Genomic DNA, 70510 nt, shown 5'->3' on the forward strand with positions numbered 1-70510 from the left:
ATAAAGTAATTACATTTTCACGTATTGTGGTGTTGAACATATATTTGAGAAAACAAAATCATAACAAGGTATAAGCATTGTTAACGTATGTACCTTCCCAAGTAAGATCCTAGAAGGGTGTAATGAGAATTTGTGGCCCTTTCAAGATCATCTGAGGAAGGGTTCACACCATGGGAATGTGCTCCCATGTACACAATATATGGCTGCATGAATACATTGATTATAGCATAATTAAATTTCATGTGAATCAACTCACAAAATAAAAGACTGTATTATATATATGGATGAAGGAATACATTTTAACATAAACTTCATATAAATGAAGACAAAAAAGACTATATATATGTAAATATAGGCTTGCCTTTTTTTCAGAGGCTTCGAGTGGTGATGATATAAGCAAAGTGAAAATGAGAAATATTGAGAGAAGAGAATAAGAAGAAGAAACAACACTAGAGTGTGGTGCCATACTTATTCCCTTTGAAGAGATTCAATTGTGGATGGAACAGGGCTGCGGTTTTCTCTTTATTATTTATAGAATACGAAAGTGAGTAACATAATAAGTTATTGCATCTCCCATGTGAACTCCTATGAAAAAGTTTGAAAATATAATATAAAAAATCAAATTAATATGATTTTTTATATATAAATTATATTAAAATAAATTTTAGTGGTCGATGGATCACTTTTTGCATATAATATTGTTTTTTTTATCGCCGCTATATTGATCCAATTATACCCTTTTTTTTTTCTTCCTTTCAAATAGGAAGGAGTAAGAAAAGAGGAGTGAGATATTATTAAAAAATTATAGCAATATATGTAAAAAAAATTATAAAACAGAAAATCTGATTGAGTATTCTTTTTCTTTTACCATTGTTCGTTATGTTTTAAATAAATATACATTTACACAATTCATTATGAGTACTCTAAAAGGAATTAATCATCTCAATTTTTAATTATATATTCAAATAAATAATTGAAGTCATGGCGGCATGGTTGAAAAAAAACAATATAGACTTTTATTATTATTATTTGTAGTGGTGTGTGTGTGGAGATTGGAGAATGGTGTGGATAAGGGTGCATGCGATATTTTTCACGAAGAGAACACAATGTGAAACCCTGCTATAATGGCCGAGAAAGGGAGAGATGAGAAAAAGATAATAGAGGAATTGGAGAATGTAATTATAAGAACATGACACTTCAATATCCCCACTATTTCATTCTTAAGGGAATGTTTGGTATGAGGTTTGAGTTTGGGGTAGTAGAGTTAGAGGAGGTTTAGATTAAGAGAATGTGAAACTCAAGTGCTTAAAAGAGTTAAAATTACCCTTAAATCAAGCTAAAGAATAGGACCCACTTAGAAACACAAACCCCCAAGCCATTAAAAATAAATTAACCAAACATGGGTTAGATTTAACATTTTCATTCCCACCAAACCAAACTCTCGTACCAAACACCCCATAAGTGTTATAACATGTGTGGGTAAAAAAAGAAGAAGAATATAACAATCCTATTTACTTTATTCTGCATATTAGGATTTTTCACATGCCTTTAGAGTTTCTTATATATATCTAGTATCAAGAACCACGCTGTATATACCTCTACCTTGATTATATTTCAAAATACATGTCTGATATCTATAGTTTTTGCTTTTGGCTGATTAATTCAGCTCACAAATTTTTAGTCATTTGATGACCTTCAATGCCTTCAACTTTTTATCTGAATAACGTGAAATGTTTGAGACCCAATATATCTTATTAGTAGTAGTAGTAGGAGAAATCATCGTTTTTATATTTGTGTGGTTGTGGATGAATCCTCGTATATTGAGTTGGAGTGTTGCTATTTGACACTTTAAGGTGCCCAACACTATATGAGGTGTCGCTTCATGATTAGTTAGCGATATCCTATAATCTTTATTAAATTCAAATAAACAGGACCCGATATTGGATTGTACCAATAACGATATGCTACCTACTTGTAGTGTTAGACGTTGTAACTGCGTGTGATTTGTTTTCTTCATTTTGACAACATATAACGTGAATATTTGGTTTTTTTTATTCTTTCATTTCTTTCATGTTTATTTGAGCATTTAGTTTGAGTTGGTTTGTCATATCATGTTATGTCATGTGTTGTTGTTGTTGTTTTTTTTTTTTTTTTTGTGATTGAGTTTTGGAGGGTCTCCTGGTAAGCGATAATGACCCTTTAAAAAGTTTTACCTAAAATTGGAATATAGGACTAGTGCGTACATGGTCCATGCATTATAATGGTTCTATATATATAGTTTGTTTACAGTTAAAATGAACAAATAAGCACAATTGAAGAATTAATCTATAGATTTTTTTTGTTTGTGTGTGTGGAGAATAGTGTGTGATGTCTTTCATCATATGAAAACACAATATGAAACCTTAAAGGCCGAAAGAAAGAGGGAAAAATATTGGTTCACTATCTCTATATATCTGTACAAGGAAACAAAAAGTAAATGTCCACTAATGTTATAATGTTTATTTTTTTTTTGGGGAAAAGAAATGTCCACAATGTTTCATATAAGTCATTTTCAGTCCCCCCATACCGCACTCAAAAGTATAATATTATATAACGTGCATATATGGGAACGTCATTTCCTTAAATAAATTGTCATACTTGTCGCGATGTTGTACATCATCTTGGGGATGATCATTATAGTTTCTAACGGGAACGTCATCTTCAGCATAAACATCCTCCATGATATCTGCTATCTCATCTCTGTCCTGATCTCGTACCACATCTGGTAGCGGCGACAACGCCTCTTCATGGTAATGCCACACTTTATAGGACTATATGATGTCATTATTGAATAAATGCATCGAAATTGCATTTATAGCCTGTAACTTAACCTTCCCACATTTCTTGCACAGACAACGAACCAAACCCCGATCGTTCACCTAATTTTTAGTGATCTCGAAGAATTCCTTAATACCATTTCTATACTCCAGAGACCAACGATTCTTCGCACTCATCCAGCTTCTGTCGCTCGCCATCTTTAAGCGAAATAATTAAGAAAATATTAATAATTATCTTAAAATGAGGGAAATGATAGTCAAAATATTTCATGACTAGTTTGTCTCCCTAATTATCACTAAGTGTAGCTATGGCAAGTATAATTATTTATATTTACCAATGTAGCTAATTATTAATTATTACAATTTTTTAAATCATTTACGTATTTATTACTTTTATTTTAAAATTAATTTAATTATACATTAATTTCATTTTGTAATTTTTATTAAATTCTTCAATTTGAATTTGATTATTTACTTAATCAATAACAATTTTATTATATTTATATTTTATTAAATCATTTATATTTTTAACTTTTTTCAAATACAAAACATCGAATATTAATGTTAAAATTAATTGTTAATTATTATGATTGGTAATTTTATTTTATTTAAATTATAGTTAAAAATTAATTTTTTGATGTATTGTTTAATTATACTTAAACTTTTATTTAATTAATTATTAAACTTTTATTAATTTTACTAACCCTAACATAATTTGGGCATCATAACGACTATATTTCAAACTATCCAAAAAATTTAAAAACCTACAAATTAAACACATATATAATCAGAATATTCCCAGATCATACAAAACATATATATACATTAACAAATACATCAATTTACATATATACAAATATTTAACCACAAAAAAATATATACCAAAACTAATTTTTTTATTAATACAAAAAAATATTATTAAATACATATTTACAAACATATCACATTTAATATAAAACAATTTAAAAATATAAACATACATTATTAATATGATTTTTTTAAGTTCATACTTTAACTAAAATACATATATAAAAAAATACAATATAATAAATATTAACAAGCAAAAATAAACAAATACATATAAAGCATTAAAATAAATAAAAAATAGAAAAAACATATATTATAAAAATAACTTAAAAATAGTAAATAAAAAATAAAAATATTACAGTGGGTGAAGTGGCTCCGCTCCGGCAGTGGCTCGGGGACTCCATAGAAACAATAAATAAATAAATTCAATACATAAATAAAATAAAATAAAATACAAAACTATACTATAAAACTTGTTGGAGGAGGAGGGCGACAGTGGTGGGCTCGCGGTGGTGTCAGGGTGGGTGGGGTGGGGGCTCGGGTGGGGTGGGGTGCCGTCGGGGTGGGTGGGCTAGGCACGGGCTGTCGTCGGGGTGGGGTTGGCTCGGGGTTCGACTGGTGGGGGTGGTGGAGGGTGGGGGTGTTGGTGGTGCTGTTGAAGAAGAGAAGAAGGGGAAGAAGAGGAAGAGAAAATTGAAAATTGCAAAAATGGGGAAGAAGGCTTGGGCGGCTGTGGTATATCGTTATGACTTTTGCCAGCGCGTTTCGTTGCCCCGGCAATAAAAATGCGCCGGCAAAAGTCTATCAGAAAACCCTAATGCAAAACGACACCGTTTAAATAAGTATATTTTTGCCGGCGCATTTTGAGACTTTTGCCGTCGCAGCAAAACGCGCTGGCAAAAGTCTGGCCACCTACCTCCTTAAAAATGTGCATCAATTTAATATTCACGTTGACTTTTGCCGGCGCGTTAGGTGAAATGTGCCGGCGAAAGTATCTTCTTTTTAAATTACCATTTTCTGATAAACTTTTGCCGGCGCAAGTCGGAATTGCTGGCACAATTCCGACTTACGTCGGCAAAAGTGACATTTGCTGGTGCAAAAGAATACCGGCAAAGGACCTAGTTTTTGCCGGCGCATTTTACCACTTGCGCCGGTAATGGTTTTTTTGACAGTGTTAAACTTGTAGTGTCTAACTTTATTTGTCAGTGTGTGTGTGTAGAATAGTGTGAAAGGGTGCTGGTGATATTTTTCATTAAGAAAAAGATAACAGAAGAGTTTGGAGTATGTAATTATTACGACAAGACACTTCATCGTTGGTACCTTTGCCCACTTTAAAATATTGGTTCACACCTATCTATCTTTAGAAAGAAGAAAACAAAAGTAAATGTCCACAATGATTCTCAAGTGTTAAACGTGTGTGGGTCAAAAAATAGAATATTATTGTGTTAATGGGAAGAAAAGTCCTTTGCTTTTTTTTTTTTTAAAATAAAAGTCTATTGCTTTCATTATTTATCTACCACTCGATTGAGATAGCAAGTTCTTTTTTCTTCTCTTTCAAGACACAATAATAAAAAAAATGAATACTGCATATTCTACAAGTTGGTACGTATTAGCTCTATCTTGCAAGATACAATTTCTTAATGTGAGATTTTATCTATCTTTTTATTGGAGATAATTTTAGTCTGATGGCTAGCAAAATAATACTAACATTACAAGAATAATAACTTTTGCCAGCACAATAAATAATACATTTTACATTTGAAAAGAAGGCTCTCCATTACTCTTAATAATGGTTGGAGGGGAGTTGAAAGCCTGGTCAAAGAGAAAGAAGCTTGCCGAGGAGAAAGAGGTAGTGGTCGTGGAAAAGAAGCAGGTGTTTGATGGCCTAGAAAAAGCTAAGGGATCATTGGAAAAGGCTAGATGCATCGCCAAAACAAACAAAGACGAAGCCTTGAAGTTTGAGAAGGAGCTCACAGAGAGTCGAGAGGAGTCGAACAAGTCGGGGAAGAGAGTTTTCGAGCTGGATCATAAGATAATGACTCTCGAGCAGGACGTACAACAGAAGCAACCTGGAGCACTTTAAAATGGCTACTTTCAACTGCTTTTATATGTTTTGGAAGCGTAATCAACATGCTAATTTTGATTATCTTCCCGAACATGTAAAGCAAGCTGAGCTGGAGAAATGTGCTGCTATTTTTCTCGAGGAGAATGACCCTCCTGCTTCTCCAAATGAAAAGATTTCTTTGGCCACTAGTTTTAATATGCTGAGGGTGAAGCTGATACTGTCGCCGACTAGCGTTCACCTGATGAGACAACAGACTGCTTAATGCAATTTTCCTTTTAAGTTTTTAATTACATTCCAGTAGTTTTGCTTATGGTGTAAATATAATCTTATTAATTAGTACTTTTAATATTTGCATATTAAAATACATAACTCGTATAATTGAACCTAATATAACACTTAATACTCTTCAATGTTTTTTATGCTTTCATTGATTTTGCTCATCTGATTACATATTTTCATATGCTTTGTTTGTGCCTTATATCTCGTGTGCCCCCAAGTTATCGGGGGCTTAAGATGCTCAATCACACTACTATAAAAAAAGGGTTTTTAGAGCTTGCATTGTGCGCTCTCTACAACCAATGGCTGCTTGGATAAAGAGTGTAGCTTTGCATGTGGATCGAAGTGGAATGATTCACGAACCAACAAGTAATATACTTTACCCTTTTCAATTATGCTATCTTATCTTTTTTGTCTTCACTGTCACTTTGTTACATTATACATGTCAATCTAGTATTATATATTAATTTAGTACTTGATAAATATTTTTTTGGTAATCAAGTCCTTATTAAGTTTCAAAAACAGTAACTATTAAGTCACTTTAGTTAATTTTTAACTAAAATCTAAGTTTTTTTTTATAGATAATTTTGATATTTTTCAAAATATATTACACCTCCAAATATTTTTACACATATGAAATTTTTTTTTTAAAACTAAGAATTTTGTACAAAAATAATAATAATGACTTAATTGCCAATTTTTTTCTTAGGGACTAAATTGCCAAATAAAGTAAATCTTAGGGGGCCTTTATGCCAAAAATCTTTACTTTATAATAACAAAAATGATCAACCAAGACTCAATACTCTCCAACTGACAACAACATACATCATTCACTTTTTTTTTTAATTAAATTTATATTTGTTTTTCTCACAATTTCACTCCATTATTCATACTTTTACTTTTGAATAATACTCACTCACACGTTTCAATCAACTAGAATAAGAGCCTAGGTTTGCCATGACTCACTCACACTTAATTACACACTTAACTCAGTCTTAAATTCATAAATATTTCATTTATGGATACATGAGGGCGTCTTCACTGTAGTTTTTTTTTTTTCCATGATGGTGTTTATTCACAATTTTTTTTTATAATAAGTTTAAATTATGAATAAGAAAATTTATGTTTTGTGTAAGGGTTATTCTTGCCGATTACCCGTTTGGATCCTTTATTTTTACAAAATAACTTTTAGACCTCATGTTTTGTCAAAAAAGTTAAAAATATGAATAGATAAATTAATTATTTGAACACCATATTTTGGTCGATTACCTGTTTTGACTCTTTATTTTTAAAAATTAATCTATCAACCATGTATTTATTCAAAAGCTTAATATATTTTTTATAAAAAGTAATTTTTATATAATTTATGTTTAATAGTAAGAGTTCGCACTATTTTGAACATTGTATTTTAGTTAATTACCCGTTTGAACTTTAAAAAAAAAAATTAACTTGTGAACCTCGTGTTTTGTCAAAATGTTAAAAATAGGAATATATAGATAGATTATTTCAACTGCATGTATTTTGGTTAATTACCCGTTTTGACCATTTATTATTAAAAACAGACTTTTGGACCCCGCATTTTGTCCAAATGTTAAAAAAATAAATAAATTGATTATTTATTTATTATGATTATATATAAATATTTTTAATTGACATTTATTATAATTATTATTAAAATAAAAAAGAGACAATAGATAAAAATTTTCTCTCAATTAATTAATAGTCATAAATTAGAAAAGTATAATTAAAAATAAGAACAAAAATAATAATATTCAAAATGGTAATAAATTTATATAAAAAAAGAATAAAAAATAGAATAGTCCGAAAAGCTTAGAGAAAAATACCGAATATTTAAAATGGTAAATTTTTTTATATAAAAAAAGAATGAACAACAGAAAAGCTAGACAAAGCTTATAGAGGAAAATACAAAAATGGGAGTCGGAAAATAATTTGAATAAATGTTTATTATTATTAATATTATATTTATAATTTAATTAAATAATTACCATAATTAAATTATAATTTAAATTATATATGCTGTTAAGAAAGAAATGTTAAAGATGTCACAATACTATATAAATATACAAATATAACATTGTATTTTAGAATGACAGCTAAAAAGAAATAATGAGTAGTAAGTCTTATATTATGTTTAATAATAAATTTTGTTTTTATTTTTCTTTTTTAAAAAATATGTTAAGTATTTATTTTGATCATAATAGATGCTATCAAATTTATTATTATTTTTTTATACCCAATAACAAATTTATTATTGGAAGGACAGCACATGGTATCTTAGATCAACAATCTGAGATATTATCACTACAAATTTTTTTAGTTCTAGTGACATTAAATTTTGTGACGAAAGAATAATCATCTTACTTATGTCATTACTAAAAAATTTTTGGCTAAAATTATTAGTCACGAAAATTACAATTTGTTGTCACTAAATGTATTTTTAGTTACAACAAATTTTATCACTAAAAATGATAAGATGTGACTAAAATTACATTAGTGACAATTTGTGATTAAGTATGACTTTTTAGTTACAAGTAATTTTTTGTTGTTATTAAAAGTGACATTTAGTCACACAAAATATAGATTCTGACTAAAATATTATCACTAATGGTTACCTTTATTTGTAGTGGATAGAGGCTGGATAAACAAATTATTCATAGTATATGTCATCAAAATGATCACTCCAATTATATTCTTGGAATAATTTTTATTACTACTAGAATATTTCTAGTATCAATAATTATATTAAATTAATATGACATAAAATATAAACATTGTACTTGCCATACTATTTTCTCCGGCTTTTCTTTATTAGTACTTGACTACTATAGGACTTCTAACGTAACGCTTCCCATCTGACCATTTCAATTGTCCAAACACGTAGTCTTTAGGCTTATCATTATTCCCAACAACTTTTGGCTTCAAAATAATCTCAAATTTCTTTTCTTCACCAACATTGCTAAATTGCAAGCTTGTGGGCTTAACATCAATGGAAACTCCAGCTGGGGCTCTCACATATGCCTTGTAAGTTCCTGGTGGGCCGACATTCTTAACTCTTCTAGTAATTGTCACTGAGTACTGTGAACTAAGATCAGTAACAGCAATGGAAGGGTAGTTGAAGTTGGTTAGAGTGAATGATTTGGAACATTTATAAGGTTTATTGTAGAAAAGCTTAACCGATGTTTCGTTGTAGCCATGAGCACATAAAAAGTTCAAATAATCCTCAATAGTTCTGTCGTAGACAAGTCCAGGGTCCATAGCTCGATTTGGTTGGATGTGACCTGAACCGTATTGAAATGGTGTTGCTTTTTTCATGTTCCAGTCCAACATTGGCCCCTTGTTGTTGTCTTGAACTCTTGCTGCAAATAGATATAATTAGTTTAGTGATCAGAATTAATAAGGAATCCTAGCTTATATATATAGGAGAGTTTTTTTATAGGGCTTCACTTTAAGTCCTGGTAGGGCTCTCAGTGTTCTCGACCCGTGAATATTTTTTGGCGCGAATTTTTTTTATGACCGTGTATATTGTAGCTATTTAGAGCATTAGTAAATTTTCAGAAAATTCTGAATAGTTTACAGTACCGAAAACTAGGTTCAAACATATTGTTGCACGCATGATTAATTTTTTTTATGCGCGGGAAAAGTAACATGTTTGAACCTAGTTTTCGGTATTGTAAATTATTTGGAATTTTCTGAAAATTTACAGGATGCTCTAAACAATTACAATATACACGGTCATAATAAAAAATTGCGCCAAAAACTGTTCACGGGTCAAGAAACCCTGAGAACTTCACCGATAGCCCCTACAGAAAAATTGTCCTATTTATATATACCCGTAGTCATTATGGCTGAATGAATTGCAGCTGGACTCCAATCTGGATGAAGGGTTTTGAGAAGGCCAACGATCCCAGAAACATGAGGGCATGACATTGAAGTTCCAGAGATTACGTTGAATTGGACTCGACGCTTATCGAATAGTTCATCAGTTGGTCCAATAGATTCACTATATGCAGCAATAATATGGACTCCTGGTGCTGTGATATCTGGCTGTATATGTAATAGAAAAAGCTACTTAACATTTCATTAGAGAAATAATAAATATATTTGAATAATAAGAAGAGAATTAGTAAATAAAAACCTTGAGCAAAGCTGGTTGAATGAGGTTAGGTCCTCTTGATGAGAATGAAGCTATAAATGGGGCTGGCTTTACTCCTACTTCAGTCCTTGGTCGAGTCATGTAAGCCATAGGTGCCCGATATATATATTCACAAAAATATATCATAAGTCAAGTCATGAGATTTATTCTATTAATTGTATAACAACGAAAAAGAACCAAATTAATTAGATATATTATTGATTAGTACTTAGTGGTGTTGAGGTATTCAAATATAAATTTGCCTTCAGTGACATTGAGATGAGATGTAGGGAGCACATGAGACTCTGGAGTGATTTCATTCCCAATTAAAACATGATTAACTAGAATCATTCCAACAGCACCCGCAAGAGAAGCTTGATGACCCTTTTCAAGTGTTGAAATTTCATCCCCAACAAGACAAACCAAGATCTTTCCCTTTACCTTCTTTGGATCTAGGCTTTTAGGCCTACAGAATTGTCTGGATAAAACATACAACTCTTTAGTATTAGTGTCTCTACTTTCTATATAGTCAAACTATTTATATATATATATATGAGAATTTTCTTATAGGGCTTTACTTTAAGTCTTATCGGTAGGACTCTTCAGTGTTTTCGACTTGTGAATAGTTTTCGATGCAATTTTTTTTATGACCGTGTATATTGTAGTTGTTTAGAGCATTCTGCAAATTTTCAGAAATTTCTGAATGATTTACAATACCGAAAACTAGTTGCTTTCCACGCGCATAAAAAAAAATTAGTCACGAGTGTAACAATTTAAATTTAGTTTTCGGTACTGTAAACTATTCAGAATTTTTTTAAAATTTGCAGGATGCTCTATATAGCTACAATATATACGGTCATAAAAAAAATCGTATTGAAAACTATTCACGAGTCGAGAATACTGAGAGCTCCATTAATAAGAAGGTTTAAATTGAAGCCCTACAGTAAAATTTTCATACATATATTTATATAATGTTTTCTCTCACAAGACTCATTATACTATACTTACGCTAGCAAAGAATTTTTCACATTTGTAGCTTTTGCATCTGACCCATAGATCAACGGATAAAACTTTTGAGATGGCAAGCCACTTGAAGAAAGACTTACTCCCTGTCATTATATATTACAACATACACTTATTGATTATTATTACAATACGATTTTTTTTTCATAAAGCATAATCAAACCTTGAGAGATTTAAGGATGATGTACTTTTACCTTAAGATGTTTTTTGTTGCCAAGCGAAACATAACTATTGAACTCACGGTCAAGTGTGCTAGCAGCTACTGTTACCATCCACGGTGATAAATTACTTACCGTCTTTGGATCAGGTCCTTCATTGCCAGCTGAGGCAACCACAACAATGTTGTTCATAACAGCATGAAAACTCCCTATTGAAGCCGAGCCATCAAAAAATTCATTAGGTGGACCACCAATGGACGCCGAAATTATGTCAACACCATCACTTATTGCAGCTTCAAATCCAGCCATAACATCAGCGTCGAAGCACGAGCTTTCATCGAGGGGCGGCCAACACACCTTATAAGCGGCCACACGAGCTTTGGGAGATCCACCCTTTGCAGTTCCATTCCCATTGCCGAAGATATTTGCTCCAGGAACAAAGCCACCCCCAGCCGTGGAAAGAGTATGAGTCCCATGTCCATTGTTGTCTCGACTAGTGAATAGGTTTTCCTTACGTACCTCAGGTGGAATGGAAGAGGCGTTCATGGTCTTTAGATGAGCAATATAACCTTTGTTAAAGTACCTTGCTCCTATTAGCTTTCTGATCAACGATCGAAGATGGAGAAGATTAGCATTATCAAAGTATAAAAAAAATGCAAAATTGTGCTTAGTAACATTTTGCTTTGTGAGCTTATCATTTAAATGCCATAATTTAGAATAACATAAGTGCTAAAAGTGATACGTACAAATTACTATATATACATAGTACTTCCATGCATTATATATATATATATATTTATAGGAGCTTCTTACGGGCATCATTTTGCGACCCCTACCCTTCAGTCATTTCCTATTTTCAATACTCAGATAAATTCTAACTCAATTTTTTTTTGTTTGATAGCGCAGATGATAGTTATAGTAGGTTTCTCGTCAATTTTTAAAAAATTACGAATAATTTACATAATGCTGAAATTATATTCAAATAGTATGTTTTCCACTTGTATAAAATATTAGACAAGTGTAGTGTATCTGATTGTTTGAACTCTGATTTTGACACAGTAAATTATTCAAAATTTCTCAAAAATTAATAAGATGTATATTATAACTATAATATACCATATCATATAAAAAAAAATTAAATTATAATGTTTCTAGGTATTGAAAATAAATAACGCCCTACGGTAGAGGCAAAAAAAATCATATATTTTTATACATGGTTAAGAATAAATCACCAGCACAATATTTATATATATATAAATCATACTAAAATTCGTATGATATTTTAGTATAGTTCCTTTTGAATCCTTTTCTTTTAACTATATATATTATTTTATGGTAGTTGACTTATTGACCCTAATTTTTGGAAACACTTAGTGTATTTGATATTTAATCCTCATCCTTTTCTTTTAATTATATTATTATTTTATGATAGTTGACTTATTGACCAAGGATTGCGGCATCCTTACCACCACAACAAACAGGTGGCATGTATAATAAATTTCTTATTTGATTAATTGTACTTTAATTTTTTTCGAAGATAATAAATTTTAAAAATAATATATTTTATCAATTAGAGTAAAAAAGTATGATTATTATATGACCCCACCATTATCCAATAATTTATAATTTTCTTTCTTTTTTTCAAAAGTATTTGTCCTAAAGTTTTTATATCTCTATTGCCTTTTTTTTTTATGAATATATATTTATATACATATAAATGTCTTCTATCACAAAGAATCCAAGGCCTGCAAAAAATTAAAAAAAAATAATGAAAGAAAGAAGAAGTGGAAAAATGAGAACGAACCTATTACATTGAACTTTATCTTTAACGACCGGTTGACAGATTCCGTTCCACTTTGATGGAATTGGTCCAATGCCTTCATACTCACTAAAACTCTTTGATTCATGCCAAACACCTACCAACATATATAGTACTACTCTTTTACACACCTGCTATAAATGCTTCGTTTTCTTCTTCTTTATTCAATGTGTCACTATTATTATTATTATTATTATTATTATTATTTTCTAATCTCTAATGATGAGACCATTATCCAAGTCATCACTCGTTGTATTATTTTCTACTCTTTTATATAAATCTTAGCTAGAGTGCATTATTGGTAATTGTTTTGAGATAATGATTAAACGAATTGAACTTCTATGTGTTATTGGGTCTTCAAAATTAAATAATAATAATAGGAAAAATAATTATTTACCACTGTCTAAGTTTCCAATGATTACATCTTCACCAAAGTGTGCTTTTGTCCAAATAGATTGAGAAGGAATGCGACCACCTTTTCTTTCCAATCCAAGAAATTCCCATGAACGAGTAGTGTGCAATTTCATTCCTTTGCTCAAAAAAACCGATACTACATTTGGATGCTCTGTAATAATAATTAATCAATGGTTACCAACCATAGATAAGTATTAATCATAGTGATTTGGTATAGTAAGTCACCAATAAGTAAATATTTTTTTCTACATTAATTTCGATTTTTTTGCCATAATTAATGGTGTTTCCAATCAATGAGAAACACTAGCTATATTTATAATAAATTGACATGCATTTGAAAAATGAAAAGTTTACAATATTATATTTTTATAATAAATACACGTTTTTTCATCAAGCTAACCCTTCCAAAAATTTGAAAAAATCAAAATTTAATTTTAAAAATATTAATTAACAACTATAAATATGTATCATTAATCTTAATCTAATAATTAATATTAAAATAACTATTAAAAGTACACTTATATATATATAGCATATGAGAAGTTTCGCAAAATAGACATGTTTTTAATAATTCTTTTGTAGAGTAACAATCCCAACTACTCGACAATCTAAAAACGCTCTACACTACTGGAAAGAATACTTTGCAAAGAATTATAAAATGAAGTATATTATTTCACAATAAATAGAAAATATATTATATTATGTATGTCAGCTTACTTCGAATTTCTGCGGCTTCTGACTCACTAAGAAGTGCAGCAAATCCATTAATATGTCTATTATACGAGTAAAAGATGGCATCTTTCGCTTTTTCCTCACTGCACAAGAAAACCAAAGAATTATATATCTCTTCATTTTATTATGATGAGTAAAAAACAATGTATGAGATTGGATTATTACCTTCCTAAGTATGATCCAAGAAGGTTGTAATGAGAATTGGTGGCTCTTTCAAGATCATCTGAGGAAGGTTTCAGACCATGCGAATGTGTACCCATGTACACAATATATGGCTGCATACATACATATATATATACATATAATAAAATTAAAGCTTAATTTAGTTGAATGAAAGAGAAAAGTGAAAAGAGAAAAGAGGGTTTATTATGAGATATATGCTTGCCTTTTTATCAGTGGCTTGAGCTGGTGATTGGAGCAAAATGAAAATAAGAACAATAGAAAGACTAGAAGAAGAAACTACAACACTACAATGTAGTGCCATTGTTTATCTTTGAGAGAAAGATTTAATTGGAGAGAAGGCTGCGGTTTCCCCTTTATTTATAGAAAACATTATTAAAGTAATATCTTATCTTATGGTTCAAAATAAAAAACGTTCCTACCGGACAAAAGACATGTCCTACAGTAAAAACGTTTTATATATATTTATATAGAGTAATGATATGTGCACTTAAACATTACATACAGTGACGTGTCACTGCTTTTTAAAACAGTGAGTCCCAATTTTAATAAATTTGATTGACTATGTTAAACTGTCACATTACTGTGTGTAATGTTTGAGTGTATATTTTAGGTACACATATTATTACTCTTAAAACAATGAGTCTCAGTTTTAATAAATGTGATTGACTAAGCTAAACTGTTACATAACCGTGTGTAATGTTTGAGTGCACATATCATTACTCCATAATGTTTACTAGGAAACAAAAGTAAATGGCCATTATAATGTTTTTTATTTTGGAAAAGAAATGTCCACCAATGTTTCATAAGTAATTTTTTCAGTCACCAGTCCCAAGTGTGTTATATAACGTGTGTGGGCCAAAAAAATAGAATATTGTGTTAATGGGAATAAAAGTAAGAGATTCATTATTGCTTTAAAAAAATAATAATAAATAAAAGTCTATTGCTTTAATTATTTATCTACCACTCGATTGAGATTGAAATTTATTTTTTCTTCTCTTTCAAGATACAATAATACGTTTTCAAAAGAAAAAAAAATACAATAATACAAAAAAAAAAAAAAAAAGAACAAGTAGAAGAGGTTTTAAAGGGAGTTTTAATTTCATTTTTTGGAACAATTTGTATTGACATTTTTAATTGGTGATTTGCTTAAGCTAATACCACGTAAAAAATCGTGTGTTCTTTACTTTATGTTCATTTTTATCTTCTGGTCACAAACTGTTTAAACATATCTGGTTTCTGTTCAAACAGTCTTTGTATCTGTTTAAACATTTCTGTAACAGTTCAACAATTAATTATTTAATTTGAATAATTAAGTTGGTAATCATAAAAAACGGAATTTCAATATATATACTTCATGTCTTATATACTGTATGCTAGGGGTGCACACAAGTCGGATTTTCAAGTTTCGGGTTCATCGGGTCCGGGTTTTACAGGTTTTGGGTTGAGAAAAATGGTACCGAAACCGATTCGAAATTTTCGGGTTTTGGGTTTTACTCGGGTTCGGGTTGGGCTGGACCATTTGTGTTTTGGGCAGAAAAGCCAAATTTTGCAAAAATACCACTTTTTTATATATATATTTTTCAAAACTACCATTTTTTTCTTCAGATTTCGGGGTTTGATTTTGGGTTGGGCTGGGGCTAATGGGTTTTGGGCCGAGAAGCCAAATTTTGCAAAAATACCATTTTTTTACACTTTTTTTCAAAAATACCATTTTTTCGGATTTCGGGTTTGAACCCGAACCCAAGTTTAACACAATTCAAACCTAAACCCGACCCGACTTTTTTTTTTTCGGAGTAAGGTCGGATTTAACCTGAATCTTTCGGGTTTTCCCAAAAACTGAGTTTTCGGGTTACAGATCGAGCGGGTTTGCGAGTTTTTCGGGTCAAATGTTCACCCCTACTTTATGCATTCACCTACTGAAAACTTTCTATTCCTGTAAGTAGAAAGTTGTTTCATGGTCAATGAGTCTGAAAGGGGAAACATTGCTAATGGGGCAACTGACATACTCCTTTATATTATGGCTTTATTATATTTCTTTTAATCTTTAAGTAATTGAAGTATATTATGGTATTAGAATTCAACATTGCAAATTAGGGTTTTAGGTACCATAATTGAAACAGTGCATGTCTATATATGATTAAGCTTAATGTTTTGTAAAATTCTTTTTTGGCTAAACTTTAATTTAGACAAAATATTTTAATTTTTTAAAGAAAAATCAGTAGCATATCTCCATATTGATTTTCGGTTTTATTGGCAATATTTTCAACTGGTTTGGTAATGTGAAAAGATATTTAAGTGTGAATATATTTGTTGCCTTATTTATCTCAAATAATCAATTTTTGGTAAAAATATATTGTGCAAATATCTTGAGATTATTTTCAGGGATTATATGGGATTATGTCTATTCTGGAAATAAAGAAGGTGTCGAAAATAAACATGGTCAAAAGAAACAACCATGTTCATTCTGCCAGATAAAACTGATTACGTTGCTGACTCATCAATTTCCTTTTCTGTCGACACAGAATCCATCTACTGGCTGTTTTCCTAAATCAAAGGAATTCGCAAATTGATTTCAAAGATACCAGAATATGATGGCCTTGGACGATTTCCCTGCCTATAAATACATTGCCAAGGCCTTTGGATTTCTCACCTCTTCCATTTGGAATATTTGTAAACATTATGTTATTTTGAAGAGTGTGTTTATTTGTAGAGATTAAGTTTGTTCACCTTAATCTTTGTGAGAGTGCTGAGTGTACTTGTGGATATCTATCTAGTCCATTATAAACAGATAGTGTCTATTGTGAACGTGTTCATAAGGATCTTCGGGAGAGGATTCTATCTAAGTCTCACTTCGGGAGGAAGTGTGCACTCGCTATTCTTTGAAGGGAGTTCAAGAGAATCAGCGTTTCATCAAACCAGATTCGTAGATAAGAGTACAACAAGATTGCGGCAATAGTTTAAGATGGAGTCTTATATTGTTTAAGTCAATGCTTTTGTACACTTTGTTTCTTTACTAATTGGTTTATTCTCTGGGCGTGGCCCCAAGGAGTAGGTTATCCGGAAGGGTTTCTGAACCTTGTAAAAATTCGCTGTGTTCTTTAATTTTTGCACTGTCTGTTTATTGTGTTCAGTTCTGTCGTGACAAGTTCGGATTCTGTTCCAACAGAACTGCTTTCTGTGTAAACAATTAATTACCATTCCGCATTTTAATTAATTCATGGTTTAATTAATTTGGTAATTACTAAAAACGGAATTTCAGTTTTGTATGGTCCATAACAATTCTACAATTTGTTTTAGATAAAGTGATAATCAATGTAAAAAGAGGAATCATCTTGATTTATTATTTAATTCAAACAAAGTATAATTAATTAAGCAATTTAAGAATCTACTTTTTGTTATATTTCTATCATTGGTGCCCAACATTATAATATCTACGTACAGCTAGCTAGTGTGTGTGTGGTCATGAAAAAAGAATATTGTGTTAATGGGAATGAAATTCAATTGCTTTCTATCTGTCGATCTTTTTATTGGTAAATAATAATTTTGTGTAATTTCTCAATTATTATTATTTTTACCCTAATAACCCTAACTATTATCACTAAGAATGTACCCGTGATGATGCTATTATTGGTTACTACTCCGTACTTATATAAAAAATAATTATATGACAGTAAGTGTTTTTCATTACAATATTTCCATAGCTATAGTACGAAATTATTTTAGAGAAAATTGAAAAAAAAAAAAAAAACCTTTACCTTAAGAACTTAATAATAATGATAATAATAATAAGGGTCAACTGAACGATAACTAATTGAATTTTTAGATAGATGCTATTTTATAGAAAATTATCAAAAATAGGTCAGAGTACAAAATCACTTAAAAAAAAGTAATCATTCTAACTAATTTCTCTAATAGTTATAAATAATAATAAAAATTATATTTACACTTTTGTTTAAGAATTAAAATTATATATAAAATTAAAAAATTAAATTAATTATTCATTAAAATACATTATACGTGATTACAGTCTAAGTAGTAAATTATTAATTAACATTTTTATAATTTAATTTATTGTTGACACTTTAATACTAATTTAAAATTTCAACATTTAAATAATTTTATGATTTAAAATAATGGTTAGGATGATACAGTTTTTAAAATTCAAAGGTGGTGATTGTACCACGACAAGGTTACTTATAAATTTTAAATGGTTCTGTCAAAAACATAATTATATTTCAACTATATATATCTTCACTTTCAAAAATTTCTATGAAATAAATGGATTCAACATCGTGGGAAAAGGCAAAACCACACTCACAAATTGACAATAATAATGAAAATGATAACAAAAATCCACCAATATAATCTTCACACAAAATGCTCCAATCAATTATTTGTTTTTAAAAGCCACAGAAAACATTAAAAGATGTACATATGTTTTTTCACTTTCACTTTAACCCACCAATCAATATATGATGTGGAAAATGATGTCTCATTCAACGTGCACTACTATAAAAACGGGCTTTCCTGACAGTTTTTAACTGTCCTTATTGAACAATGATGAAAGTCGAATAACTGTCGTATTTGCTTATGCTGGCGTAGGAGTAGCTACGCCGACAGTTAATAAGTGTCGTCGTTGCTGGCTACGTCGACAGTTAATAGGTGTCACCGTTGCTGGCAACGCCGACAGTTAATATGTGTTTTCGTTGCTGGCAACGCTGACAGTTAATAGGTGTCGGCGTTCCTGGCAACGCCGACAGTTAGTAAATGTCGTCGTAACATTAAATTTATATATATAAATAATAATATTTCAATATATATATTTTTAAAACTATAAAAATTTTAACAATTGAAGTTTGATATAAATTTAAATAAAAAAATTACTCACATAATTAATTGTTATTACCATAATTTGTAAAAAAATCATATTTATCATAATAAAAATTCATATACATACAACATTTATTCATACAATTGAAATGTAAATAATACATCAAATCCCTATGAGACTAAATAATTCCCAATAAAAATTCATTATTCTCAATGTAAATAATACATCAAATCCTCAATGTACATAATTCTTACAAGCAAAAAGATAATAATACCCAACAACTTAAAGAATAATTTCTTGTTGCCTTGGTTCTCTTATATAATTGTCTTAGTTCTCCTAAATATCCAAGTAGAGTTTTTAGCCTACGATACAGAATAAACATTATTAAAGTCAAACCAAAACTAAAATAAATAATTCAGCTTGCAATTTTTTTTCTTTTGCATATGATGATAATTTAGTATACAATTAAATATGCTAAGTCGATTAGGAAGAGCATGCAACGGAGTTGCAATCAGTTCATTCTCATTGATATGATGTATTATACATATAGAGAGCATAAAACAAGAAATTCATTTCAGACATAGATAAATCGGTCATTGTGTTGCCTTCAAGAATATTTTGTTTGTTGCTTGTCTTGGAGCCCATAATGGCGCTGAGATTTGAAGAGTTCACCAAAGTTCCAATGCAAATGCAGCATATATTGTCCAACTAAATATTAAACCTGATAAATATAGATATATATATATATATGATATGATAATTATCTATTTCACTCTATAAAAATGAAAAATAATGAATAGATATGCTATAACTCAGACCTTGGGGTGATGTATATATTTTTTCTATATATAATTAGAATAGCAACAAGACAAATTTGATGGTTTATAAAACTATATCAATGAATAACTTGAGAAAGTTTCACAAATTCTAGCAGAAAATTAGAACAAAGAAAATTTCCCCAAATAATTTCAAAGAAAATAAAAGATAAAGAATAACACTAACATCATAAATAATAATAAGAAGCCACAGAGCATGATTGATAAAAATATAAAATTCTCCTTCAAGAACTCATTGCCAAAATAATTAAACACCAAAGAAGCCATATCACGAAAAACTCAAAATGTTAAAGAAGCTAAGAAGAAAAAAAGTTCACAAGGTTATACCTCGGAACTAGCTAAATTATAAACTTTACTAGGGATCACTCCAGCATAATATTAGCTGGTAAATATTTGAAAAGATAAAAAAACTAAACAATAATACACCCAAATCATCAATGACTCTAAGATGTTGAAGCTTTTAAGTGATGAATTCTTGCTAATTAATTTATAGACAAAGCACTACTATAAAAATGGGTTTTCCCGACAGTTTTTAATTGTCGCTATTGAGCAATGACGACAGTCGACTAACATCGTACTTGCTTATGCCGGCGTAGGGATAGTTACGCCGACAGTTAAACACTATAACTGTCGGCGTAGAGTCCCGCTAAACAATTACGACAGTCAACAGAATTGACTGTCGTGGTTGAGTGTCAGAATAACCCAGTTTTGTAGTAGTGAAACAATTAACTACATTTATAGACAGAATATGACACTGTATTTCCATTATAACTATAGTACATCAATAATTTAATTTTGTGGAATTAATATTTACTGATCCAGTACTTTCTTTTGGATAGTGGGACATGGAATACTAGCCCTAGGGAAAAGTACCAAGAAAAACTACAGAAAATACTATGTGCCAAAAATGTGACTTTGAAGATATGTGATATATATTTGAAATGATGAGAATCCAAACACAAAAAACATATATAGCTTAAATTTTAGTGTATCAAGTGATAAAGAAAAATTAATATGGATCGTTACCCATATTTTTTATTTATTTATTATTCATCTTATTATAAGTATATTTTTTAAACTGACATTAAATTTTATTTTCTAACTATAGGAAAGTTTAATTAATGTCAGTTAAATAATATATATATACATATAAGAAGGATATTTTTTTATTGACAAAAATAAAAGGGGGACAAATTTTAATTTGTGTGCTGTATTTTTGTAGCACATATATTTATAAGTGTAGGGTTTTCGATAAAGTGATGATGTGCGAAGCATTTTGATTTTTTTGACAGGACTCAATTAACGTTAAATAGAATTAAAGTAATTATTTAGATTCCTTGTCACTTTAATTTGAGATATGGCTCCAAGACTCTTTGTTCACCTAAATTGTTTATAATTGAATCAATTAAATTGATTGATATGGAATAATTGTACCATAATGTTTAAAAAGTATCTTCTAAAGTATGTAGTGTCGGTTAAAACTTAAGATACACAAGCCTAAAATGAAAAAAAAATGTTTATATTGTTACTAAAGTGTTTGTGGCTAGAAGTAAATCACACTACAACAAAAATCAGTTTTAGGGGCGACAATATCAAGGGCGACGTAATGTTAAGTTTTCAATTTTGCAAACATTTTATAAATGTCGAAACTGGAATATGTTGGATGCAATTTAATAAGAGTAAAATAAGTCCAATAGTCTAGTTGAGTCCCTACCTCTTTAGAATTTAATTCGAACCCAAAGCAACGCTCCTAAGCTTATCGATGATCTTAGAATGATTTAGTCCGGTTTTAATATCACGTTTTTCCTACGTGCACCAAATGAACAAACGATTATCATCATAGTATTCCTTATTCAAAATCGTGTCCAATGACATATAATATGACCATATTTAAAATTTCAAGTTCCGGAAGCTCACCCAAGCGGTGCACTATAGCGGTTGGTGGCGGTACTGGAAACGTCGACGAATATATGCATGGCATATATCAAAACCATCCTCTCGATGAGTACATCACGAAAGTAAAGCTCCTCCGCCCAAATGACCTCCGGTGTCGCCGAAAAACGCTTCCAAAGGGCGGAGATACCCAAAATCTTGCCGGAGAAAAACAGCGAGTTGACCGGAATGAATTAGTGGGTTTTGTTCCTCTCTTCATGCTGGTTCCAAAGGTACCAACCACTTGCCAAGTGGTGGTCGGATTTGGCCGGAAAACACAGTCAAAATTGACGGACCAAAACTTTGACTGACTATTCCGAACAACTTACGGCGAATTGGGCAGTGCCGCTTGGTGGTTGAGGTCGCCGGAGCAAGGTGAATCCAATGAGCCGCCGTATGCCGAAAATGGTGGTTTCCGGAGGTTGGGTCTTAGTGGTGGTGGTGTGTTGTCGTGGAGAGAAGAGAGAAAGAAGAGAAAAAGAAGAGAGAGAGGGCAATCGGGGAAAGAGAAAGAAAAGAAGGAAAAGGAAAAGGAAAAGAAAAGAAAAAAAAGACTCTTTTCACTTAAGTGGGTCCCACCCATTTATATATATTTTTTTCTCAGTCATTACATTCTTCCCTCCTTAAACAAATTTTGTCCCGAAATTTTCCGACTCTGACTCTCCAATAACCTCGTCTTCTCTTTGGTTCTGCCATAAGACTTTGACTACGAGAATTCCTCTATCCCTTATCACCTTTAACTATCTCGCTAGGATTCTGATAGGTTGTTCTTCACATGTCACGTCCTCTTAAAGAGGGATAGCCTCATACTCAATGATGTGCGATGGGTCTGGAGTATACTTCCTCAGCATCGACAAATGGAACACAATTTGAACATGCCCCAACCGCGCTGGTAAGTTTAATCGATAAGCGACCTCCCCATCCCTCTCGATAACCTCGAAAGGTCCAATATACCTCAGGACTAGCTTACCCTTCACTCCAAATCTCGTCACACCAAGCATGGGAGCAACTTTCAAGAAGACATAGTCACCAACCTCAAACTCAACTTCTCATTAGAGGAGATCAGCATAACTCTTCTGACAACTTTGAACGAAATCCAAAATCCAAAATACAAGAACAAAGCATGTCCTCCATAGTTCGGATAGCCCTCTCAAATTGTCCATCTTTCTGAGGGTGGTGAGCGGTGCTCAAGTTAAATTCAGTTCCTAAAGCTTCATGCAATGCTCTCAAAAACCTTGATATAAATTGAGGATCTCTCTCAGAAACAATGCTGGAAAGCAGCCCATGCAGTCGAAGTATATTACCCACATAAAGTCGAGCTAGTTCAGAAACCTTACAATCCTTCCTAATTTGAATGAAATGAGCAGATTTGGTCAAATGTTCGACAACCAACCGGACAGTGTCATGCTTTAATGGTGTTAATGGTAATCCCATCCAAAGTCCATCGTGATCTCATCCCACTTCCATTCTGGTATAGGTACAGGTTGAAGCAACCTTGAAGGTCTCTGGTGCTCAGATTTAACCTGTTGGCAAACCATACACTTAGCTACAAAGTTAGCCACACCTCTCTTCATACTTTCCCAACAATATTGTCTTTTCAAATCTTGGTACATCTTTGTGTTTCCAGGATGTACAACAACCTTAGACCTATGGGCCTCAATCATAACAGACTCTCTAAGATCAGGGATATTTGCAACGACTATTCTTCCCTTATGGTATACGAATTCTTCAGCATTTACTGTCCATCCATCTAATTGCTCACCGTTTTGGATTCGATTCTAGATAAGTCTCAATTTCTCATCTTGCCACTGACATTGCTTAACTTGTTGAAGTAGCACTGTGTAGAAACCGCATTTGCTTTTCCATGAGGATATTTCAAAGTGAAATCATAATTTGCCCTCTACTCGACCCTTCTTCTTTGCCTCAAATTCAAATCTTTTTAAGTAAGGATATACTTTAAACTCTTATGATCAGATTATAATTCAAACTTTTCCCCATATAAGTAGCATCTCCACATTTTCAAGGCAAAAATCACTGCTGCAAGTTCCAAGTCATGTGTGGGGTAGTTCTTCTCATGTGTCTTATATTGGCGTGAAAGATAGGCAACAACCTTGCCATTTGGCATGAGAACTCCACCTAAACCAATACTACCAGAAGCATCAGTAAATACCATAAACGGTTCATCACTATTAGGCACAGCGAATAGTCATCGTAGTCAATCTTGGCTTAAGTTCTCTAAAAGCTTCTTCACAACTGTCATCCCACACGAACTTTAAATCCTTTCTTGTTAGCTTTTTCAAAGGCATAGAAATTCGAGAAAAATTCTCCACAAAGCGACGATAGTAACCTACTAACCCAAGAAAAATTCGAATCTTAGTAAGGTTCTTCGATTTTTCCCATTGTAAGATAGAATCTATCTTCGCATGAATTCACAGTAATGTCCTCTTGATATTTTACATGCCCTAAGAATTTGACCTCAGTCCTCCAAAAGTCACATTCTTCTTTCTTAGCATATAATTGATGGTCCCTCAAAGTTTGCAACACAACTGTTTAATGTTCTGTATGGTCCTCAGGTGTCTTGGAATACACTAAAAGGTCATCAATAAAAATAACCACAAACTTATCCAAATAGGGTCTAAAGATTCTATTCATAAGGTCCATGTTAAAGGTGCATTCGTTAACCCAAATGGCATCACCAAAAACTCAAAGTGTCCATAACGCGTTTTGAAATTAGTTTTAGGAATCTCCTCTTCCTAAATCCTCAATTGATGATAGCCTGAGCTTAAGTCAATCTTGGCAAAACACTTTGAACATTTGAGCTGATCAAACAACTCATATATCATTGGCAATGGATACTTGTTCTTAATTTTCATCAGAATTAATTTCTTATAATCGATGCACAATCACAAGGATCCATCAGATTTCTTGGCAAACAAAACTGGAGCTCCCCATGGGGAAGTACTGTTCCTGATGCACCTTATTCATTAGCTCATCCAATTGCTTCTTCAATTCATCCAACTCTGCAGGTGCCATGCGATAAGGGGTAGTAGAAACTGGTGGAGTCCTGGGAATCAAATCAATGCAAAACTTGGTCTCTCTATCAGGTGGTAGTCCTGGCAAATCCTCAGGAAACATATCTCGAAAGCCACTAACCACTGATATCCAAGGAAACTTGTTTAGAGGCCTAGACTCATCCTCAATTGCAAACAGACTCCCATAACACTCTAAGTTTCTTTTCCCACCTAAACATGCCTTAAGGATAGGATTATGCCTTACTGCATTTATGTTGGATCGATATACAATGAAATCTCCACTTGGAGTTGAGTCACCCTTTTGCGTGAGCAATCAACAAGGGCTTGGTACTTAGACAACCAATCCATGCCAAGAATCACATCAAATTGTCCTATAGGTAACACCATCAGGTTTCCTAATAAATTATGCCATTCAAACACAATACAACCAATTTGCAGATGGTTGATACTTCACCATGCCCTCCCAGGTACACTCAACTGCAATGTAGGACTAAAAGTTTCCCAACTCAAACCCAACATGCTAGCAAACATTAATGATATACAAGAATGAGATGCACCAGTATCAAATACTACATGAGCCCAAAAGTGTGAGATAAGAACCGCACCATCCACAACTCCCTGGCATGCTCGAATCCTGCCAGTATGTCGGCCTCGTTGCTCCCTGGCCATAAGACTTTGTAAGTAGCCACACGAGCTTTTGGAGAACCACCCTTAGCGGTACCATTTCCAAATCCCAAAATATTTGCTCTGGGGACAAAGCTACCCCCAGATGTGGAAAGAGTATGAGTCCCATGTCCATTTGTGTCTCGACTAGTGAAAAAGTTTTCCTTAGGTATAGAGGCGTTGGACATCTTTAGTTGTGTCAGAATGCCTTTGCTAAAGTACTTTGCTCCTATTATCTTCCTATGGTGGAAATTGGAGAGCAAGTAAAATAATCTATAGAATATGTATATATATATGTGTGTGTTTATATATGTATGTATTAAGCTATCAAAACTTTCATGCCTGCCTGACAAAATAAATAAATTTATGCATAACGTAGTTGTGAAATCATATGTTATTTTGATTAAAAAAATTAAAGATTTAGACTACTTTAACCCAAATGCATCCCTTAAGTATGCTGGACTATATAACTAATAATTATTGGTTTTATGTCAATGTTTTTCTACCCTTAATCCCAAAACAAATCATATACATATATATGTATATGTATATGAAATACAATTCATAGAAATATGTATATGAAAAAGAAAAACAATAAAAAGTAGAAATAAGAGGATCAACCTATTGCAATGAATTTTATCTCCAATGGTTTGTTGACAACTTCCACGCCACCTTGATGGGATAGGTCCAATTCCTTCGTACTCGCTAAAGCTTTTTGATTCAGGCCAAACACCTATACCAACCAACTCTCACCACATTTAAAATTAATTATCTAGAAAATAAAGAAAAGGAAAAAAATTCAAAAATTTAAAAAAAAAAAGAATATATATATATTTATGGAGCTGATTTTGTTAATCATTGAAAGAATAAACACTTCAAACCAAGCCTCTAAAGTACATTAATATAGGCATTCCATTTTTTTTTTACTAAAATGGGATTAAATTTATTGCCTATATATATATTTAGAGAGAGAGAGAAAGTACCAGTGTCCAAGTTTCCAATAATTACATCTTCACCAAAGTGTGCCTTGTTCCAAATAGATTTAGAAGGAACGACTTCGTTATATCTTTCCAATCCAAGAAACTTCCATGAACGAGTTGTGGCTGGTTTCCCTTCTTTGCTTAGGAAAACCGATATCACATTTGGATGCTCTGTAATAATCAACATTGCATATAGTTAAATCAATTCTTAAAAATTAGTTAACATAATAACAACAAAAATAAAATGCTTACTACGAATTTCTGCAGCTTCTACTTCATCAAGAATTGCAGCAAAGCCATTAATATGTCTATTATACGAGTAAAAGATGGCATCCTTTGCCTTTTCCTCACTACACAACAAGAAAATTACAAACAAGAGTATGTATATATTGTTAGAGAAAATATCCCACGTGGAAAGTGTGTGGGTATTTTCAATAATTTATAAGAGTATGAGTTACTCACCAATTGGTTTTGAGATGGAATCACATACTTCTTACCATGCACCATATTATACTTCTAAAGCCAAAAGAAAACTCTAACGAGAATCTATCCGATCCAAATCTAAAAACCTCTCCAAAAGAGCCCTTTGTGATTTAGGGATAGTGAGTCAAAGAGAGCCAACGAGGCACTTGCGATCGAGCCGTCCAAGATTGTTGAGCAAAAATAACCACCATCTTAAGGGAAGATGTTAGAGAAAATCACCAATTGATTTTGAGATGAAATCCATACTTTTTACCATACACTATATTATACTTCTAAACCACTTTCCATATTCTAACATATATTTGAGAAAACAAAATCATAACAAAGTATAGGCATTGTTAACGTATGTACCTTCCCAAGTAAGATCCAAGAAGGGTGTAATGAGAATTTGTGGCCCTTTCAAGATCATCTGAGGAAGGGTTCACACCATGGGAATGTGCTCCCATGTACACAATATATGGCTGCATGAATACATTGATTATAGCATAATTAAATTTCATGTGAATCAACACACAAAATAAAAGACTGTATTATTATATGCATGAATGAATACATTTTAACATAAACTTCATATAAATGAAGACAAAAAAGACTATATATATATGTAAATATAGGCTTGCCTTTTTTTCAGAGGCTTCGAGTGGTGATGATATAAGCAAAGTGAAAATGAGAAATATTGAGAGAAGAGAATAAGAAGAAGAAACAACACTAGAGTGTGGTGCCATAGTTTAATATTTAATTAATGTTTATTTTTATTAAAATTTAGTTGCATAATGTTAATGTTAATTTTTTTTAATCTTAATTTTAAAATATATTATTTATATAAAAAAAACATAAATTACTCAAAAATTGAAAAAAAATTAAAAAAAATACAGAAAAATTAAAAACAACTAACAAATATTATTAAAAACATATTTTTTAATTTTAATTTTAATAATGATTAAAACTAACAAATATTAAATTTAATTTTTTTAATTTTAATAATGGTTTTCTAATAATATATTTGTTAATTTTATTTAATCAGAACTAACAAATATTATTTTTTTACATATTAATTTAGTATTTATTAAATTACATATTTTACTTATGCTTTGTTGAATAGTTTTATTAATTCAAACAAAATTTCTAAGATTTGTTTAAAATTTATTTATTTACTTTAGGATTTAATTATTACTTAAATTATTTAATTAATGTTTATTTTTATTAAAATTTAGTTGCATAATGTTAATGTTAATTTTTTTTAATGTTAATTTTAAAATATATTATTTTACTTATCAATTCACTATTTATTAAATTAGAAATTTTATTGAGTACTTCTACTAATATTCACAATATCTCTAAATTTTACAATTCTATAAAAAATTCGGCAGCATAACGACTATATTTTCATCTATTCCAAAATTTAAAATCCTGCAAATAAGACATAAAAAATATCCAGACCCAGATCATGCAGAGAACATTACAAATACATTTTAAACGACTATATAATTTATAATTATTAGTCTAAATTTTATTAATTATTCAATTTTCTAACCAAAATATTAAAATTCTACTAAAAATTAACAACAACAAATTAATCATCAATATTCATAAAATTTGAATTTTTACTACTAACATAACCAAAAAAAATTAAAATTGACAACAACAACATACTAACATTACCACCAAAATTTTCAAATTAACACTCAAATATTTAATATATTTACTAATATGTTTAATACACATAAAATTCACCAAAACAACATAGAATTTATTTTAAAAAAAATACTAATTACTCATATAACAATTTTCTAATTCCTAATATCATTTTTACTAATACTTATTTTGAAAACCTAAAAATAAATACATTCTATCTAATATAATAATTTCAGATTTTTATTAAAATTAATATTATATTATTTATATAAAAAAACATAAATTATTCAAAAATTGAAAAAAAATTAAAAAAAATTAAAAAAACTTACCAATGCCTTCAATATCTTGCTAGCAATCTCTTTAGTCCAACAAAAACCGAATACCCAACCTTCAAACAAAAACTACAAAATATCATTATACAATTTCATAAATATATATATAAAAAAAAATGAATAAATAAACCATACCTTCAACAAATACACAGAAATCCCTTCACCCTTGGCAATTTTGAGGCTTAAAACCGAGCTTTTTGGGAGGAAAACGGAGGAAAATGGCGGAGGGAGGCGGACGGCTCGGAGAAAACCAAGAGAAACTAGAGAGGAAGGAGAAGGGGCTTCGCGGCTGTGGGGTATATTTATAAACCCTCTACCGAGAACATGTTCTCGGTATAGGTTCTCGGTATAGCAACTAAACCTATTTAAAACCGCGAAAATGTCCCGCGCATATGAAATGTCTATACCGAGGACATGTTGTCGGTATAGTGTTCTCGGTATAGAACCTTTCTTTTGTAGTGTCAAGAGATTCAATTGTGGATGGAACAGGGCTGCGGTTTTCTCTTTATTATTTATAGAATACGAAAGTGAGTAACATAAGTTATTGCATCTCCCATGTGAACTTCTATGAAAAAGTTTGAAAAAATAATATAAAAAATCAAATTAATATGATTTTTTATATATAAATTATATTAAAATAAATTTTAGTGATCGATGGATCACTTTTCGCATATAATGTTGTTTTTTTATCGCCGCTATATTGATCCAATTATACCTTTTTTTTTTCTTCCTTTCAAATAGGAAGGAATAAGAAAAGAGGAGTGAGATATTATTAAAAAAATCTATAGATGTAAGAGAAGACATTTTAGCAATATATGTAAAAAAAAAATTATAAAACAGAAAATCTGATGGAGTATATCCTTTTTCTTTTAACATTGTTCGTTATGTTTTAAATAAATATACATTTATACAATTCATTATGAGTACTCTAAAAGGAATTAATCATCTCAATTTTTAATTACATATTCAAATAAATAATTGAAGTCATGGCATGGCATGGTTGAAAAAAAAAACAATATAGACTTTTTTTTTTGGTAAATCAGCAAGCTTGTATTAATCACAACAACTACTTACAAACATCAATCAATACAGACACCAAACACAAAACAAAACAACTAAACTACATTAATTACAATATAACTCCCTCACCCAGATCAAATCCTCCTTACCAAGATTCCTATCAAATAACAATCTCAATCTACCACAAATATCTGCTTTAATGTTCTGAGAGACACAAGAAATTAAAGGGACCTGATGAGACCAAAAAGCTGAGTTTCTAGCCAACCATATGTGGTACACACAGGCAGCAAGAGAACACAGATACACTCTTCTTTTACAATCAGACTGTCTGCAACGCCTTATCCAATTCATCAAACCAGTCAGCTCGCATTGGTGTGATCCAATTCGTAACCAGTTCAATATAGAGATTAGACAACTCTTACTAAACTGGCAATCAAAAAATAAGTGTCTGTGGCTTTCATCAAACTGACCACAGATGACACAAGTAGAGTCTTGGGCTATTCCAAACCGAAAAAGTCTGTCTTTAGTAGGCATCCTCTGCTTTAACACCAACCAAGAGACAAACTTATGCTTTGGTATGCCTAATCTATCCCAGATAGCAGCAAATTTCCATCTGATCTGGGAGGTATTCTTCATCAACTTATACAAGTTGGCTATACTATAATGATCCCAGTTGAGCATAGTTCCTTGATAAGACTCCTTGAACTCCTCCTTAATCCTTACAATTCTTTGCCAATACCAGCTGCTGGAGCTAGGCGCTGTATAGCTCCACCAATCTTCTTGTTTTAAGTAAATCGCATGAATCCATTTCACCCACAAGTTCTCTTCTTTTTTTGCTATAGCCCAGACATGTTTTCCAATGGCACACCTATTCCATAGCCCCACATCTCTGAACCCCAGCCCTCCTCTCTGCTTAGGAAGAGTTACTTCAGCCCAGGAAACTCTCCCTTTCCCATTCAATCTGTCACCACCATTCCAAAGGAAGCTTCTGCAAATCTGATTGATTCTCTTTATCACAGTTTGAGGCAAAATAACTATTTGGGACCAGTAATTGTTTATGGAGAGTAAAACAGAATTTATGAGGACACACCGGCCAGCATAGGACAGATTCCTAGAACTCCAAATTCTCAACCTTTTCACCATCTTATCCACCAAACATTCACACTCAGATATAGAAATTCACTTATTACTAATAGACATCCCTAAATACAAGAAAGGGAGACTACTTCTCTGAAAACCAGAAGCCTCTGTTAGATGATACCAGTCCTCCTCTTTCATCCCAGCTCCATAAATGGCGGATTTCTTCTGGTTAGCCTTCAACCCAGAGGACTTCGAAAATAATTGGAACCCTCTTTATAGCATATACGCTGCTTTGAAATCCCCCTACTGAACAACAATAAATCATCTGCAAAGCACAAGTGAGTTAATTGCAAACAGCCACATCTAGGATGATAGTGAAAGTCAGAGTGTAAAGCTACTCTAGCTAGTATTCTAGATAAGTACTCCATCCCAATCACAAACAAAAGAGGGGACATTGGATCCCCTTGCCTTAAACCTCTTCTAGCCTGAATCAAATCTGAAGGGGTCCCATTAATCACAATCGAGAATCTAGCTGTTGAGACACAAACCATAACTAATTGAATAAACTGGGTTGGAAATTTAAGAGCAGCCATCATTTCTTGTAAGAAGTTCCAATCTAGGGAGTCATAGGCCTTCTGAAGGTCAATCTTAACAAGGCAAGCTGCTTTAGCATTTTTCCTTCCATACTCTCTAACCAAATCCTGACATAGCATAATATTATGAGCTATGTTTCTTCCTTTGATAAAACCACTCTGGTTTTCAGAAATAATCCATGGAAGAATCTCCCTGAGCCTATTACAAATCAGCTTTGTTGCAATCTTATATACCACATTACAACAAGCTATAGGCCTAAAGTCACTCACATTCTTAGGACAACTCGACTTAGGGATAAGAATGATATTGGTAGTATTAATTTCTTTAAGTATCCTCCCCGAGTGAAGAAATGAGAGAACTGCCTGAATAAGATCATTACCAGTGACTTCCCACGTTTGTTTATAGAACGCACTACTGTACCCGTCTGGCCCAGGAGATTTTTCATCAGGGATTGAAAAAAGAGCAGCTCTGACCTCCTCTGGAGTATAACTTCCACACAAAAACTCAGCTTGCTGTGATGATACAGTAGCTCCTTGCTGCACTACTGAATTCAAAACAGATCTTCTCCCACTCATTTCTGTGCCAAGTAACTCAGTATAGTAATCCTTAAAAGCTTGTTGCACATCTTCCTGCCTATCCAACCAATTACCCTTCATATCCCAAATAGAGTATATGGCATTCTGAATATTTCTGTACCGAATACTATTATGAAATAATTTTGTGTTCTCATCTCCTTGTTTTAACCACTCCTCTTTGACCTTCTGCTTGAGGAAATGGATCTTATTGTTGTTAGCTTCCTGATACTCCTTCCTTCTAGTGATCTCCTCTTCAATCAGTTGGCTAACAATATAGACTTTTATTATTATTATTATTATTATTATTATTATTATTTGTAGTGGTGTGTGTGTGGAGATTGGAGAATGGTGTGGATAAGGGTGCATGTGATATTTTTCACGAAGAGAACACAATGTGAAACCCTGCTATAATGGCCGAGAAAGGGAGAGATGAGAAAAATATAATAGAGGAATTGGAGAATGTAATTATAAGAACATGACACTTCAATATCCCCACTATATTTCATTCCTAAGGGGGTGTTTGGTATGAGGTTTGGGTTTGGGAGAGAAGAGTTAGAGGAGGTTTAGATTAAATGAATGTTAAACTCAAGTATTTAAAAGAGTTAAGATTACCCTCAAATCAAGTTAAAAAATAGGACTCACTTGGACACACAAACCCCCAAGCCATTAAAAATAAATTTATCAAACATGGGTTAGATTTGACATTTCCATTCCCACCAAACCAAACCCTCATACCAAACACCTCTTAAGTGTTATAACATGTGTGGGTAAAAAAAGAAGAAGAATATAACAATCCTATTTAATTTATTCTGCATATTAGGATTTTTCACACGCCTTTAGAATTTCTTATATATATCTAGTATCAAGAACCACGCTATATATACCTCTACCTTGATTATATTTCAAAATACATGTCTGATATCTATAGTTTTTGATTTTGGCTGATTAATTCAGCTCACAAATTTTTAGTCATTTGATGACCTTCAATGCCTTCAACTTTTTATCTGAATAAGGTGAAATGTTTGAGACCCAATATATCTTATTAGTAGTAGTAGGAGAAATCATGGTTTTTATATTTGTGTGGTTGTGGATGAATCCTCAATATGTAGTATATTGAGTTGGAGTGTTGCTATTCGGTACTTTAAGGTGTCCAACGCCACATGAGGTGTCCCTTCATGATTAGTTAGTGATACTGCATAATCTTTATTAAATTCAAATAAATAGGACTCGATACTGGAATGTACCAATGACGGTATGCCACCTACTTGTGGTGTTGGGCGTTGTAGTTGTGTGTGATTTGTTTTCTTCATTTTGACAACATATAACGTGAATATTTGGTTTTTTTATTCTTTCATTTCTTTCATGTTTATTTGAGCACATTTCTTTCATGTATATTGTAGCCATTTAGAGCATCCTGCAAATTTCCAGAAAATTCTGAATAGTTTACAGTACCAAAAACTACGTTCAACACATGTTGTTGCACTCGTGACTAATTTTTTTTATGTGCATGGAAAACAATATGTTTGAACCTAGTTTTCGGTACTGTAAACTATTTAAAATTTTCTGAAAATTTGCAGGATGCTTTAAATAGCTACAATATACATGGTCATAAAAAAAAGTCGAGTCGAAAATTGTTCACGGGTCGAGAAACACTGAGAGCCTTATCGGTAGGACTTAAAGTGAAGCCTCTATAGAAGAATTGTCATATATATATATATATATAGTTTAAGAGTAAAACAAGTTTTCATATATTGAAGGCAAAATGAGTAAATAAAACTCAGGATGAATATTTTTGGAGTTTAAAAAAAAAAAACAGAAATTTACATAAATCATGATCACTCCAATAATATTATTAAATTTTTTATTGGTGGTACATTTCTAGCATCCATAAATATATAAAACTGCATGAACTTTATAGATAAAGTACTTTAATATTATCAAAATATTGTACATACACTTCTGTTATCTTCTAGTACTTGACTACTATGGGACTCCTAACGTAGTGCTTCCCATCTGACCATTTCAACTGTCCAAACACATAGTTTTTAGGCTTCCCAACAACCTTTGGCTTCAAAATAATCTCAAATTTCTTTTCCTCACCAATTTTGCTAAATTTCAAGCTTGTGGGCTTAACATAGATAGAAACTCCATTTGGGGCCCTCACATATGCCTTGTAGGTACCCGGGGAGCCAACATTCTTAACTTTTCTAGTAATTATCACTGATTGTGAACTAAGATTATTAACCACAATGGAAGGATAGTTGAAGTTAGCTAGATTAAATGAGGTGGGACATTTATTATATGGCTTCTTAGTAAATTTTTCAAGCAATGTTTCATCAATGCCATGAGCACATAAAAAGTCCACATAATCTTCAATAGTTCGGTCATAGACAAGTCCAGGGTCCATAGCTCGATTTGGTTGCACATGGCCTGAACCATATTCAAAAGGTGATGCTTTTTTCTTGTTCCAATCCAACAATGGCCCCTTGTTGCTATCTTGTACTCTTGCTGCATATAGTTCATTTTCATGATAAATAAGGAATCTTAGCCCAAGTACATGGAATATATATATTTATAAATATATGTACCTGTAGTCATTATAGCCGAATGAATTGCAGCTGGACTCCAATCTGGATGAAGTGTTTTGAGAAGACCAGCAATCCCAGAAACATGAGGGCATGCCATCGAAGTTCCAGAAATTATATTGAATGGGACTCGACGTTTATCAAATGTTAGTTTAGTTGGTCCAACAGCTTCAGTGAATGCAGCAAGAATATTTACTCCAGGTGCTGTGATATCTGGCTGTGATTGTATTTAACAAGGAGAAAGTCATTTAGCAATTACATTTAACAAGAACGAAATTAGAGAATTTGTAAGGTAGACCTTGAGCAAAGCTGGCTCTATGGGATTTGGTCCTCTTGATGAGAATGAAGCCATAATTGGTGATGGTTTTACTCTCACTTCAGTCTTTGCCGGAGATATGTAAGCTATAGGGTTCCTGAATTGACAAAAATATCATAGGTCAAAGTTAATAAGCATTTTTGTTTTGGTGAAGAAAAGATGCATAATGAAACAACTCAAGAATTTTAGTTGGTACTTAGTAGTGTTGAGGTATTCATATACAAAAGTTCCCTCTGTGGCATTGAGATGAGATGTAGGAAGAACATAGGTCTCAGCTTCTGTGTCGTTAATAAGAATATGATTAATTAGAATCATTCCAACAGCGCCAGCAAGATGAGCTTGGTGACTCTTGTTAGAGGGACTAATCTCATCCCCAGCTACACAAATCAAGATCTTTCCCTTCACCTTATTTGGATCAAGACTATTAGGACGGCACAATGTACTGGACAAAACATACAGCAATTATTATACATTAGTGTTCTCTATAGTTAATTTTATCTAACAAGTTAAACTAGCATTTAGTATATTATTTTAACCTACGTACGCTTTTAGAGGATTTACTTCAGCAACTTTAGCATCTGCACCATTGATCAATGGATAAAACTTTTGAGAAGGCAAGCTACTTGATGAAAGGCTTGCTCCCTGTCATTGTATTATATATAATTACAAAATATTACATAAATCAAACTTTGAAAGACTTAAATATGTTTTACCTTAAGTTTTTTTTTGTTCCCAAGAGTTACGTAACTATTGAACTCACGATCAATTGTACTTGCTGCCACAGTTAATATCCACGGTGAAACATTACCTACAGTCTTAGGATCAGGTCCATCGTTTCCAGCCGCGGCAACCACAACAATGTTTTCCATAGTCGCATGAAAGCTACCAATTGAAATGGGATCATCAAAAAAATCACTTGCAGGGAAACCAAGAGAGAGAGAAAGAACGTCCACGCCATCAGTTATTGCAGCTTCAAATGCTGCCAATATGTCAGCACCGTCACCCTCAGGCCATAGAACTTTGTAAGCAGCCACACGAGCTTTTGGAGAACCACCCTTTGCAGTGCCATTTCCAAATCCCAAAATATTAGCTCCATGGACAACACTACCCCCAGCTGTGGAAAGAGTATGAGTCCCATGCCCACTAATGTCCCGACTAGTGAAAAAGTTTTGGTTATGTGTAGAGGGTGGGATGGTAGTGTCGCTGGACATCTTTAGATATGACAGAATCCCTTTGTTAAAGTACTTTGCTCCAATTAGCATCCTATAGTGGAAAGCATGATTCTTCAACTTTAAAATGAGTACATCTTTCTGCTCAGTATATGACAAGTAATTTATGAATCGATAGAGAATGTTGCAGGATTAAAAATATCTATCAGCTAGGTATCATTAATATGAAAGATAATCTTTTTTGAAATATATATATATATATAAATGTGTTAAGCTATCAAAACATTTCATGCATGTTTGACAAATATATTTATATATATATATATATTTATAAATAGGGAGCGACTACAACGCATCCTTTTTTTTTTGCAACATCGGTGCATCATTTTTCTATTTCGGCACCTCAATAGTTATATTCCCAAATTTTTTTATATGATGGTGTACATTATAGCTATCTAGAACATCCTACAAATTTTCAAAAAATTCTGAATAAATTATGATACCGAAACAGGGTCTAAACTGTCTGTTGCATGCGTGTCTTTTTTTGTGTACACGTGTAAAATTTGACAGTTTGAACTCTGTTTTCGGCTTCGTAAACTATTCAGAATTTCTTAAAAATTTGCATGATGTTCTATATACCTACAATGTAGAACGTCATATAAAAAAATTGGGATTATATCTATCCAGATACCGAAATAGAAAAAAGATACACCGGTGTTGCAAAAAAAAATGATGCGTTGTGGTCGTTCTATATATATATATATATATATATATATATGAAAGTTTACTTTTTCATATTTAAATTCCTATAGATTATCTAATAATATAGAGAAATAGTGTCTAACCCATATAAAGTAGGTATACTGCTATTAGTGAGAATCCACACAATTTAGTGTTGGATATCTTAAGGTGGCTAATAGCAATACCTAATAATATATTTTGTAGTTTTTGTGTAAACTATGCATGGTTGATTGTACAACTCATATTGCATTTTATATCTAGGTTCTCAGTTTTTAATTTGTTATTTTTATTGGCTTTTAAAATTCCATCCCACAATTCATCTCGCTTGTATACACACATATATATACTAGATATAAGCAACGTACAATATGCATTTTTGCTTAGTTTTATTTATAGAATTTATTAATTATTTTTATCAAATTTATATTAATGTCATATAAATTTTGAAATAAAAATTATATTTTAATTAAATAATTTATTCATTTTTGTTTAAGTTTATGTTTGTTCTAGTTTATAAATTTGGGAGTGACAACAAGAGATTATATTATATGTTTAATGTAATATTAAATATTATAAGTGAATTTTAAATTTAAATTTATTGCTAGTTTTTTTTTTTAAATAATTTGTTGATAATTCATAGTAGATTATATTATATGTTTAATATGACATTAATCCAATAAGTGAGTTTAAGTTTAATTAAATGTTTATTTAAGTAATAAAACATATAATTTTATTATTTTTAAATAAGTATTATTGTAAAACATCTCAAAATATCATATTTTAATTTGTTTAATTATTAATTATTTTTAAATAATTATCATTGTAAAATATCTGAAAAATATTCTATTTTCATTTTTTTAATCATTTAGTTTATTTTATTTAAGTTTAAGTGTTTAGAAACTACCGTTAAATATAATAATATTCTGTTAAATATAAGAATATTCCGTTAAAGTTAACCTTAAAAAAAATAAAAAACCCTTAAAACCAAGAATTTCCGTTATCTACACACTTATTATATATAATAGATATATATATGTATAAAACAAATTTCTCGTTCATATTTCGTTTAACTAATAGTACTTGATCTTATTTGTGACAATAATACTAAATCTTTGCTAATAATTATACTTGAGAACTAAATTTTTTATTTTGACGGCAATATATAATACCAAATCTTTGTTAATAGTTACAGTTAATACCAATTCCTTCATGTTTATAACAAAAATACCAAATTTTTGTTAATAATGGCACTTAAGTATGTAGCAAGAAAATAATACACATACACATGTCAATTATTCTGAAAGTATTATGCGGAAAATAGCAACAAAATTAATCTTTTAGTTATTCTGAATAAAAATATATAAAACACACATAATATATTATTAAAATATATTACTTTGGTTAACAAAATTAAAGATTAAAAAAATTCAAGAATTAGACTATTTTAACCCAAATGCATTTCTTAATAAAGTACACTAAACTATGTAACTATAATGATTGATTTTATGTTAATAAAGACATAAAAAGAAACACAACTAATAGAAACAATAACAGTAGGAAATAAGAGGACGAACCTATTGCAATGAATTTTATCTCCAATGGTTGGTTGACAATTTCCACGCCATTTTGATGGGACAGGTCCAATCCCTTCATACTCACTGAAGCTCTTTGATTCAGGCCAAACACCTACCAATAACCAACTCTCACCACATTTAAAATTAATAATCCAAAAACTAGCACAGCAAAAATCCAAAAAAAATATATATAATAAATATAGATATATATAAATGAGTTTAATTAAGAGATAAATAGAAGTACCACTGTCCAAGTTTCCAATAATTACATCTTCACCAAAGCGTGCCTTTTTCCAAATAGATTGAGAAGGAACGACTTCGTTATATCTTTCCAATCCAAGAAACTTCCATGAACGAGTTGTGGCTGGTTTCACCTTTTTGCTCAAGAAAACCGATATCACATCTCGATGCTCTGTAACAATCAACATTGCATATAGTTATTAAATCAATTCTTAAATAATTAGTTAACATAACAACAAAAATAAAATGCTTATTACTTCGAATTTCTGCAGCTTCTACTTCATCAAGAATTGCTGCAAAGCCATTAATATGTCTATTATACGAGTAAATGATGGCATCCTTTGCCTTTTCCTCACTGCACAACAAGAAATAAAAATTCTAGAATAAATAATGTCATATACACATATACATATATACATATATTTAACACAAGTACCTTCCCAAGTAAGATCCAAGAAGGCTGTGATGAGATTTTGTGGCCATTTCAAGAGCATCTGAGGAAGGGTTCAGACCATGGGAATGTGTTCCCATGTACACAATATATGTCTGCATGAATACATTTTAACATAAACTTCATTTAAATGAAGAGAAAAAGACTAATAATACATATATATATGTATATGCTTGCCTTTTTTTCAGTGGCTTCGAGTAGTGATGATTGAAGCAAAGTGAAAATAAGAAACATTGAGAGAAGAGATGAAGAAGAAACAACACTAGAGTGTGGTGCCATAGCTTTCCCTTTCATTAGATTCAATTGTGGATAGAGTACAGAGCTACGGTTTATTCTTAATTTATAGACACCAATGTGAGTAACATAAATTATTGCATCTTTCATGTGATCATATTCTATTAAAAAAGTAATTTAAATAACCAAATTAACATGTTTTTTATTAACAGAGTTTATATTAAAATAAATTTTAGTGGTCGATGGAAGTATCACATTTTTGTGATACACGTTGTTCTCTCCTGCTTCTCAATTATTTAAAAGGGGACAAGGATAAGTGAAAGTAATAATAAAGAAAATAATGCATGGCCGATGGCCCCATATGTGTGAAGAAAATTAGCATAAAACACAAATTATAATAAGGGACATTATTATTTCTGTTTGAATATGTATACATATGTATCCATGGTCCATGATTTAATGCAAACAATAGGGAATATTTTAAGAGAACCACACAATAAATATATTATCTTCTTACTCCAATTATTCTTGTACTTTTTATTCTCACATTTTACATAACCAAAATAGATGATATTAATTCCTTTATTGTTTTTCTTTTCAAAAGTTAACATATACACCTTTTTTCACATAGAGAGGAAAAAAGAACAAAGAGAGAATATTGTTTTAATTATAAAAAAATTTCTAGTTTAAAATTGAGTGTAGCTATACATCCCGCTGGAAAAAGGTGTATATGTCTCTTGGAAGAGAAATTAACACATATGTTTGCATTAATGTCTTCTACTTCTACTATTGACTAATTAAGCATAATGACTGTTTCCATTATAGCTATATATAGTACATCAATAATTTAATTTTGTTGAATATAGATGATGGATCATGGAATACTAGGGGAAAAGTAGAAAGAAATGTTACAGAAAATATTCCTGTGACTTTAAAGATATGTGTAGTGATGATTCAACCACTTATCCAACTCAGCTGACATGTCATTAATTAGTTAGTTAATTACCTGAAATGTAAGTAGTTAGCTTTCTTTTCTTTTATCTGAGTCTATAAATAAGAGTCCTAGCTTCATTATTTTGTACTGGATTTCTAAGTGATTACAGAGAGTTTTGGAGGGATGTTAAAGAGAGCATTGTGTATTTGATCAATGCCTCTCAGTGTGAGCTGATTTGTAAACTGTGTAAAGCTAGGCTCTTGTAACTTGATTTGTATCATTCTTTGGAGATTCAATAAAGAAATCATAGCCATTGCCTATGGCTATTTTCTCCATCGGATTAGTTCTTATCCTTTCATTTTGTTTATTTTGTTTTCTATTTAATATTTTGATTCTAATTGTCTTGTTGCATATATTGGATTCTGTTCTTGAATTGGTGTAGGAAATTACACCACAAGTGGTATCAGAGCCAGGTTTCAAGCTCCAAGAAATCAAGAACCTGTTTTCAAGAATTCAAGAAAGCTTCAAGAATATGCTAGTGTGAAATTCGAAGTTGACAAATTCATAGGGCATAATGACTTTGGTCTTTGGAGAATCAAAATGAAAGCACTCTTGGTGCATCAGGGACTTGCGAAAGCCATTGATCCCAATAATGAAATGAAAAATGAGGATGATAGAGAGAAATTCAGTGAGACTGAAGTAAAGGCTCATAGTGCAATCTTGCTCAGCCTTGGAGATGAGGTTCTTAGAGAAGTGTCAAATGAAGATACATGTAGTGGTCTGTGGGAAAAGTTGGCTGCAATTTATTTGAAGAAATCCTTGGCAAATAAATTGTACTTGAAGAAAAAGCTGTATACACTTTGGATGGATGATGCAAAAGAACTCATGAAGCACCTTGATGATTTCAACAAGATCATCTTGGAATTGAACAACATTGGTGTCAAGCTTGAGAAAGAGGATCAAGGTATAATCTTACTCAGCTCATTGCCTAGATCTTATGAACACTTTGTCGATACAATATTGTATGGAAATGATACTCTCACAATGGCAGAAGTGAAAGCTGCCTTAAACTCAAAAGAAATTCAGAAAAGATCAGAAGAAAGATCTGATGCAGGAGGTGAAGGGTTGTTAATTGCTCGAGGTAGAACTGATCACAAAGATCAAAAGCATGTAAAAGGTAACAATGGCTATAAGAGGCACAACAGCCATAAACCAAAGTCAAAATTCAGATTAAGAAAGTTTTGCAATTACTGTAAGAAAGAAGGGCATTACAAGACCGAGTGCTACTTCTTGAAGAACAAGCAAAACAGAGATAAAAGCAAAGAAAGAGGAGAAGCTAGTGTAGTTTCTGATGGATATGACTCTGCAGATGTCTTGGTTGTATCGAGTGAAAGTTCAGGTAATGAATGGATTCTTGACTCTGGTTGCTCTTTCCATATGTGTCCTAACAAACTGTTGTTTCAAGACTTCAAAGAATTTTCAGGTGGTTCTGTGTTACTTGGAAACAACAAGGCATGTCAAGTGAGAGGAATTGGTTCTGTCATAATAAAGATGCATGATGGTGTGATCAGAACAATACAAAATGTTAGATATGTTCCTAATCTGAGAAGGAACTTGCTATCTGTTGGGACTTTAGCTCAGAATGGCTGTGTAATAAAGATTAAAAGTAACACGATGAATGTTATGAAGGGTTCATTACTGGTTATGAAAGGAGAATTTAAAGGTGGACTCTACTTTCTACCTAGGAAATCAGTAACAGGTACTGCTTCAGTCGTTCAAAAGGGTGTTGATATGACTCAACTTTGGCACAAAAGGCTTGGGCATATAAGTGAGAGAGGAATAACAGAACTGACAAAACAAGGTCTGCTCAGTGGAAAATTAAGTGGGAAACTAGACTTCTGTGAGGAATGTGTTATTGGAAAGAGTTGTAGGGTGAAGTTTGGCAAAGGAATACATTCTACAACTGAACCTCTAGCCTACTTACATTCAGACCTATGGGGGCCTACAAAAGTATCCTCTCTAGGTGGAGCAAACTACTTTATGAGTATTGTAGGTGATTACTCAAGAAAGGTGTGGATATTACTGTTGAAATCAAAGGATCAAGCACTAGAAACTTTCATTAATTGGAAGAAGTTGACAGAAAATCAAATTGGCAAAAAGGTAAAAAAAACTCAAGATAGACAATGGCCTTGAGTATTGCTCCAATGAATTCACCAAGTACTGTCAACAAGAGGGCATTTCTAGGCACAAGACAGTAAGGAAAACACCTCAGCAAAATGGATTAGCTGAGAGAATGAATAGGACACTCATTGAAAGAGTAAGATGCATGCTTAAAGGAGCTGGTTTAGAGAAGAAATTTTGGGGAGAAGTTGTCACTACAGCAGGCTATCTAATTAATAGATGTCCCTCAGTAGCCTTAGACTTTAAACCTCCTCAAGAAATTTGGACAGGAAGGAAGCAGTCCTATGAACACTTGAAAGTGTTTGGATGTATAGCTTATGCTCATATTAAACAAGATAAGTTAGAGCCAAGAGCAATCAAATGCATGTTCATCGAGTATCCTACTGGTGTTAAAGGCTACAAGCTATGGTGCCTAGAACGTGGATTTAAAAGATGCATAGTGACCAGGGATGTTGTTTTCAGAGAAGAAGAAATGCCAATGAAGACACCTATTATAGTTCAACCTGTCAATACAAACCAGACTGCTCGAATTCAGGTGGAAGATGCCAATAATGAACAAAGGGATCAAACTTGTGCAACACCTGATGATAGTTCTCAAACAGGTGCAATTGAATCTGTAGAAGTCATCACAGATGAGACCAGCAACCTTGATAGTTATCAACTGGCCAGAGACAGGGAAAGGAGAGACATCAAGGCACCAGAAAGACTTGGATATGCTGATTTCATAGCATATGCCTTGTCTGTTGCAGAAGAAGAGATTGACCTAGATCCCTTGACATATGAAGAAGCTATGAGCAGTAGCAAATGCAAGCAGTGGAAGAAAGCAATGCAAGAATAAATGTCTTCCCTACAGAAAAACAACACTTGGGTATTAGTTGAAAAACCAGAAAAGAAAAATCTGGTTGGATGCAAGTGGATATTCAAGCTAAAAGAGGGAATTCCTGGAGTCGAGAAAGAAAGGTTTAAAGCCAAACTTGTGGCCAAGGGATTTACACAAAAGGATGGAATAGATTACACAGAAATATTCTCTCCAGTCGTGAAACAAACATCAATTCGAATCATAATGGCAAAGGCTGCTAGAGATAACCTTGAGGTGGAACAAATGGATGTAAAAACTGCATTCTTACATGGCTTATTGAAGGAAGAAATTTGTATGCATCAACCTGAAGGCTTTGAAAATGGTAATCCAAATCAGGTTTGTCTTCTCAAGAAGTCTCTTTATGGTCTTAAAGAGGCACCTAGACAATGGAACATCGGATTTGACCAATTCATTACTAAAATTGGATTTGTCAAAAGTAACTTTGACCCTTGTGTCTACTTAAACAACAACATATATCTGCTTTTATATGTTGATGATATCCTAATTGTAGGCAAGTGCAAAAGAGACATGCACAATCTGAAGTTACAACTAAGTAATGAGTTTGAAATGAAGGATCTTGGCAAAGCCAAGAAGATCCTTGGAATTGAGATTGAAAGACCTGAACCAGGAATCATCATGCTGCATCAAAAGAAATATTTGGAGAAGGTATTAGAGAAGTTCAAGATGGATAGAGCCAAAACTGTTTTAACACATCTAGCTCCTCATTTCAAATTATCCCAGGATCAGTGCCCGCAAAGTGAGAAAGAAAGAAGAAACATGGAAAAGGTTCCATACACCTCAGCCTCATGTATTCTATGGTTTGTACTCGATCGGATTTAGCTCATGCTCTCAATGTAGTTAGTAGATACATGGCCAATCCTGGAGAAGAACATTGGAAGGCTTTAAGATGGATTCTGAGGTATATTCAAGGAACAACTCAGCTTGGATTAATTTTTGGAAAGAAAACAGAACAAAAGGGAGATGTTATTGGATTTGTAGATAGTGATTATGCTGCAAATCTATATACTAGGAAGTCACTTTCTGGTTTAGTATTCTGTGTATGTGGAGGTGCTGTCAACTGGAAATCTAATCTGCAAAAAGATAGTTGCTCTCTCAACTACAAAAGCTGAATATATAGCTGCAGCAGAAGCCTTTAAAGAAGCACTTTGGCTCAAAGGTATAACTCATGAACTTGGTTTTGACTCAAGTAAGATATCTATCTACTGTAATAATCAAAGTGCTTTGCACTTGATTAAAAATCCTATGCTACATGAAAGATCAAAACATATAGATGTCACGTACCATTTTATAAGAGACATTGTTGCCAAAGGGCAGGTTCAAGCTAAGAAGGTCAACACTGAAGATAATGCTGCTGATATGCTGACCAAGAGTGTGACCTTCCAAAAGTTTAAACACTGTCTAAATCTCCTAAACATTGATAATTGTTGTTGATCTTCAAATCTTTTGAAGCTCAATTCTTTATGTCTGCTGCTGCTGTCCAAGTAGTCGAATCAAGGTGGATTTGTAGTGATGATTCAACCACTTGTCCAACTCAGTTGACATGTCATTAATTAGTTAGTTAATTACCTGAAATGTAAGTAGTTAGCTTTCTTTTCTTTTATCTGAGTCTATAAATAGCTTCATTATTTTGTAATGAATTTCTAAGTGATTACAGAGAGTTTTGGAGGGATGTTAAAGAAAGCATTGTGTATTTGATCAATGCCTCTCAGTGTGAGCTGATTTGTAAATTGTGTAAAGCTAGGCTTTTGTAACTTGATTTGTATCATTCTTTGGAGATTCAATAAAGGAATCATAGCCATTGCCTCTGGCTATTTTCTCCATCAGATTAGTTCTTATTCTTTCATTTTGTTTATTTTGTTTTCTGTTTAATATTTTGATTCTCATTGTCTTGTTGCATATATTGGATTCTGTTCTTGAATTGGTGTAGGAAATTACACCACAATATGTGATATATATTGATTTGAAAAGATCATGATAATCCAAGCACTAAAAATATATAGCTTTTAATTTAAGTGTACCAAGGTGATAAATAAAATTTTGGATCCCTTTACTAATTTTTCATCTTTTTATAAATATATCTTTTTAACCGACAATAAACTCTATTCTAGTTTCGATTTAATGCTTCAAGTAAAGACATAACTCCAACATATCGTTGGTACAATCTTCAACGACAAATAAATTTAAAGTTTTAATTTATTAGATTCCTTGTCACTTTAATTTGGGTTATGGGTCCCAGACTCTTGTTCACTAAACTATTTATAATTGATCAATATACAATAATGCATAAAACGAAACAAAATAATAAGTGAATGCAAAGTATAACAATTGCTTTCACTGTTCATCTAATTACACTTAATTACATTGAGATTGCAATTTCTTTTTATTTATTCTTTTTATGGATATTAGGTAATCTTTGTTAATAAAATTAATATGTCATAATCCATTACAAGCTCATACAGAGGAATATCAGTAACAATCAATTTCAATTTTCAAAAGAAATAAAATTCATATTGAAACTTCAACTATGTCTAATTGGCACCACCAATTAAGCATCCAACGAGTGTGAAGTAAACAAAACTTCCTCTTTTCGAATGGCAATATGACATATCAATTCCAGTAATGAAGTAACACCTAAAATCAATCATAAGATTAAAGACTTGATTATTGGAAAATAAACAATACGATTCACCAAATCCGTAAGGATTGACGAAAAATGATGATGCATAACAAACCAGGGGACCAATAGCCTGCTCATCCAGGTACAGAATAAACTAAATCCCAAACAGGAAATAAGCGTCACTAGAGCCACGAACCTCACCAGTAGAGTTTGTTGACGGTAAAAATGCATAAACAAAATGTGACGTCCCTAAGGTAGGGTATGTCTGCCACATACTCGTACTACAAGATTTCACGAGAATGTTAGGCACTTGATCAAACGAATTAAATATAATGATACTATGAAATACATAAAATTTTAAAAAAATTAAATAACTTATTAATAGAAACTATTACACTTATGATTACTTTAAATTTAAATATAGTAAATACGGGAAACCTAAAACAACTATTGCATTGCTACTGAGTCCATGCTCCACAAGTTGCCAAACATCTAAAGCCACGCCTGGAAAAGGGTTGGGAAAAATAACATAATGAGCTAACGCTCATTAAGTAAATCTCATGCATACACATACATATGAATGTCGTGAGTTTGAAGTGCACATATACATATATGCTGACTTATATACTTATGCATTTCATTTATTGATCATGTACTTTCAAACTTTACTTTTATGCTTTTTCTTTTACTTTCACATTTTTATGGGCCCATTTTCACTTGTGCACATTGTTCGATTCAGCATATGTGCCTACAGGTCTTACTGAATGTATAAAAATCTCATGGGTTCTCCTCCGGCTAGCCATCATCGCAGCTGGGCTCATCATATTACTCATTTCATCGTTGCCCTAGCTGCCATACTTATTACACATATAAATGGAGGATAAAGATAGGAACATGCACTACAAGAATTTTGGCATTAAATGACTTTATTTGGGAGACATTGTAGACTTTTAATGTCTCTCGCTGAGGGAGACGTGATTGCTGGGGTCATTGTAAGTGTAGATCCCACGTCTCCCATTAGGAAAGGTGAGAGACTATTGCGCGGGCAAAAGTCAGGCATTGCATTGGAAAAAGCCATGTAGGTTTTGCCGTCGCAATTTTGCGTCAGCAAAAAGCCACGACGTACCCCCCTCAATAATGGCACTTTTGCCGACGCAAAACGTAATGCGCCGGCAATTGTATCTTTTGGCGACGAAAAAATGCGCGCGGGAAAAATAACAATGTGCCAGTAAAAAAATTTGTCGCGTTATTGTGGAAAACACTTTTAGCGGTGCAAAAGATGATTCTTTTAGTGGCGCAAAATTGCGCCGGTAAAAGATGTGTGTTTTAGTGGCGCGTTTTTGCGCCGGGAAATGTGGATATTGTTATCCAAAAAATAGGCGTGGATGACGTGGCAGACATTTTTAACACATGGCTGACACCTGGCAGAGGTTCTGTTCGACTATCAACCAGGGAGATTCTCCTGACATAACATTTGGATTTTATATACCACCAGCTTGGTCGTATACTCCGTATATTTTGAGAAGATCTTATGCAATTGTAATCATATCCGATATTATCTCCCATAATTCCTAGGTATCTGATTATTTAGGAAAATATCTGTAACAAATTTATGTAATCTTCCTTGAGCCTATAAATAGAAAAGAAATAGCTCAAGGAATGGATTTTTGGACTTTTACTTTTGGCTAATTCTGAGTTTATGCTTTACAAGAGAATTATAGCTATTATCTTTCGATTGTATTATTCGTCATTATGTTGAGATGAATGAAGAGAAAATGAGAAAAAAAAAATATTTATATATATATTTATATGATTGCCTTTTTAGTGGTTTCAACCGGTGATGATTGAAGAAAAAGGAAAATAAATAATATTGAAATAAGAGAAGAAGAAACAACACTACTACAAGGTGGTGCCATATTATTCCCTTGAAGGAGAGCTATGGAATAATAGAGAAGGCTCTTCGGTTCCACTATATTTATAGACAACAAATCAATTAACATGTATTTGCGTTGGCATATATTGTGATCTACTATTTTTTACTACGACTATTGTACTGTATTTCCACTAATTATAGCTATAGTACACCAATAATTTAATTTTGTGGAATATTTACGTATCCAATACTTTATTTTGGATAATGGATCATGGAATACTGGGGGAAAAGTACAAGGAAATACTTTCTGCAAAAAAAAGTGAATTTGAAGACGTGATGTATATTTGAAAAGATGACAATCCAAACACAAAAATATATAGCTTTGAAGAGTAGATAAAGAAAAAAAAGTGTATATATATTTATATATGCTTGCCTTATTACACCAAGAAATATTGAGCGAAGAAAAGAAGAAACAACACTGCGCACTTGTGATGGGCACAAGGTCGTACATTACTTCTATTTTGACTAAGAAAATATTGTACAACATGAATATTTACCCAAAAACTTTATTTTGGATCACGGATTTCAACGAGGGAAATAAAATTACATGGAATGTACTAGGAAAAACCACAAAGAAAATTTATGATCTAATTTCACAATTAGTAAAGGGACACATGTCTAATAATTAAAGAACAAAAATATATAACACAACAACGTACCTTATCTGACAACCCATTGATTCAGATCAGTCCAAATTAACACCAACAACAATCCAATACTTTTAATCATTGCACAAGTACTCTTAAGAAACTAAATACTATTATTCACAAGACAATAATATGTACTAAAATTCACAAGACAACAAAATATGATACATCAATTCACAAGACAATATTATATTATTAGCTGGACCATCTGTTGTAGGTTTTGGATAGACATGTATATATATATATATAAATATACTTTCTACTTTTGATTAATAACAACTTATTGGTAAAGTTATTCCTCTTTGCATTACTACAAAATGGATTTACTATTTCAATTTTTTATCTGCATTTATGTTGGTTCATGAAAAATGCAAAAGTATGATATTACCCTCTTCTTCTTTTTTTCATGAGAATGATTACTAATAGGTCCAAAAAATGCTTTACCTGGCCCAAGATCCAATTCATCGTAAAATATTGGGCCCAAAGCTTCTGATTTGGCCCAAACAGCATATTTTACAAACATTTAATATGGGGCATTTGAATTATGGGAATTTTTAAAAAATATGGCTTTTATACTTTTTTTTTAATTTGCATGGAAAATTTATTAAAAAAAAAGTTAAAGTATGAAAACACAATTAGTAGCTAACTAAATATATGGAAATGTCATATTTTTTTATTATAGTTATGTTTTCTTTAATTTTGAAGGTAATTTTATTTTTTTCCATCATTTTTTTATTATGTTTTCTTTTTTTTCCTTACTTGTTTTTTCTTCCATGTTTTTCTTTTTCTTTTTTTTTTCTACCAATTTTTTTCTTTCTATTTTTTCATTATTCTTCTTCTTTTTTCCATTTTTATTTATTTATCTATTTTTTTATTTCATTTGTATTGTTTTGTTTTTTTTTTTTCATATTTTTTCAGTTTTTTTTTCATTTTATTTTTTCTTAATTTTTGTATTTATTATTTTTTTTTCTTTTTTCACACATATGAGCTTTTTTTTCATTTTTTTCTACCAATTTTTTCATTCATATTTTTTTTCTTTTCATTTTTCCATTATTTTTCTTCTTCTTCTTTTCATTCTTATTTATTCATCTATTTTTTTCCATTCTTCATTTCTTTTGTTTTTTTTTCATATTTTTTTTCATTTTTGTACTTATTCTTTTCTCATTCTATTTCTTCTTTTTTTTTTCAATTTTTTCACACATATTTTAACATTATATAATTATTCTACTATTTTTTTATTTATTATCTTTTATTATTATAATTTTTTTATAGTGTTTTCCACTATATGTAAAAAAAAATCAAATCAATTACTCTAACACTTATAGGAATACCAAAATTTGGAAAGAAAACTAATAAAAATATGACAACGTGAATGGGTAACTGGTTACCTTCACATTCTTTGTGTGTATATTTCTGAGGTAACTGGTTACTTTCACGTTCTGGTGTGTATATTTATGGTTTCTTTATGGTAACTAGTTACTTATGTTACTGAAATCATAGTTACTTCTTCTTCCTTTTCTAATGAAGTGTTCTTCCATTTTTTTTCCTTCAAATTTGATGTTTCTTTTCATATTTAATATGAGTAACTCGTCACCCCTCTTAGGTAACTGTTTACCTCTCTTATGGCAAAAATTACTCCTCTCAGGATAACTGGTTACCCCTCCTGGTGCATGTTATTTAACTTAGCTCTATGATTTTTTTTAAGATCAATCAAGTAACTGGTTACCCTACCTAAGATTTGAAAAAAAAAACGTACTATCTTTAAAAAAATGTTTATAATAAATAAATAATAATTTTAAAAACAATTCATATTACAAAAAAAAAATTGTAAAATAATCGAAGAAAAATTTAATATAAAATTAGTAATATAAAAAACAAATAACCTAAAAAATAATAATCAAATTACAAACATACTCTTCCAAATTTGATTAAGAGTAAAACTATGGCATAAACTAACTTTTATACAAAAATATGGGAAAATAAACCCATAAAAGTGAAAATTCTTAAAAAAAGCCATAGATTAACTTTTTTTTGAAAAAAAGCCATATTTTTGCACACTCTATTAAAAATCTCATATAAAGTGTAATTTCCTCTTGAATTAATAATTTCAAAATAATACACAAGCCTAGCTTCTGTTGGGAAGGTAATGTAAGATCCTCTCGTAGAAGCGGCAAAGGGCATCATTGTCTATTAATACCTTAACTATTATGAGAAGAGGACGATTAGAGGTAGGAAAGTTGATTACGTTTTAACCAATCACACGCTCCCACTCATTTCATGACTCTCCTCTCAATCTGTTAAAATAGCTAATGTTGGGAACAACAAATGCATCTGATTTTCACTACAAGAAAAAATAGTATTCATAACACTTAAAAACTGCTAACCAGAACTATTGATAACACTTCTGAAAATGCTAACATAGCCCCTGTTATTAAAAGTCCGGTGTTTTCTATAACAGTATTTGAATGTTATGTTCGGTGTTATCTTAAACTATTCAATAACACATTTTTAGGTGCTATAATATTCAAATAATAACATTTAGATAGAGTTTTTGGTTATAAATTTGAAGTTTAATCTTGTACTTTTTTCATAACACTTTTCAACTGTTACATTTGATTATCTTGATAACACTTTTAGTTTGTTATATTATATAAACCATAACAATTTTTTACGCTTATAATATGTTTTTAAATCATAACATATAGTAATAAAATTTTAAATTTTATTTTGATAAGTATACTTATATGGTTTTTTTTTTAATTAAAAGATTTTCATTATTGTATTTTGATAAAAAAAAATTCAAAATTAATCATAAAATGTAATTCTCAATAGATTGATAAACCATAAGTATTACATTAAACAATAACTAATTCAAACCATAAATGTGTCTACTTCATGAGATCTTAGTTCTAACTTAAGTTTGAAAGCATAACATAATAAAGTTTTATAATCTTGAACAATTTTTACTTCAAAAATGAAAAATAGAAACACTACAAGATACACAAAAGTAAACCAAATTGCTCCATCCTTCAATTCATCATCCTTTGTGCACTTGTCTTTGTTGTGAGTCCATTTGATTAGCTACAAAAAAATTTAAATAATTAATGCTTCAACTTAAAGTTATAGTAAACTAAAAGAGTACATAAAAAAAGTTAATTACCTAATTATAACTTTATCAGCTGACCATGCAATTATATATTATAACTTTATTTTGCATCTATCTTGTGTTTAATATAAGAAAATAAAACCTAACAAGTACCAAGAATTTGAATAAATGTTTATGACAAACAAAAGTCAGTTGTCATCGAGACAGTACCTGAGGCCTGAAGCATCAGACTGTAAAGAGGCCTCAATAGCAGCATCATTGTATTCAGTAACAGGAGAAATTATTGGCTAGGTCTGGGGTGGAGTAAAGAATGGTACACTACTCTCTTCTCGAGGTGGGAATTCAACTCCAGCAGCCTGTGATATATATTTATACATAGATTACTTAGAATACTTTATTATAAAAGTGAGTTAAGAAATCAAAATAGGTTCCTTTCCAAATACTGTAGTAGCACATTAGCTATAAAAACTCTAAACAGAAAAAGGAACACATAGAATTAATACAACCTATCCAAACACAGACGCAAAACATTCATCATAACTTAAGCATCAAGGACAACACTAAGGGATTCAACTTCAGCATATATATACCTTGTAGGCTAGTATAACCATGTATAACTAACATTCACATTCATCTGCAACCCATGCTATTGCATATCTCACATAAAGCATAAAGAAAAAAAAAAAGGTTGATCATATGATATTTACACTTTAATCAACTTAAATAAGCTTTTGCCCAAATGCCTTGGCTGACGAAGTAATTAACAAGAGAAAATTGTGTATCAAGCTTAACATGCTAAAATAACATTTAATAAACTAACAACCTTCAGTTCGTTATATGCTGCATAGTATTGAGGATATCTCCCCTGAGGTCCCCCGAAGGCTTCTTGCCATGTGTCAATTAGGATTAGTATCTTTTCCCTCACATTCAAGTCTGGCTGCAGAATTTAAACAATCGCATCAAACAAGTTAGATTTACTAGGAATGCATAGGACAGATTCACAGTGAAAGGACAAGTTAAAATGGCATAGGAGTTCAATATCTTCCCCAATTTAGTTGAAGCAACTGCTTATGAGCAAATAAAAAGAAAAGGCCAGTTAAGCAGTGGCTGGACAAATTTAAATATATGTAGGCAGCGAATGAAAATAATATGAAGTAACTCAATTTCTTAATTGAATGAAGGTTAAATAAAAAGCTCAACACCTTGAATTTGATCCAGACTAAGTGTTTCTAAGTTATAATATAGTCGCCAAAGTTATAAATAAAAAGTACAAGAATCTATATACACATGTTAATGAAATTAACACATGCCTACAACCAAACAAGGTCAAAAGGCCACTAGAAGTACAGGAAGCATTGTGCCATATCCATATATATGTAGTATTGAAAAAGAAAGATTCACTAATAATATTACTGAATGTGTTTTTATTAATTGTTGTACATAGTATTACTCACTATTATAAATATGCCTTAGTTTCTTGATCTTGTACTAGTTACCTGTTGGTGTCTATAGTCCTTGTTCTAACCCCAACTTTAAAGCCAACTTTAAAGCTAGATATAAGCCACAGAGAGGCCTTTAGTGTTGCTGCAAAGAATGTGAGACACCATTCAGGATTCCTTAATTATAATATACTTAATAAGCTAGCTATAACAAATAAAAACACTTAGTGACACTATAATAAATAAGAGTTCAAGCAAATGTTTTGCAACTGTTAATGAGACAAGAAAACAACAACAGAACAAAAACCTGAACACCAGGATGTGTCTCATGCATGAACTCAAACAATTTGTTCACAACAGTTTTTAGGAACTTCCAGTGAGCTCTTAGAAACCTCGGGTACTGTCCAACAACATACCTGTAGAAAGAGAGGAGGATTATGTACAAGATTTCAAAAAAGTACTGGTTGTATACCTCCAACCATGTTTCTCATAGTTCTCAAATTTACTCAAATTTACACATGTGACTATCTTTGATCAGAATCAACATTTTTTTGTAGTCAAAACAGAAATGCCAAGTAAACTATTATCACAACTAGGGAGGTGGGACGTAGACAATATCTCGAGAAGTAAATGATGAGTTTATAGTTAAATTAGAAAGTATAAGCAGTGACCACAAATAGAAAATGAGTAGAAATAACATTTATAAGGTAAGTTAAAAATGTACCTGTTCTTCCATCATCGAACCAGATATAGACCCTATTGCCCAACATAATGTGTTTAAGTTGTTCCAATTCCAATCCTCGCCACTTAATTTTTTGCTTAGCTTCTTTAGCATATGCATCATACAAGAAGAATAGACAGCATAAGATAGAAATTATAATGAAAATAATATATAACACAATCAAATGGCATATTTTTTCTGCAAGTGTCTGACAAGATAGAAACAAGGTGTTCCATTATAATTATACATGCAGAAAATAATTTCAATTGAATGGCCAATAAAAGAAATTCCCCACTCATATTTTTCCTCAAACTATTCACTATCAGCAGCCCCCAAGCTGTAGCCACATGACTTGAAAGAAATTTCCACTCAAAATAGGTCACATCATAACAGAAATATTATTAGACATAAATATAAATAAAAACTATAGCTAACACAAGCTTGTACTAACTTTGGTACAAATAGAAAACATGAAAAATATTTCAATACATTTACTACTTTATTTTCCATAAACCCATACCAGCTTTTCTGTGTCCTCGTGATCAAGATGTGACAAATATATCAAAGTCTCCCTCATGATCTGCAACAATAATAGACCATAGAAATTTGGTTAAGGAAAGTTGCCATAATAAATAAGAGTTCAAGCAATTTTATACCTTAATTCCCTTTATTACATCCTCAAGAGTAATAACCTGTAACAGAGACAAAAAAATAAGTCTGGATTAATAAAAAAAATGTTTTGCAACTGTTAATGAGAACACAAAACAGTAGCACCACCAAATTGCATTATTTAACTTTTTTATTTCTGTATTAGTAATTTATTTCCCTTTTGTAGAATAAATAAAAGAGATCATGTTGGACTTCACATTAATCAATATCTGAAACCAAAGTTAAAAATAATCACCTCAATTAAAGTAAGTCCAAATGGCTCAATGAAGGCTGGATTTATGAAAACACCCTACCAAAACAGAGATACTCAAATCAGGTTGAAAAACATACCTCCTAGATAAAAGAAGTGATAGATTCCAGGGACACACGCACACATCTGATATGTAAATCAGCAGCCATAAGCAGCCAAAAGTAAATCCACCTACAATGAGATTAAAGTGAGATTAACCCCATATTTCAAAAGTGCAAGACTTAGTGAGGTGCCAAGTTTCTATTGCTTCTATGTTGTGCCCAGTCTGTGAGCGGGTGGAGGAATCGTATCAGCACCATTTCTTTGATTGCTGGTTTTCCCAGCAAGTTTGGGCTCTGCTCAAAGGGTGGCTGGGTTCTGGAATTTGGCCTCTTCAGTATGTTGGCTGGAAAGAGTGGTTAGATAGGAAGCCTAAGAGTTTTCTGCACAGCTTTTCTATTGCTGTTTTGGCTGCTGCAGTTTATGGTGTGTGGTTTAATAGGAACTCTTGCATTTTTTCTGTCTGTTCCTATACTCCTTTGTATATAGTGAGGTTGATTAAGCAGGCTGTGAAGTATAGATTGAATGGTAGGCTGAGTCAAAAAGTCCTAAGGCAGAATTGTTCTCTAGCTGCTCTTATTAAATGTCTATAATCTGTTAGCCTTTTGAGTTGGTTTTGAACTGGTTGTATTTTTTTGTTTTGGTGCAATATATTCCTTTTTTCATCAAAAAAATAAATAAAAACTTGACACATGATTTTTAACAACTTCAATTAGTGCCTGAACAAATCAATATATGGGAATGAGCATACATAAGATGCAAAAATAATTATATAAATATGACTCATTGAGATTCATCCATACTTATTAAGATATATAGTAGGGATTTTGATTCCAAAAAAGAACAAACAGTGACTATTTAAGAAAAATGCTCAACCTGAAGCTAAGAACACACATGTATGTATATATAAATCATCCAACTAATCCCCAACAACCCATAAATCATTTACTTGTATTAAAGCTGTTTGTTGAAGTAAGAACTAAATAAATTGATAAGATAAGTATATTTGTTCAAGTAAAACTGAAATAACCCCAAAAAAATCAAACACCAACTCTAATGAATGAAAGCCAAGGAAGAAAGAGCTTACCCCACGGCTCAACAACATTTTCCAATTTCTAAAAACAAAATCTGAAATAGAGTTGAATAGAGAGAAGTTAGGGCAAGAGATTGAAATAAAATAGAAAGATTCAGATTTTACCCAAAATTGCAGAAAAAAAAAAGATGAGAGACTTGGATTTCTAAGAGAAAAATCTAAAATGACAGAGAGTAATCTATATTCTGTTAAAAAAAACAGTTTCATAGCTTAAGTTGCTATTTATTTTCAAATAAAGGGAAACTAAAAACAAAAAATAATAACTGGTAAAAAAATATAGTGGAATGGTTATATTTACAGCCTCTAGAGACAAAGTATTGACCTGAGTTTCTCCACTGGAAGACAGCCCAAAATCAATTTTGCATACAGAATTAGCTAGCATATATGGAGTTAACAGTGTTCATAGAACAGCAAACAAGTGGCCACAGTACTCTAAATTTCAAACATATGGTTCCAATTCTATGCGAGGCAAAGAATTCAAGATGAAAAAATAAATATAAAAAGTAACAATGAATTTATAATAGCTAATACAATGCCACTGGAATATAACCATATGGAAAACAACTAAATTACTAGAATAATGCTATTGAAAATAACCATGAGGTGTAAACAAACTATTACGTGATGAATTGCAGCTTCTAAAATTCATAGAAATCTTACATATACTAAGGAAAAATTTAGCAATGAAATTAAGGGTTTAAGTTATTTCTCATTCTAGTTCATCTTAAGGGTACTAGTAGTGTCATATATATACGTATATATATTATATATACAGAGAGAAAGAGAGAGATTTACTTACAGTCAAAGGTCAAAGTTCCCCCAAAACAGCAAATAACTGCAGTGAAGCTTTGGGACAACCTTACAGTGAGGACACAGAAAGGTGAAGACAGCCGGACTGTTGAGATTAGCTTACTCTAATTTTTTAACATATTTTAACTTAGAGGTGGATTTAGTTTTAAGATGAAGTTCTTGTAATTTTTAAAACTTAAAGGTGAGTTACATAATCCAACTTTAAGATTATAAAAATTATAAAATAAATAAAAGTAAAATCCAACTTTAAGATCAAACTTGCCCAATAAGAATTTTCTCTAGTAATAATGGTGCCTATATCTCAAACTTAAACACAGAGTTCTCTGATATGACATGAACATTAACAGAATCAGAAGAAAGGGCAATTAAGTATTAACAAGTAAAACATTTTATTAAAAAGAAAGCCAAAAAATAAATTCATATAAGATAGCATCTTCTTTTCAATAAATAATAAGCAAAACATGCTGGTACTGGAAAACAGACTCAGACTTTAGACACTCAGAAATTTGTATCGGAGAAATACCAAATTAAACAAGGATATGAGCATTTATGTCCAGTACAGAACTCAGTTAATTGGCATCATCTGGTTTGGGACAAACTGACTATAACGTGACATAGATTTCTGGTTTGATAGATTTCTGGTTTGGTATGTCACCAATTTTTTTTAATGAATAAATTAATAATGTTAACATGGGTGTGCATACAAAAATAAACATAATCAGATGACAATATATCTTCTTATACAGATTTTCTAGCCACTTTACATTGAGAACGAATTCAAGGGAGTGTAAGCATAATGAAATACCCATGAGCAACCTCAATATTCAAATCCCAAACCCCAAATCATATCTGACTTTCACATAGACCTTCACAGTATGCATATGAAGATCAGAAAGGCCCCAGCAACTGCACTGTAAGTATATTTTTAAGTTCTGCAAGTACTGTTGAGTTTAACCATAATTGTGGGTTTCACAATGACTAGATAGTGGTGATGATGAAGAGAACAGTTATGTCTGGCTGAGGACGAGGGGCTAAGGAAACCCGAGATTATTGGATCCAAAGGACTGGGGAAATGAAAATGAGCCCTGAGGGTAGCTATGATGATTTTGAGAGGCTAATTAGGCATATAATAGCAGTGAACTATGTCATTCAAGAGATTAAGTGGTTAGGGGGTTTACTTAAGTGTCAAGAGTGTTTTGAGGTTCTAATGAGCACAATCTCTTGGTAGAGTGTTAGGGATGCTTTTAACCAGGCCTGGAGCGAGGTAGCTCACTTAGAAGGTTAAGCCCCAAATCAATATTTGGCTATGGGGAAGAGATTCCCTAGGATCTACTTTGAGGACATAGCCAAGAAAGTTAGGTTTAACCCTTTAGGGATCAAGAAGTAAACCATAGTAAGAAGAGGTGGTTACAAGAAACCCCTAAGCTACCCAGGAGAGTGATTAGGGAGTTGACCCCAGGACTTAGGAAAGAATACGAGGGTTCATTCCCAGTCCATAGGGTAGTCTATGACGCTAATAGCAGTCAGCCCAGGGCTAGAATTGGGATTTAGAAGTTAATTCTTTTCCGGTTAGTGAGTGAACGGGGGGTTCTGTCCTTGTTCTAGGATATTTTTGCATGATGTTATGATGTTAGACTGTTGTATTTCATTTATTTTCAGTTGACTACTTATGTATCGAAATCATGTATTAAGTTTGAAGTAATATTAATGATAAGTTGTTATGCTCTTTTCTCTTTATTATACATTGTTATGAAGTATGTTAGGTTTGAAACTCAGTTTATATTATTGTTATTGTTCTTCTTGAGTATTGAGTAGAATGTATTAGGCCTTTTTCTAAATGGATAAAAGATTTATCGTTCATAGTTTAGGCCCTTTGGCTTAAGGATTTCAACGAATCACGATACCTCCACGAAGAGCTGTACGACGAAGAGCGAATAGGGCTCAGGCACCAGAAAACCTGAACCCAGGAAATGCCAACATGGATGCAGCTACGTTGTTTGGAGTTAGTCAGGCACAGGCTGAAGAGATTGCTCGTCTTCGAAAAGAACTTAATTGGGCACCTAGGGTTGGAAGGCCACCAGCCCATCAAGTTGTGGAAGTGAGGCCACAACAACTTGCTTAACCAAATCCGGTATACGAGCATTTCCGGAAGCTGCACCCTCAACCTTTCGAAGGAGGCGTGGATCCTATGGAAGCTGAAGAATGGATGAGTTCTAGGGAATCCATTTTTGAACTAATGCAGTTGGAAGACCGAGCTAAAGTATCCTGTGCTACTTATATTCTGAAGACGGATGCCCGCATCTGGTGGGAGAACACGAAGCATATCCAGGATGTCAGAGCTATGACATGGGCGCAGTTCGTACAAGTTTTCAACGAACAGTTTTACAATGAGACTATCAGAGCTTTTAAGGTGGATAATTTGTGAACCTGACCCAAGGAGATACCACAGTAGCTCAATATGCGCAACAGTTCAATAGGTTGGATAAATTTGCTGGAAATTTAGTGGCCAACGAGGAAGCTAAGGTCGAAAAATTCATGAGAGGGCTCAAGCCAATGATTGCCTGAGATGTAGAAATAGCTAGTGCAGAAAGGATCACTTATGCACATGTCATATTCATATAGCCAATCTCTTATGCAATGTGTTAGTTGATTCGAGTGCTACCCATTCTTTTATATCAACGTGCACGATTGAGAAAATAGGAAGACCTAGAGAGTATTTTCGATAGGCTTTAGTACGACGTTGCCATCTGGAGAGAGGATGACATCTAGAAGATGGGTACACGCGGTGCCGATAACTTTATACGGATGAGAACTCTACGCTGACTTGATTAAGCTGGCTATGAATGAGTATGACGTGATACTTGGAATGGATTGACTCTCCAAGTATAGTGCAAACATCGATTGTAGGAAAAAGATCGCAGTGTTCTAACTCGAAGGGGAAGAGAAATTCGTGTTCAAGGGAGAAAGTACGGGGCCCAAAACGCCAATCATCTCAGCACTCAAGGCAAAGAAGATGATGGGAAAAGGGTGCCAAGCATTCCTAGCTAGTATAGTGGACACAACTAAGAACACGCCACAACGACTTGAGGACAGTAAAGTGGTGTGTGAGTACCCCGAGGTGTTCCCAGAAGATCTACCAGGCTTACCCCCGGATCGAGAGATCGAGTTCGTGATCGAGTTAGCACCAGAGAAAACCTCTATTTCAAAAGCATCGGATAGGATGGCGCCTTCAGAATTAAAGGAGTTGAAAGAACAGCTGCAAGAGCTACTTGACAAAGGATTCAATCGACCAAGTCACTCACCATGGGGAGCTCCGGTACTATTCGTCAAGAAGAAGGATGGATCGATGCGTACGTGAATTGACTATAGGGAACTAAACATGGTGACAATAAAGAACAAATATATTTTACCTAGAATTGACGATTTGTTTGACCAATTTCAAGGGGCAGCGGTATTCTCTAAGATAGATTTGAGGTCGGGATATCATCAGCTTAAGATAAAGGAAAATGATATACCCAAAATTGCTTTTAGGACTCGGTATGGACATTATGAGTTTTTAATACTCTTATTTGGTCTAACAAATGCCCCTGCAGCATTCATGAATGTAATGAATAGGGTGTTCAAAGAGTATTTGGACAAGTTGTAATCGTCTTTACTGACGATATTTTGATCTATTCAAGGACAAAGGAAGATGCATCTTCTTTTCGGTAGCCCATCACTTGAGAACTCCATGGTTAAGCGTGCTTGGCCTGGAGTAATCTAGAGATAGGTGACCTCCTGGGAAGTTTTCCCAGGAAGTGTGCGAGTGAGGACAAAGCACGCTGGAAAGACTTGTGTTGGTTTGTGGGGCCAGTCGTCATTCCAGAAAGCAGCCATAGTGATGTGGGGCGTCACAGTAAATCAGGTTGATCAGGACTGGGGTGTACCGATGGGGCTGGGGCCGAGGGTGTGGGGCCGATGGGGACTGGGGTATCCTCATCATCAGGGCCATCAACAAAAATATTGGCTGCCTTCGCAACCTCAGCAGCTATCTCCGCCACCTTCTCAAAATCAGTGGGAGTTTCTACCTCTTCTTCTTGGCCCAACCCGGGATACAAGGGAGCATCACCCTCTGTCAGAGCGCTATAATAATCTATCTCCGAAGGCCGGGGCTTCAACATGGAAAACACAATCAACTGCATCAAATACAAAGCATTAAGTTAGTTTGAAACCACCAAAGAATACTCTATTTTTACATAATATATCAGAACTTACACTCGTCTTCTTGAACATCGGTGCAAGGTCGGCCTTCGAAATAGGATGCTCCTTATTGCTCGACCAACTGAGCATCCTCGGAAACTGGTTTCCATGGTTAATACCATACTCACGTGCAAACTGCTGGATGGCTTCGTATGCCCAATACTGCAATGCAGGGACATAACCATACAAACTGTATTTTGCTTCTTTCTGTTTCCCCTTAACTTCCTTCTTCTTCTCATAGTTCCTCTTCTGATGAAGCATGTCTTTCTCACATGAATCCATAAGCTTGTTAAAAGACACCTTCCCCCATGGGTAAGTAAAGAAGTACTCAGTATCCTCCACCATCTTCAGCGAATCTATCCAGACATTTAACTTGCCCTCTCGTGCAAGTAAAACCCCCTCAACAAAGAAACATAGGCCCAACTTGTAGGCATCTTCAACTACAGTGCAGTTTTTTAAAGCAGCCTCCAAATGCATTATCTTCACTGTTTCTTCATCATTAAAGTACTCCTTGATTAAGCGGTCACTAGTCAAGTGTTTCTTCAAATCAGTCTCAGATGGCCCGGAACTGAAGTTCAACCCCGTAACCAAAGCAAACTCGCCTCTACCAAATCTGCAGGGTCTAGATCCCAAATGTAAATGCAAGTCATCCTCTTTGAAGCACTGGATCTTGCGCAACATTAATTGATGCAGAGAAGTCTAACTTCTCAGCCATGAAAAATTGTTTGAATGGGGATTCCTTCACCCTTTCTATCAACCCGAGCTCCTCAAACTTGTCCTTGGTTATTTTAAAGTAACCATTGCCCCTATATGTGACTCGTCCAGGAAAGTGATCTGTCAAGGGTAAAAGAAACTTTGGCATCTGCAAAAAATAAAGATAACAATAATATAGTTAAACAAAGTCGCGTGAAAAATCCATAAATAAATATACATGCAACCATCGAACCCATATCGAACACCCATCGAACCCCTATCGAGTACCCATCGAACCCCCTATCGAACCCCTAGAGCATGCATCGAACCCAACATAAGACCCAATCCATCGAGCATGCATCGAACCCCCATCGAGCATGCATCTAATTTCTTAGGTTTAAACCTGGAACCCATAATGGGCCTACCCCATCGAACCAACATCGAACCCCTAAGGCCTACCCTATCGAACCAACATCGACAAGCATCGAACCCAACAAATACCCAACCCATCAAGCATGCATCGAACCCCCATCGAGCATCGAACCTAAACTTGGAACCCTTAACAGCTTAACCTATCGAACCCCATCGAGCATGCATCGAACCCATATCGAGCATGCATCGAACCCCCCCATCGAGCATGCATCGAACCCCCATCGAGCATCGAACCTAAACTTGGAACCCTTAACGGCTTAACCTATCGAACCCCCATCGAGCATCGAACCTAAACTTGGAAACCTTAACGGCTTAACCTATCGAACCCCCATCGAGCATGCATCGAACCTCCCATCGAGCATGCATCGAACCCCCATCGAGCATCGAACCTAAACTTGGAACCCTTAACGGCTTAACTTATCGAACCCCCATCGAGCATGCATCGAACCCCCATAGAGCATGCATCGAACCCCCCATCGAGCAACCTTACCAGACCCACAAAAATCGCAGGCTTCACTAAAACATACCCACACTATTCTATATCCAAAACAAACCAGATTAATCCATACACACAAACAATCCCACACTAATCCATACACAAACAATCCCACACTAATCCATACACATACACACAAACACACATGATCACGGTAATAAGCTTACCTTTGTTTTGGGTATGGAGAAACTTGAACCGTGGGTTTTGGATGACAGACGGCGAGAGGCGAGATGGACGGACGGTGAGAGGCGAGACGCGAGAGGTGTGGGGTTTCGACGGGGGCTGCGACGGGGGGCAGCGCCGCTTCGACGGGGGCTGCGACGGGGACTTGAACCGAGAGTTTGAGAGAGAGAGCTTGAATGGTCGGGGGAGAGCTGGGTAGTTCAATGGTCGGGGGAGAGCTTGACCGAGAGTTTGAGAGAGAGAGGGAGAATCAAAAGTGGGATTGGGGGGAATTGTGACAGGGGCATTTTGGGTACTAGGAAAAATTTTGGCATTATTTTGTAATGTTAAAAATACATAGAATTATTTTGTATTACACCACACTATTAAACATAAAAAGTCAAATTTCCCTAAACATTTTTCACTAAAGAGATATGCTTTAAAAATACTTGCAAAATAATTTAATAATTATTTAAATTAATTTGATTTTATTTGCAAAATGATGCATGGCTAAATGTATTGCAATTATACGAATAATAAATAACATAAATTAAAAAAAGGACAGAAATTTTTGTTTGATTCAACAGCGTTGGGAAAACGCAAAACCATCACAAATTGACAATGCTAATTAATGAAAATGATAGCAAAAATCCATGGAAATAATCTTCACACAAAATGGTCCAATCAATTTAATGTGTTATCAAAATTATAAAAAAAAAATTGTTTTCAAAAGCCACACAAAAAATGGTCCAATCCTTGACAGGTGTCACTTTTTCTTTTGTCTTTTTATATTTACATTCTTTCCCCTGCATAATTTTGGAATCTGTCGGCATTTTCTTTATTTTTCTTTTACCACTTTTCATTAATCTCATATCTTACAAAACATGAGAATTATTTGTCCATTTTCATTCTTTATTTTGACCATTTTATTTATTTATTTACTGTTTTTTTTTTTTGAAATTTTTGCATTGCATTGTTATTTTCATTAAAAAAAAAAAACATTGTTTTGTTTTATGAATTTTTCTGGAAAATTTTGTGCTTTAATTTATTGTTTCTATTTCTTTTTATTCTTCTATTTTTTAATATTCTTTTCACTACTCTTTGTTATATATAATGTGCTAGAAAACACAACTGCTCAGCCTTTTATAATAATTAAAATATATATATATATTTTAGAGATTCCTTTTTACCTTAGTTGTAGAGCATATTTCATTTATGGATACATACATGCGGGCGTCTTCACCGTAGTTTTTTTTTTCATGATGGTGTTTATTCACAATTTTTTTTTATAATAAGTATAAATTATGAATAAGAAAATTTATGTTTTGTGCAAGGGTTATTCTTGCCGATTACCCGTTTGAACAATTTATTTTTAAAAATGAACTTTTAAACCTCATGTTTTGTCAAAAATGCTAAATATATGAATAGATAATTGATTATTTGAATACTATATTTTGACCAATTATCTGTTTTGACACTTTGTTTTTAAAAATTAACCTATAATCATGTATTTATTCAAAAGCTTAATATATATTTTTTATATTTTATAGTTTATGTTTAATAGTAAGGGTTCAGAAATTATAGGTTGAGTTAATTTAGCCTTTTCAGGTGCATACTGTGCTAAATATTCATTTTATGACAAATTTTTTTGGAACTATGTATTTCTTTTATTTAGAAAGTGTTAGAACTAATCAAATATCAAGTTAATATTACCAATGTTAATTTAATTTAATTTAATTTTTGATGTGCATTCTTTTACTGCAATTGCTGCGTTGATTTTAAAACCAGGGGGCATTGGCAACATATTTGCAGTGTCCTCTAGTGTGGAAACTTTGCGACAGTTAAAAATTGTCACCATAGACAGCCCATCACGACACCTAATTAATAACTATCGACGTTGCCAGCAACGACGACACCTATATAGGTGACTTTTTAGTGATAACGTGGTGATAATATTTTTTGGTGACTAAAACTTTTAGTCACAACTTTTTTTGTGACTAAAAGTCAAGTTTTTTGTAGTGTATTAACTGTTGGCATTGCCAGCAACGATGACACCTAATAACTGTCGGCGTAGCCAGCAACGGCGACACCTAATAACTGTTGGCGTAGCCAGTAACAACGACACCTAATAACTATCGGCGTAGCTACCCCTGCACCCGCTATAGGCAAATACAACAATTATTCGACTGTCGTCGTTGCTCAATAACAACAGTTAAAAACTATCGGGAAATCCCATTTTTCTAGTAGTGAACATTTAATAAAAATCCACTTTGATTGCCTTAAGAATTTATGTAATATCCGATTTGAGATATTTTATTTAATTAAATTTGTGATGAATATATTTTTAGCAATTAAAATAATATTGAGTATATTATTTTAATTATAGATGGTATGACTGAGTCTTTTGGGACTTTAGACAAAAAATAAATACTAGTGCAGATTAATTATTTTTATTGCATGGTATCTCATAATTAGGACCTTAGAATAATTTTAGAAATTATTGGGTTCCTTAGAAGAGTTTTGTGAGACTTTATGTGTTGAAGATACACATTGTCATAAATTATATTTTTGTACAATATTTAATGGTCAAGGTTGACCATATACGAAGCATTATTTGGAGATTTAGACTATGATCTATATTATTTACTTCATTACTTTTATATATTTTTTGGATCTCTTCTGTTTGTGTTGGTATGTGCCAAATTACCTCTGCCTTTCTTATGTATCATTACATAAAGACCGAGTCCAAAAACTAATGCTGAATTTAATCTATTGCTTGATTTCTAAGCAATTGTAATTGTTTCTTATGTTATTTGTATGGTTAACCGGGATAATTACATTTACAGTAAAATAATTTATTAGGACAATTATATAACCGCTTTTTATACTACCATTTTATCTAATTAGGAGTCTTTTCCAATCTTTTCTACTACCATATAAATATCATTAAAGTAGTCATAAAGCAGTAGAGTTAGTATCAAAGAACAAGCTCTTTAATTAAATTATATTAGGAGTCTTTCCCTTCATTAGTACTAGAATATCTCTAGTATCAATGATTCTTTTAAAATAAGGGCATCTTGGCAAAATGAACTATTTTTTAAAGTCATTTTGCATTCTATCATAGTTTTAATAATTCTTTACAAAATGACATCTCATAATTTAGACACCCAGTCGAAAATTTTGATAGGTGGTCGAAAATTTTGACAGGTGGTCAAAAAATTTAAACAGCGGATCGAAAATTTAGACAATAGGTTGGATTTTAGATAAATACTATTTTACAAAAAATTATCAATAGTAGACCAAAAGTGCAAAACTACTTAAAAAAAAGAGACTATTTTCACCAATTTCACCTAAAAAAACAATTGACAGAAAATGCAAATGCTTTATTTTTGGATGAAGATCCTTAAATAAATATAATTAATATTGCACATACTCTTCTGCCATAGTACTTTGTCATTTCTTTTAATCAGTACTTGACAACAATAGGACTCCTAACATTTCGCTTCCCATCTGACCATTTCAACTGTCCAAACACATAGTTTTTAGGCTTCCCAACAACTTTTGGCTTCAAAATAATCTCAAATTTCTTTTCTTCACCAACTTTGCTAAATTGTAAGCTTGTGGGCCTAACATAAACAGAAACTCCTTCTGGGGCACTCACATATGCCTTGTAGATGCCTGGTGGACCAACATTCTTGACGTTTCTAGTAATTGTCACCGAGTGTGAACTTAGATCAGTAACTACGATGGAAGGGTAGTTGAAGTTGGCTAGAGTGAATGATTTGGAACACTTATATGGTTTACGATAGAAAAGTTTAACCAATGATTCATCGTAACCATGAGCACATAAGAAGTTCAAATAATCTTCAATAGTTCGATCATAGACAAGTCCAGGGTCCATAGCTCGATTTGGTTGCACATGGCCTGAACCGTACTCAAAGGGCGTTGCTTTTTTCCTGTTCCAATCCAACAATGATCCTTTGTTGCTGTCTTGTATTTTTGCTGCAAATAGTTTACTTTAATGAGAATATTAAGGAACTCTAACACAAGTATTATATACTAAATATATATGGGCTTCTTGGTAAAATGACCTATTTTCTAAAGTCATTTTGCACTCTAGCCTAGTATTAATAATTATTTACAAAATGACCTCTCATAATTTATACAGCTAGTTGAAAATTTAGATAAGTGGTCAAAAAATTTGTACAGCTGGTCAAAAATTTTAGATAACTAGTCGAAAAATTTAGACAACTGGTTGAATTTTAGACCGATGCCATTTTGCAAAAAATTATCAAAAATAGGTCAGAATACAAAACTACTTAAAATAAGAGGCTATTTTAATCAATTTCTCAATAAATATATATATATATATATATATATACCTGTAGTCATGATAGCTGAATGAATAGCAGCTGGGCTCCAATGTGGGTGAAGGGTTTTGAGAAGACCAGCAATCCCAGAAACATGAGGGCATGCCATCGAAGTTCCAGAAATTATGTTGAATGGGGCTCGAAGTTTATCAAATGGTAGTTCAGTTGGTCCAATAGCTTCAGTGAATGCAGCAAGAATATCCACTCCTGGTGCTGTGATATCCGGCTGCAGTTGCATTTGATAAGAAGAAAGTAAGTTAACACATTTTATCAAAGAAGAAAAAAAGGAACTAGAGAATTTATACGGATATGTAGACCTTGAGCAAAGCTGGTTCTATGGCATTAGGTCCTCTTGATGAGAATGGAGCCATAATTGGTGATGGTTTTACTTCCAATTCAGTCTTTCCCCGAGATATGTGGGCTATAGGGTTCCTGAATTCAACAAAATATAGTGAAACAAGTCAAGAGTTTTAGTCAAGCTAAAATGAAAATAAGTGGCATATATAGTGAAACATGTCAAGAGTTTTAGTCGTACTTAGCAATCTTCAAGTATTCATATACAAAATTTCCCTGAGAGGCAATGAGATGAGATGCAGGAAGAATAAAGGTTTGAGGAATTGTTCTTATAATGGAGATATGATTAATTACTATCACTCCAACAGCACCCACAAGAGAAGCTTGGTAAACCATTTCAGCAGGTAGAATGTTCTTCACAAGACAAATCAAAATCTTCCCCTTCACCTTGTTTGAATCAAGACTACCAGGATTGCATGATTCACTGAATAAAACAAACAGTTATTATTATACATTATTAATATTGATCTATATATATAATTTCATCTAACAAGAAGACTACTATATATATAATATTGTTTAAACTCACGCTTTGGAAGGATCTACATTAGCAACTTTTGCATCTGTACCATTGATCAATGGATAAAACTTTTGAGATGGAAAACCACTTGAAGAAAGGCTTGCTCCCTGTCATTATATTTTTCACGATTACAATAATTTTCATGCAAAAGTTTACGAAATCAGTCTTTGAAAGTCTTAAATATATATATGTTTTACCTTAAGTTTTTTTTTGTTCCCAAGAGTTATGTAACTATTGAACTCACGATCAATTGTACTTGCTGCCACAGTTAACATCCACGGCGAAACATTATTTACAGTCATAAGTGTAGGTCCATCGTTTCCACCAGCGGCAACCACGACAATGTTGTTCATAATGGCATGAAAACTTCCAATTGAAATTGCATCTTCATAAAATTCAATAGGTGGAGTACCAAGAGAGAGTGAGAGTACGTCAACGCCATCACTTATTGCAGCCTCGAATCCGGCCAGTATGTCGGCCTCGTTGCTCCCTGGCCATAAGACTTTGTAAGCAGCCACACGAGCTTTTGGAGAACCACCCTTAGCGGTACCATTTCCAAATCCCAAAATATTTGCTCTGGGGACAAAGCTACCCCCAGCTGTGGAAAGAGTATGAGTCCCATGTCCATTTGTGTCTCGACTAGTGAAAAAGTTCTCCTTAGGTATAGAGGCGTTGGACATCCTTAGTTGTGTCAGAAAGCCTTTGCTAAAGTACTTTGCTCCTATTAGCTTCCTATGGTGGAAATTGGAGAACAAGTAAAATAATCTATAGAATATGTATATATATATATTTATATATGTATGTATTAAGCTATCAAAACTTTCATGCCTGCCTGACAAAATAAATAAATTTATGCATAACGTAGTTGTGAAATCATATGTTATTTTGATTAACAAAATTAAAGATTTAGACTACTTTAACCCAAATGCATCCCTTAAGTATGCTGGACTATATAACTAATAATTATTGGTTTTATGTCAATGTTTTTCTACCCTTAATGCCACAAAACAAATCATATACATATATATGTATATGTATATGAAATACAATTCATAGAAATATGTATATGAAAAAGAAAAACAATAAAAAGTAGAAATAAGAGGATCAACCTATTGCAATGAATTTTATCTCCAATGGTTCGTTGACAACTTCCACGCCACCTTGATGGGATAGGTCCAATTCCTTCGTACTCGCTGAAGCTTTTTGATTCAGGCCAAACACCTACACCAACCAACTCTCACCACATTTAAAATTAATAATCTAGAAAATAAAGAAAAGGAAAAAAATTAAAAAATAAAAAAAAAATGAATATATATATATTTATGGAGCTGATTTTGTCCCCGCATCTCGTTCAATTTCTTAACTATTGGATTTGTTAATCATTGAAAGAATAAACACTTCAAACCAAGCCTCTAAAGTACATTAATATAGGCATTCCATTTTTTTTTTACTAAAATGGGATTAAATTTATTGCCTATATATATATATTTAGAGAGATAGAGAAAGTACCAGTGTCCAAGTTTCCAATAATTACATCTTCACCAAAACGTGCCTTGTTCCAAATAGATTGAGAAGGAACAACTTCGTTATATCTTTCCAATCCAAGAAACTTCCATGAATGAGTTGTGGCTGGTTTCACTTCTTTGCTTAGGAAAACCGATATCACATTTAGATGCTCTGTAATAATCAACATTGCATATAGTTAATAAATCAATTCATAAATAATTAGTTAACATAACAACAAAAATAAAATGCTTATTACTTCGAATTTCTGCAGCTTCTACTTCATCAAGAGTTGCTGCAAAGCCATTGATATGTCTATTATACGAGTAAATGATGACATCCTTTGCCTTTTCCTCACTGCACAACAAGAAAATTACAAACAAGAGTATGTATATATTGTTGAACACCACAATATGTGAAAACGTAATTACTTTATTATTACAAAAGTAATTACACCAAAACTTGAATATAATATTTTATCACAACACACTCTAAATACTTACACACTTTGTTTTGGAGCATTCACTTAATAACTTATCTCACACTCTTTTAAAACACACTTATATAAGACCCACTTAGATTCACTTTTGGGACACTCATTTTGCTACAATCTTGGACACGCTTGAAAGAAATCTTATTGTATTCAAGTTTTGGTGTAATTACTTTTGTAATA

The 70510-nt window shown here is 32.5% G+C and overlaps 4 protein-coding genes across 4 annotated transcripts in view; all 4 read right to left on the reverse strand.

Annotated features, from left to right (window-relative positions):
• Window positions 1–8648: 8648 nt before the first annotated feature.
• On the reverse strand, window positions 8649–14766 carry LOC133783431 (subtilisin-like protease SBT5.3). The gene is made up of 11 exons (XM_062223054.1): window positions 14649–14766; window positions 14429–14538; window positions 14249–14346; window positions 13515–13682; window positions 13103–13214; window positions 11335–11899; window positions 11126–11226; window positions 10343–10595; window positions 10121–10231; window positions 9816–10029; window positions 8649–9341 (listed from the first exon to the last, which is right to left on the reverse strand). Exons 1-11 carry the CDS (start codon window positions 14745–14747, stop codon window positions 8794–8796), a joined length of 2379 nt encoding a protein of 792 aa, XP_062079038.1. The 5' UTR covers window positions 14748–14766; the 3' UTR covers window positions 8649–8793.
• An 8067-nt stretch (window positions 14767–22833) lies between these two features.
• LOC133786130 (uncharacterized) lies at window positions 22834–24218 on the reverse strand. The gene is made up of 5 exons (XM_062225343.1): window positions 24081–24218; window positions 23686–23823; window positions 23507–23568; window positions 23158–23390; window positions 22834–23090 (listed from the first exon to the last, which is right to left on the reverse strand). Exons 1-5 carry the CDS (start codon window positions 24216–24218, stop codon window positions 22834–22836), a joined length of 828 nt encoding a protein of 275 aa, XP_062081327.1.
• Window positions 24219–34258: 10040 nt separating this feature from the next.
• Window positions 34259–39877, reverse strand: LOC133783430 (subtilisin-like protease SBT5.4). The gene is made up of 11 exons (XM_062223053.1): window positions 39693–39877; window positions 39501–39610; window positions 39322–39419; window positions 39069–39236; window positions 38825–38936; window positions 36054–36603; window positions 35885–35982; window positions 35537–35782; window positions 35323–35437; window positions 35028–35241; window positions 34259–34947 (listed from the first exon to the last, which is right to left on the reverse strand). The coding sequence occupies exons 1-11, from the start codon at window positions 39807–39809 to the stop codon at window positions 34409–34411; spliced, it is 2367 nt and encodes a 788-aa protein (XP_062079037.1). The 5' UTR covers window positions 39810–39877; the 3' UTR covers window positions 34259–34408.
• Window positions 39878–66452: 26575 nt separating this feature from the next.
• LOC133786132 (subtilisin-like protease SBT5.3) overlaps window positions 66453–70510 on the reverse strand; it is a 14118-nt gene continuing 10060 nt past the window's right edge. The window contains exons 2-10 of the mRNA XM_062225345.1: window positions 70097–70267; window positions 69844–70011; window positions 69444–69555; window positions 68532–69066; window positions 68344–68441; window positions 67996–68238; window positions 67778–67892; window positions 67473–67686; window positions 66453–67092 (exon numbers count right to left, since the gene is read on the reverse strand). Coding sequence (XP_062081329.1) covers window positions 66557–67092; window positions 67473–67686; window positions 67778–67892; window positions 67996–68238; window positions 68344–68441; window positions 68532–69066; window positions 69444–69555; window positions 69844–70011; window positions 70097–70267 — 2192 coding nt within the window. The 3' untranslated portion in view covers window positions 66453–66556. The remainder of the gene's footprint in view (window positions 67093–67472; window positions 67687–67777; window positions 67893–67995; window positions 68239–68343; window positions 68442–68531; window positions 69067–69443; window positions 69556–69843; window positions 70012–70096; window positions 70268–70510) is intronic.

This window comes from Humulus lupulus, chromosome 6 (assembly GCF_963169125.1).
Source record: "Humulus lupulus chromosome 6, drHumLupu1.1, whole genome shotgun sequence".
Lineage (NCBI taxonomy): Eukaryota > Viridiplantae > Streptophyta > Magnoliopsida > Rosales > Cannabaceae > Humulus > Humulus lupulus.

Bases quoted from the DNA above. Each gene is read 5' to 3' on its own strand.
- LOC133786130 (XM_062225343.1), bottom strand. From the start codon at position 24,218: ATGGTATTTACTGATGCTTCTGGTAGTATTGGTTTAGGTGGAGTTCTC. The intron at 23,569-23,685 runs GTTGTTGTACAT...GTTTGCCAACAG, and splicing joins TTGAGGCCCATAGGTCTAAG to GTTAAATCTGAGCACCAGAG. The intron at 23,391-23,506 runs GTGGGATGAGAT...CATTCAAATTAG, and splicing joins GTACCTATACCAGAATGGAA to GAAGGATTGTAAGGTTTCTG.
- LOC133783430 (XM_062223053.1), bottom strand. From the start codon at position 39,809: ATGAAAGGGAAAGCTATGGCACCACACTCTAGTGTTGTTTCTTCTTCA. The intron at 39,611-39,692 runs GCAAGCATATAC...GTATTCATGCAG, and splicing joins TCGAAGCCACTGAAAAAAAG to ACATATATTGTGTACATGGG. The intron at 35,242-35,322 runs GTCTACCTTACA...ATACAATCACAG, and splicing joins TAGAGCCAGCTTTGCTCAAG to CCAGATATCACAGCACCTGG.
- LOC133783431 (XM_062223054.1), bottom strand. From the start codon at position 14,747: ATGGCACTACATTGTAGTGTTGTAGTTTCTTCTTCTAGTCTTTCTATT. The intron at 14,347-14,428 runs GTAATAATCCAA...TTTCTTGTGCAG, and splicing joins CTTGGATCATACTTAGGAAG to TGAGGAAAAAGCGAAAGATG. The intron at 11,900-13,102 runs GTTCGTTCTCAT...ATCGTTGATCAG, and splicing joins GATAAAGTTCAATGTAATAG to AAAGCTAATAGGAGCAAGGT.